This window comes from Poecilia reticulata, linkage group LG13 (genome assembly GCF_000633615.1).
Source record: "Poecilia reticulata strain Guanapo linkage group LG13, Guppy_female_1.0+MT, whole genome shotgun sequence".
Classification (NCBI taxonomy): Eukaryota; Metazoa; Chordata; class Actinopteri; order Cyprinodontiformes; family Poeciliidae; genus Poecilia; species Poecilia reticulata.
The window spans coordinates 28,026,757-28,085,413 of NC_024343.1; the positions used below are offsets into that span (position 1 = coordinate 28,026,757).

Here is a 58,657-nt window from a genome sequence, read left to right on the forward strand (position 1 = left end):
TCGTCCAAGGTAGAGAGAGAGAGAGAGAGAGAGAGAGTCGGAAGGGTGGAGAAGGGAGACGCAATAAGCGAAGGAAAGAGGGAGATAGATAAAAAGGAATAAAGACAGACGAAAGGAAGAGACAAAGGGACAACAGGACGAGAGGGCACGAAAGTCAGGAGAAGTTGAAGGAGTTSAGTCGACGCTGGAGGGACGACCCAAGAGGACCGGAGCAAGTGGTCACGATCGACGGACTTTGTGCTAAGCTAAGTGGGCTAACGCTTTAGCACCACGGTTCCGCTGTAGCGGTTGAGCCTCTGCGAAGTTGAGAGGAGGGAGTGCATCGCAGCATTTTCTATGTTTTCCCGGAATTGCAACGCTCTCAAAGTGTGTTTTGTTTTCCTGGTCCTCCATCTGGGATTTAAACATTTACTCCTCGTTGGTCACAGGCCTGCAACGTTTTTCGGTTTTTTCCGTTCTTCCCATCACTTTGGAGGTCGTGAGTAGAACCGACTATTGGTTCAGGACTATACACTAGCTTGGACATTGCTTGGGGTGACCGGTCTTAGGGAATTGTGCACGTTAATAGTTTAGTTGGCCTGCCTTATGTGCTGCCTTATGTGAGAAGTATATGTTGTTGGTTTTTTTTGTTTTGTTTTCCTTAAATCTTAAAGAGTGTTTACAGCTTACCGTTCAACGGGTGATTAACAGTGAGGGAGGGTTCCCTGTCACCTTAGTTAATAAAGTGAAGCTGAATGATTTTGCCTGAAATTCTGTTTCTCCGGGTCATATTCGTTACAAACCAGGTCAGTGGTATTGTATACATAAGGGTGTATCTGATTGATGTCGAACCCAAGCACCCACCATTTTAGTTTTCCTCATAGAGTGGTTTAAGGTGCTACATTTATAATTGATGAAACTCAAAATGGTTTCATGACACAAAGACATTTAGCTAACAACATCAGGCTGGTGTTGGATCTGATTGACTGCAGATTTGTGCCATGATGATTTGTGCCTTATATTATTTTTAGATTTCCCTAAAGCCTTTGACACCATTGAACATAATTTTATTTTTCAATCATTAGAGAAATTTGGCTTTGGCCCTTACTTTTGTGCTGCAATCCAAACCATGTATAAAATGCTAATTGTTCAGTCAAGCTTCATACTGGTACGTCTCCCAGATCGGATCTAAAGCCAGGAGTCAKGCAAGGTTGCCCAGTTTCCCCAAACCTCTTTGTGATCTGCTCTCAATTACTTTCAGATTTCATTMAACTCAACCATTTGAAAGGTATCAATGTTGCTGATAAAAAGATTGTAATTAGTCAACTAGCCGACGATGCCACTTTATTTTTAAAAGATGCTTCTCAGGTTCTTTAGCAATTGATATAGTTGAGAAATGTTCCAGAGCCTCTGGACCTTAACATTAATAAATGTGAACTTTTAGCCCTTAAAAATTGTAACACATCCTCCATTTATAATATTCCTGTAAAAGAATCGGTCACCTATCTCGGCATAATGATCAACAAAGATCAAAATTCTAGAAGTGCTYTGAACTTTAAMCCTATTATAGAAAATGTACAAAAGAAACTAAATTCTTGGCTTCAAAGAGATTTATCAATTCAAGGAAGAATGTTGTTAGCAAAAGCAGAAGGCATCTCCCGTTTAACTTATCCATCTTTGTCTCTTTCTGTAAATAAACAAACAACTGACATCATTGATAAAATGCTTTATAGGTTTATATGGAAAAATAGGATTCATTATATCAGGAAGTCAGTCTTGATGAACTCATTTGAACTTGGTGGCATCAATTTTCTTGGTTTTTCAACCTTAAATAATACATTCAAAATAAACTGGATTAAACAGTTTCTTAAAAATCCATCCTCAATCTGGAATTTTATACCTAACTTTTTATTCTCAGAACTTGGTGGCCTTAAATTTATTCTCCTTTGCAACTACAAAATTGAGAAACTACCCATAAAACKATCTAAYTTCCACAAACAAATGCTTMTTTCCTGGTCTCTAATTTACAAGCAGAATTTTTCACCCCATCGATATTATATTTGGAACAATGGAGACATTCTGTACAAACATAAATCTTTATTCTTGGAATATTGGTTTGAACATGGAATCATCTTGGTTCAGCAGCTTTTCAGTCCTGATGGTGTCTTAATGTCTTATTCTGAACTTCTAGAAAGGTTTGGTCTCCGTACCACCAAAGGAATATGTTTTTGATGCCATCCCGTCTGGTGTTATAATGCTTCTTAAATCTTCTGTAACTTCTGTTCCGWCTCCACCAGGTYTAGACYCTGCTGTCACTAATGTTGGTCAAATCTGAACAACCGTGATGTTCCAGCCTTATTCCAGAAGGACATCGTCTCTGTTCCTAATGTTTTATCTCTTATTGGAATAACTTTGCCCCCAACCTGACCTGGGAAAAATCTGGTGTCTTCCATCTAAATATTTAATTATTAAYGAGATCAAAGAAGTGTCTTTTAAGATAATCCATCGTTTTTATCCCTGCAAGTTTTTCCTTCAACGATACAAAAAAGACACAAATTGTTCATTCTGAAAACTCTATGAAGAAGATCTGCCACTTATTCTGGTCGTGCTATTTCTCATGTATTTTCTGGAAAGATATTTGTACATTTATTTCTCAAACAATTCTTGATGACTTTTCCCTCACTTATGTAAATATGTTGTTTGGATTCTTCTCTTATCCCACTAATAAAACAAAACATTTTTATATTATCAACCTAATTTTATTAGTCGCAAAATATCATACACATAAATCTAAATTCTCAAATCAGAAACCTGATTTTCAGCCTTTAAAGAGGAATTCAAACAATATATTATATCTGTCCAGTCTTCAAAAAAACAGAAAAGCCATTAAGACGATGGACATGTGCTCTCACTTTAACATCTTTCTGAGTTAACTTTTTATTTGTAAATTTGCTTTTCATTTTGTTTGTGCTTCATAAGCAACACCCTGGCATTATTATCCTCTGTTTTGTTACTTATTTGTATTAATTTTGCTATTTTGTAAACCACCTTATTGTCAATAAAAAAAAAAAATAATAGAAAGAGCCTCAATTTGTTGTCGGAGCGACTGAAGGGGATTATTTTTCTTTTAATGAACGGTGGAGGCRGGCGGCGGTCCAGCCTTTGAGGAGCTGGCGAGTTAGGAGGCCTGGAGAGGGTCGTGGAGACGAAGCCGGGTTGGTGTTCTGGAGCGTTTGGGAATGGCGTCTGGGACCAGTCATGCAAAAGAAGTGAAAGTGTAAAATCATCTGTAGAGTTGTTTGTAGAACCTCTTTCATGCCGAGCCCTTAGAAACTGCATGATAACAAAAACCTCTGTCCATCCGTCCATTTTCCTCTCTGTTTCTGGGTCGTGGGGCAGCAGCTTCAGAAGGGAGGCCCGCCTGTCGATCTCCTGCTGCCTCCGTCCCTCATTATGAACAAGATCCCACATACTTAAATCCTCCACTTGAGGCAGGAACCCCTCTCCCAATCTCCCCCAGAGAGGAGACATCCCCCGTCCCAAGAGCCAGGTTCTGCAGCTGAAGGTCGGGTCGACGGGAACCCGTCCCTCAAGCACAAAYTCTTGCCAGGAATTTCTCGTAACGACACCTTATTGGGTCAGACTGAACCAGCACATTCAACATAATACATTCCTTTTCAGCAACATATCTTAATGTGAATTAACTTTTAACTATTAACATAATTATATTCCTCTACACCTGAAGCACCACCCAGATGGACGGGACAGTTTAGGTCAGGAGTTTAGTAAAAACGATGAGAGCAACTCCTGCAGCCGCTCCAAAGCCCAGGCCAAAACTCAACCCGCTCACAAAAGACTCTCCACAGTTGGTTAAAAAGCCCCACACACTCCAGCTCGGACGCTGCCGCTCTCGATTCAAATGGCCAAGAATAGCTTCSACCATTTCATTTTCTTCAGACGCATTTAAATTATAAGACCTTTTAATCTTTTTCATTAGTCCTGCAACTTCATGGAGTAACTCCTCCGTATTTAAATATCCTAACCTCCTCCTTTCAACCCTCATGTAAAATTCTTTAATGTCGTCAATAAGATTATTATCCATGTTAAACGTCTTTCTTCAGAGCTCGAATGAAAGATCTTGGGAAAGTTCAAGTACTTAAACTGTTTTATGATGTCATAACAAAGGAGAATGCTATTATGACATCACAGGGAGATTATGACATCACAGGGAGATGTCATAATCTCTTCCCTGCATGAGGACATACGGGTTCAGCCTGCCAGTTTAGTGTTCATATTTTGTATTATGGTACCGGTTCCTTTAAAGGATTCCTTTAGGATGAGAAACTCCTCACCGTCACAAGCACCATGACAATAATGTTTTAATTATTTTATTTAGGCTTACTGTGATCTACAATCTGTAGAGTCCTTGATTTCAGCTACTACCTCTCCGTAGGAAGTCAAGGACTTGTGTGCAAGCGAAAGAAGTGTCCGGGCCCAGAAAATGAGGACTGTTTAAGTTCCACCTACAATGGGTTCGGTTGCGGCAGCTGCGATGTTGAGTGGCAGTTTTGTTTCTGTTTTGTTTTTATTTTATTACTTCATTTTTGATAGAAAAGCACGGAAATCTGCTGGCTGTAAATGTCAATGGTAAATTTCTGTGTCACAATGATGAATGAAAAGTGCAGTAAGAATAAAATGTAGAATATTATCATTCATTACGTTCATACATTATAATGCATTCTAAAGCAGTGCAGACTCTGATAATAAATAATTATGTAATATAAACAGCATTTAAAATGTTTGATTTGTTCGGTTATGTGTGTCGGTGAACAGAATTCATAATAAAATTGAGATATTCTTTAACTTTAAAAAAATGCATAAAAATTTTTTAAATGTAAATTTTACTGCTTCTTGTTTCCAAGTGTCTGTTGCGAAGTGAACATGCCACTAGTAACATGGCGGACGCACTCACGTACGGTTTTTAGATGTCTCCTAGCAACAAAGACAAGAAGACAAAACCATTTTTGTGAGCTAACAGCTAACTTTCATTTACACAAGTATTGGTAGCTTCTGACTGGTTATGTTTTTTTGTAATATGTCAAACTTAAAACACAAACAGTGTTTTAAACCAAAAGACATGTAGTTTATTAAATACAGTGGTGTTGAACTTGGCTGATTAGCAGTCCACGAGTGGATGTAAAGGTAATGACATCATTGAGTGCACTTTCCTCCTCCCTCCTCCTTGATCAGACAGGCTGCTGCTGCTACTGAGCTGCCTAGGACACACAGCTCTCAGCCGGGGGAATTATGCCCTGCCCAGCAGCGGCTGCTTTGCCTATTTGAAGAGCCGAACCTATGCATACCAAGTAGTTATAAGTCCGGGGATATCCCCGTGATTATTGGTAAGTGCAAACTGGTTTTTTGCGTTGATGCAGTGCTCTGTCTGTGATTTTTCCTTCCCTCCTGCATCTGCAGAAGCTGCGAAAATGGCTAGAATCGCAAGGTAGCCTCGCTATTAGCTACTGTTGCTAGCTTCGCTCTACTAGGTATCAAGTTAGCTTGAAGATAAATCATTTTTGACAGGGATTAGAATGTTTAATCAGATTAAACATGAACCGCGGGCCACGGTGTTTGGATTTAACAGTGGTAAAGGATTAATAAACTCCTCGAAACGGTAAAGAGGTGCATATTACATGAAAGCTTAAGCTGTTAATTTAATGTCAAAAAACTACGGCGGAGGACATTAACATAGGTTCTTGTGAGTAAGCAACAAGCAGTTTGTCTGCCTGAAATGCATTTGTGACGGGTTTGGTTTGCAGGCACGACTCCCCACAGAGCAGGATAGATGTAACGGTGCTTTCCCCTAACAATTCTATTAATGTTTATGAAATTCTGCTTTTACGCACACGCATTGCAAATATTCGGGAAGCACCAATATGGCAGCTTAGGCTAATACCCAATGTTTAACTCCTCACTTGACTGCTCCTAGAAATTCTGTTCATAAATGTTACAAACCGTTATTGCTGTTATGCCGGTTGTTCAACATTTGCCAATATTGATAAATTTGGATCACTCAGATCTGTAATTGTAGCAAATGCTTGTTCTATAAGTATAACCAGTACAATCACAATTGCATGCCACTCCTCTTAAGATCTGTGTAAGTAAAGCATTTGGAAAACCAATTATCCATTATACACTACTAGGCCTTGGACTGTTACTTAAAAATTCCAATAAAACACATTAAAGTTTGTGGTTATAATATGAAGAAATGTGTAAAAGTTCAAGGACCAGGAACATTTACGAAAGGCACTTCATTCATAACAGTTGTGTATTTTTCAGTGTGTCCCAATAATATAAAATTGGAGCATTGAATGTGTATTATAACCTTGTAACACCTTACAGTTTTAGGTAATCAAAAGAAAAAAGTTATCGGTCATAATTGGAATCGTTCAGTCAGGTTTTTTTAAAGACTGGTGATCAGCCAGAAAGCTTCAATCGGTGCCCTCCTTTTTGAGCAATTTTGTCATTTTGAATTTTAAAATTTCTTTACAGGTTATTATGAGCATGGAAGATTATGACTACCTGTTCAAAATAGTTCTCATAGGAAATGCTGGAGTTGGAAAGACATGTCTCGTCCGGCGCTTTACTCAGGTCTGTGTTTTGCCAATATGTTGTAAATCTTAACACACGAATGTCAGAGTTTTTAATTCTAAATTTCTACTTAAATTGTAGGGGCTTTTCCCACCTGGACAAGGGGCTACTATTGGAGTGGATTTCATGATTAAAACTGTGGAAATCAATGGGGAGAAGGTCAAGGTATACCCAAAACCAAAGAGAAGTTTACAGTGTGGAGAAGAATGCTCCGCAATGATTTACTTTTAAATTTCCAGATAATTACACGTGTTATTTGCTTCATTTTTCCAGTTGCAGATATGGGATACAGCTGGACAGGAGAGATTTCGCTCCATTACTCAGAGTTACTACCGTAGTGCCAACGCCCTCATTCTCACGTATGACATTACCTGTGAGGACTCCTTTCGGTGCCTTCCAGAGTGGCTGAAGGAGATTGAGCAGTATGCCAACAACCAAGTGGTGACTATATTAGTCGGTAAGAAAGTTTTATTTTTATTAGGGATGCACCAATATGAAAATTTGGGCCTGTATTGATGTTGCTATTACTGCTGATTACTTACTGATTTTGTATATATTTTACATATGTATAAATATATATCTCATTACCAATTCTACACCTTTAAAAAAAAAGATCACCTTGCTGACTTCACCCCTTCTTCCTCACAATCCACACTGCACCACTGTCGCTGTCACAAGACCAAACAAACGCTACATCACCAACCTGTTTCCTTCAGAAGCAAACAGTTACAAAATAGAAATATTGGTTATTCCTATCGGCCCTGTTTTGTTCATCGGACCGATACTGACATTAAGAAATGACTGATATCGGCTGATCCCAATGTAAGTGTCAATATGTCATGCCTCCCTACTTTTCGTTGTCTGCAATGCACTAAATGTTTTAATACCTCCAGATTAAATCACACATTTTCCTAAACATAGCCTCATTTTGTAGCCATGTGTTGTCATTTAATTTCTTTCTTTTTTCATTTGGTATCAGTAAGCAACCTATTACATACACATGTACTCAAAAATATTCTCTTAGAGTAAGCTTTACACAAAAATGATTGTATTTCTTTTTGTTACATTCCTAGAATTATTGCCTAAATGATTTTTTTGCTTAAAGTGATTTTGGCAAACAAAAAAACAAAAAAAAAAAACACTTTTTTTTCTAAAGGATGCTCTAGGCAGAAAAAAATTGCTTTTGGCAAAGGTGATGAACTCTAACTTAACTTTATAGTGAATTATTTTCTGAACTTAACATGATATGGGCTTTAATGCTATTTTGGTTTTGATTTCCTTTTGGGTTAGTTGAATCTTGCCAAATATGACAGATTAGGTTCTCTGAGCAAACCAAATGAACTCCGAGGACCCTCCCACTGAATCCTCTTTCTATAGACCATGAATATATTATAGAAAATGACTTACAGTTACTACTTGCCAATGCAGGTACAAAATATCCCCTCAGAAGTAACAAATTGATACATGGACAGAAGTCAACGGCCTACAAGGTATGAAACAATAGAATCTCCAATAGCACCAGTTTTTAACTAATTTATCCAAAACAAAGCCCTTGTCTTGTTTGTTGATTTCTATGAAATGTCAGTCAAAAAAAAAAGACAAATTTTCTGGGATAAAGCACTCCCACTCAGAGCCTTTGTTGAAATTCATCCCCCACATGCAGACACACACATACACCTCCATCCCCATCTGTTTCGTTACACACTGCTCCGTCAGAGTGGCACTCTGAATAACATTTCCCGACGTACGTGACGATAGTTGGCTGATTTGTTTTGCCCGTTCTCCTTTAGGTAATAAAATAGATCTGGCAGACAAGAGAGAGGTTCTCAGGCAGAGGGCCGAAGACTTCGCTCAGGCTCAGAGCATGCTCTATCTGGAGACGTCGGCCAAAGAGTCCGACAACGTCGAGAAACTCTTCCTCGACCTGGCGTGCGAACTCATCCGAGAAGCCAAGCAGAACAAGCTCGACAACAATGACACTGCCCCAATGCCCGGTGAGGGTAAAACCATCAGTTATTTGAACTGCTGCAGCCTCAATTAAAGGGAGCTCAGCTGCCCGGCTGCGGTAACTCGGTAGCCATTGACTGTAGAGCGTAGATGGCTGAGCCCCAATGCCTCCGTCCTGCTAAGATGGCATAAAGCCAATGCTTAGTTTGGTCATGTTTTTCCCATGCCTTTTATACGCAGTACAAAGGAGCTAGTTGATTTCAGTTTTTAAAAGTGCTACTATCATTAAAGCCAGTATCCTCACTTGATCAGGATGAACAGGTGCACATCAATCGATTAAAACATCATCAAAACGTTCATTAAATCACTAATTCAATTTAAAAAGTGAAACTTACACATTATGTAGATTCATTATGAACAGAGTGATATATTTCGGTTGCAATTGTTTACTTCTGGAGTTTTTCATCTTTCTCTTGACAGTACTCTATGGGGTCTTGTGCAGACCTGTTTGTTTTTTAATTCAGTACTTTATACCATGGTCATTAATGCAGAGATTGGAAGTTTTGGCAGTGTGGGCAGGTGTCAAGATCTCCTGGAAAAGGAAGTCGACATTGCCAGCAGAAGGAAGAGTGAAGTGCTCTTCCATGGTAGGTGACTGTGCACTTCAGAAAACACAGTGCTCCAACACCAGCAGATGACTCAATTCCCCCCAAAATTACTAACTGTGGAAACTCCACACCAGACCTTAAGCAACTTGGATTTTGTGCTTCTCCACTCTTCCTGCCTCAAAATGAAATACACATTTTACTTTCATCTGAAAAGACGACAGTCCTGACGTTTTTTCTCCTTAGATAAGGCACCTCTGACACATCTGACATCATCTCTGGTTCAGGAGTGGCTTAACACAAGGAATGCCACAGTTGTCATACATTCCCAGGATACGTCTATGTGTGGGAGTGTCAGTCTACAACATCTGAATCTACACCAAACTCTTGAGTGGCCTTTGCTTCACAATCCTCTAAAGGCTGCAGTTATCTGTGTTGCTTGTGCAACTTTTTTCTTCCACCAAACTTTCCAGTGATATGCTTTGAAACAGCAGTCTGTGAACAGCCAGCTTCTTTAGCAACACCTTTTTGGTATTTTACACTCCTTTTGGAAGGTGACTGCGACTCTGCATGATACCTGCCACGTCCGTTGTATTTCCAATGAAAAACGTGGGAGATGCCATAACATTTCTACATTCAAAATCCCTTTTAGAAATATATTGCTCTGTGTGTAATGAATTTATAACATTTTAAAGGTTTCACTTAACTCGATTATTTTATTTTATTTTTTTAAATCATATCCCAATTTCTTCAGATGCACTTATGTTTGACTGATAATGTGGGTAATCTGGGTAGGGCTTAGAAACGGCAGGACTTTCCAGTTTGGCCTTCGGGATTCAATTCTCATCTGACATCAGTATTCACCAGCAGTATTATGAGAGAGCAAAAAGTTTTGCCAGGTATATTGTTACAAATCGGATGACAATTTTAGTGAACATTGGGGTTTATTAGTTGTCAGTAACATGTTTACAAGCACTACATTTTGGAGATTACCAAGGTTGAACAAGCTGAAAATGTAACATAAAATCAGTTGGACGTTTATTTTCCCTCTGCTCTGAGAATCACATCACCATGACAGCTTTGTCATTTTTAAAATCATTTTTATTTGCACCTGTCATTGCATACTGTGAAGCATTTTTTTTTTCTCCCAAATTTGACTTTTTACTTGCTGCTAGAACATGTTTTTATGTCATAAAAACTGAACCACATATAAAACCTACAGTATTGTGCGTCGCTATTAATATTTTTTTAGTATATTGGCAGTTTTAGTGATTGCTGATTTAGTTTGAAGCAGTTGGAAAGCCTTCTATCAGTGAAACTTCTAAGTAGATTTTTCTTTATGATTGTCAGCTGTTTTCGTTAACATACACGTGAATATTCCTGCATTTGTCAGTGCTGGTCATGAAATAGTTTCAAGGGGGTGTGTCCATGTAATTTTATATAACTTGTTGTATTTCATACTATGCTTTCTGTGAATTTATTTTGTCGTCAGCATGGTAGTGTCTAAAATTATCTTTTATTCATTTGCCATAACTACAGGCTGCTGTATTGCACAATGCCATATACTGCACACTTAGTTTTTTTTTTTTTTTTTTTTTTACTGTAACACTTAGTGTTTTCTTGTACAGATTTATTACTGTAGTACATCTTGGCACTTTTATTGTATGATTTTGTACCTTCAGTTTTTTTCTCATTTGCTAGAAGTGCCAGAGTTATGTTACTTGTGCTTAATTCTTTACATCTTCCTGTCAACTTCAATGGGATTTACATCTGAAAGGCTGTTTGAATTGTTGTATTTTTTCCTTTTGTGTACAAAAATAATCCCTAAATTACTGTGTATTTCATTAAACAGCTACACTAATTATTGACTATTTGCCCTGTGTTGTTATTTTTGCTTGTAATGGCCAGATTTTTTTAGTTTTTAAAAAATAATTAAAGCAGTTCATTCTCTACTTTTTACCAAACAAAGAGACAAAGCAAAATATATAGTCATGCTAAATTTTCAGGCTGTTAGAGTTGGCATGTGAGTTTTTTCTGCTTTATAAAATAGGTTAGAAATGAACTGAAATGAACTGACAACTCTATTAAATGCAATCTGGGGTAGTAAGTAACACTGAAATGAAAAAAATGTGTAGGACTCTATTATTGAGCATCATTGTTAAAAGTTCTGAGCACTGCTGAATCAACTTTGGAATTTGTTGGATCTTTCTTATAAATAACTCACACTCCCATTAACCATTGCATGGTAGAAGACCAGACGTCGCAGTGTGCTCGTCAGTCTGAAGACTCGTCGGCCATTTTGTGAGTGGCATTTTTAATCTCGTTTTTCCGAAAAAAAAAAATTATACTTTTATTTTAAAATGGTTTTAATTGACCGTTTTTAATGGACAACTTAAAACCAAAATTTAACAGTATGCTTAAATGCACATAAGCTTACCTTTATTTAAGTCAGAGGACGAACAAAACTTTTTTTAGTTTGTCAAAAACGTGCTTAATGGATGTTATTTCAGGGATTAACTGATGTCTGAAATTATAGTTCTGAGAAATTGTAATTGGATCAGTTTTTGTCATATCAGAAAATAATATTCAATAGTGTAATTTTTTTAGAATACTATGCAATGTATATTTAGAACTTACATTGTTATCCATGTTAACGATTTCGACTCAGCATGTTGAAAACAGAAAGTGGAGCGGTTTTTTGTTGTTCATTTGTTTTTGTATATTTACTCATTCATGAAATATCGTGTGTGGAAAAAAGAGGCCCATCACAACAGGCCACACAGTCACAGAACATAAATATTCTCTGTAGCTTTCTATGGCTGAACTAAAAGTTGCCCCTCACAAGATGGTTGCAAACTTGACGTACGTCGCTGACGCTCATGAGGCGTACGCTCATTCTTGTCTATTTATGATACGAGCCATCTGCTGTGTGTTTACATCCCCGGTAGCTTACCTAGCAGTGTTAGTTGAGTACTTCCGGAGAGTCTGGCACCTGGTGTCCGCTCTTCAGAAGCGGACTTCAGCCGCTGCTCTCATGCTAAGTTGACACTGACTTGAATGGCAACACCTCTCCGGACCTGCTGACAGGGGGAATCTCACTTCCTGCCTTCTACGGGAGAAGTATACTTATTGCAATCTCAGCAGAGATCATGCGGCAGTGTTGACCACGTAGAAGATCGGCAAGCCGAGGGCTGTGATTTACCCAGGAGCAGAATGATGGTCGGAGGCAGGAGTTTGGACACAATTGCAGCTACCTGCATCATAACGTTGTGTTTGGCATGTTTGCACGTGACCTCTCTAAAGTCACAACTTTTCACCAGACTTGGAGGTTTACGTTACACCACGGAGCCCCCCATCAGCTATAAAACACTGTACTTCGATCAAAAGGTGAGTGATTTAAAAAATATATATATATTTATTTTCTTATTTATTCTTGCTGGACGTGAACTTTAAAAATAATAGACCACTTAAGTTTATTCTTTAGCTGATGTCTTCCGCTTTTAATTCTTTCTCTTTCACTTCTCCTTTAGTTTTTTTTTTTTATTAACTTCAGTAGGGAGATACAATGATACCTATATGTAGGAAACTTACTTACATGTGCTCTTTCGTAAGCATATCTGGTATTAACCCCACATTATTCCCCCAGATTAGAATATTCCCAGTATAACAACAAGAAAAAAGATATGACCCAATCTTGCAAAAATAAAACTGTGTATTTTGTTGTTTACACTATAAATGTTCAAGGTTCCTATATGTACAAAAGTCAAGGGAAATACAGAATTAGATTTTGTTTTTTCATCAAATACAGAAAAAGTTGTGTGGTTCGATCACAAAGATGGAAAACATTCATTTGTAGACAATCGTTTTTGTGTTGATTTTTATTTAGCTGACAAAATTTGTCTTATATTTGCCCACATAAAAAACCTGTTTTTTGTTCATATTTATATATCAATTAGATTTTTATAAACGCATACTTACACCTAATAAAAAAAAGGGATAATTTCAGAGCTTTATGGCTAAACCCTCTTAGATCAGGTTTTTAACTTGGACTTATACTTAAACTGGATCCAGTTTAGGACCAAAAAAGCTTAGACATTATGATTCTTCATATTAGAAAACAATACAGGTATAACATACAGAATCTGTAGATTTCCCAAGTTTAAGGAATAGTTTGTCCAGAAATCACCCAGCTATCAAAGTGAAAGTCAACTTCAGGTTGTTTGTTCTTTTCATAATTTATGAAACACACAGATAAAATCCAGTTTGTCAAATTTTTTACATTCGCTTAAATTTCCTCAAGCTCTAATGAATTCCATCAAAGCCAGAAAATTTAGGTCAAAGGAGAAGAACATTGGTTAAGAGCTCTGATTTTTAGATAATCAAATTCATCCTATTTTCTACTGCACTTCTTGGTTTCACTGTTTACAAAAAAAAAAAAAGAACTACAGAGCTTGCGCTTTCTAAAGTTCCCACTTTACTCTAACATATAGGAGTGCATGAGTTGTGACTGAAGACAATAGGTGTTTCCATCTGGCTTCCTGTAGTGAAGGGAAAGCCATCACAACTGGCTCTGTTCCTGCCAGCAGCACCGGAACCCTCCTGCCTGGCTGTCTGCCTAAAGAGGTCTCCGGGGCCCAGTGAATATGAAACGATTTACTTTTCATGGGGGTTTGAAAGATCTTCATTCAGCCTGCACATTTTCTATTTATCGTTACTTCACGGCGATTCAGATTACATGTCGGACGGTGTGCGGTGGTACGCGGCACATCTGCTCTTAGTCAAAACAAGAAACATCTGGGTGCAGTCCAAATATGAACTTACAAAACGCCCATTCTTTTACATGTGATAAAGACACCTACACCTGAAAAGATTTAAAACTTCAACAATACTTATTTTGTTATTCTGTTTTAATTTTTATTTTTTTTATCTATGTCTTTTGTTGTTTTTGTCTGTTGTTTTAAGGGTTCGTATTAGACATGGATCACTTTGAGATTTCCAAGGTCTGATGCTGTTAAGTAAGAATGTCATAGTTTTGTGGTTTTATGTGATTTTACACTCGTACACATCAATCTCTGTTTGGATTAATTCGAAAATCCCTAATTTATCTATGAGATTTCAAAAAGATAGCTAATAGCTGCTAATGTTGCATAAGATACAGAATTGGAATACTCCAAAGAAAAAGACAGCACTTTCCTGTTTTTGCCAACTTCTCACTCCACATTTAGACATAGCAACATAAATAAGCAGCCACTATCAGTCTGATATTAAATCCAGCATGGTCTTTAAGGATTGTCCTTCACCTTTTTTTCAGTTTTTTTTTTTACATCTCACAGAAACCAAAAATAGCAAACTTTTATTTGTCTTCTCTCAGTAACGACTTCCACTTATAAGAACTTTGCTGTTAGCTTGTCCTATTAGCTCTAATGATGCATTAACTGATTGGAAGACAATTTTAATGTCTAGTTTCTGGTCAGATGATTACAACAAGCACAGTTTATGTCATGAGCTACTTTCTTAAAGCAGCTCTAGATATGTGCAAAACACAGTGATACATTCACACCAGCCCTGATTAGTCTGCTTTAATCGAACTCCAGTTTGAAAGTCAGGTTCATTTGGAGAGGTGTGAATAACAATCGAACCCAACATGGACCAAAACAGCAAACTTTAGACTGCCTAGAAACGAAGGTCATGGTTTGGTTGAAGTGAACTCTGGAGCGGTCCAAATGCATCTGTGAAGGCCATTCGGACTGGAGACTCCTACAAAAGCTGGAAACATACTACAGCGCATCGGATCCAACGTAAATACAACCAAACCCGATACCACAAAAGACATTCATAATAAGTCTCCGCTCTCAACAATGTTTGGATGTGTGGACAATGCTCCACACCTGTTCCTGCCCACAGCATCCTGTCTAATCAACCGAGCTGACAAGAAGATAAAGACCATTTCCTCACTCCTAACGCCCCCATCCCCCCTTTGTCTCGTCTCGTGTGAACTCCTGTTCGCCAATCAGTGAGAAATTGTATGCTTCTTTGTGATATGTACAACAAATAAGACCCTTGTTAACCTCTTTTCAATACCTGTCAGGTCTTCTGCTATCTGGAAGCGAAGATATAGTTTTGTTTTTTTTCCCACACGTTGTAGTGCCGACTGATACGAACGTAGTGCCAGCAATTGTCATCAGGAAATCCTTTTGGCTGCAGTCTGCCATCAGACAATAAATGGAAGTGTCCTTTAGCATCCTTAAAATTAACTGCTAGAGTTAGCTGCAACTCTGTAGGGTAGAAAACAAATTTTGCATCTTAACTTTTGCCGTAGTAAATATTCAAACTCTTAGTACCTCGCAAAAGTATTCGTTTTAATGCGTACATTTGTCCATATTTGCTCACATTAGTGTATTTTGTTTGGATTTTAGAGTAACTCAAATAGTATAACTGTTAAGCGTAAATACAGCCAGAATTGGCGTGGAAAGGTTTAGATTGTGAGTTTGTGACCTTCACCATTAAAAGAGTCATTTTTCCCCCCTGTCCAGCTACGTGAAACTTGTTTAGAGCCAGAAGTCTTACATGACCCTATAGAAAAGATATATTATGGAACTTTGTTGTTCTGAACCACCATTTTATTTCAATTTTTAGGTTTTACAATAAAAAAAAACTTAAACCTTTTGTAAAAAGAGAATGAATATATTTTTCTTCTACAAGATGTTATTTGTTAAAAACATTTTCCACCTGAAGACGAAAATTAGAACAACATATTGGTACTTTTAATGTCATTCTGTTGTGAAATTTCAACACAAAGCTGGAGTTTGTTTTTGTAATTTTTAGCCAAATAAGAGCTATTGTGGGATGTCCAAATGTCTGGAGCCACGGATGGCAGTCCCCTGGTTAAAATCAAAACCTGTTTGTGTTTGAATGGCCCAGTCAAAGTCCAGACCTAAATCAAACTGAAAAAGGGAAAGACTTGAACATTGTTATCCCTTAATATTCTCCATTCAGACTGAGATTTAGCTCTTTCACAAAGAATTATTTCGGTCTCTAGATGTGCAAACCTGACAGATGGGTACAGCAAAAATTTAGCAGATTGTTAGTCAGCTCATTAAAAACTTAAAATCTCCATTTTACAATTATACACTACTTTGTTTTGTTCTGTCACATAAGAAAACCAATGTGATTTAAAAAAATACTAGATATTAATACTTGAGGCTCCGCATTTCTGCTGAATATTTATTGAATTCAACTGAAATAGGACATACTTGCTTTGGCCACAAGGTGGCAGTAGTTATTAAGTTCTGGGTGGGTTATAAAACCAGATTTACAGGTAGTGTGCTGTGCATACTGAGTATGGGGGTACATTTTTGCTGAAGCACTAAACTCCAAAAAGGTTTTTTTTTTTTTTTTTCTCTAAATCCACGTTTCACTAAAAACAGATTTTGTTTGACAGTATTTTCACCTTTCGGTTCCTGAAGCTGGATAGCAACTCTTTAAAATCCTTTTGAACACAGTTATAAATAATTAAGAATGTAAAATGTAAGAAATTCTTGATAAAGGAAGTAACTGAAGTTCTTTGTCCACATGTTACAGCATGTTGGGCCAGTAGCAGTTGGCTCTGTAGCCAAACTGCAGAACATTTCCTTTAAACCGTCTCATGGTCGTTCCCCTCCACCCTCGAAAACACTGCCAAGTGAAGGAATTGAGGCTTGAATGAACACACTGAGGCCCCCAGAATCTTTTTGCTGTCACTGGCTCATAAAAACCCTGCCTCCTTTGTTTCTACCAAGGAGTGTACTGAGCGACGATAGAAGGGGGTAAAAACAAAACAGAAACATTTGTATGAAGTGCTGGAAGCTGTTTCAGCGGCCAAACCGCAGAGAAACCTCATGGGGTCGTCTTCACCATGAAGTTAAGCCTTTGTTCAGGAAAAAAAAAACTTGGGAAAATATGGTTGAAAGGAGAAGATGGCCGAGAATCCCTGAGGTTTTGTCAAAGGATATTTCGGAGCTCAACGAAGGTGGAACTAATGTGGCATTTTTTTAAAATGGTTCCAGCATTTCTCTTTACAAATTGGTGCTAATTACCCTAAAGTCCAAAATCAGGGCTGTGACCTAAGAGCAGCTTACATTTGAGAAGTGTGGCCAGAAGGTTCTACTCATCTGATCTTCGGATTATACAGAACATTTATCTCATGGCTCTATCAGAGAAGGAAAAAAGGAGCAAAACGTGAATATAAGCCTAGCTGCCTGACATTTTAATGACCATTGTTAGTCAGGAAAGCGCAAACGTCTTCTGAATAATAATATATAAATAAGATGACATGTAAAAGTATGTGTACCCCTTAAACTTATTTTATATTTTCCCCCAATATTCCCCATCTCATGCATGAAGCTGTGGCTTAGCTCTGGAGTTCCTTCAGTGACAGACTGCTGCATCCTAAGTGCACAAAGGAGCGTTTTCATAGATCCTTCCTAGCAGCTGTTACACTGTTTGAAAAAATATTATATAGTTTACAGTAAAATACCAGCATCTGTAGTTGCAAGAATTTTACCATAGTAAATAGGGCTATAGTGTACGAGACATGATATGTAATATTTTTGGCAACTGAGGGTTGGAATTTTGTTTGGAAGACAGAAGGCTGACCGTAATGTGAGCAAAAACATGAATAGATTTTATGAAATCTGTAAGGGATACAAAAAAAACCAAACAAAAAGGAGTAGTTGCATGATATGACTACATTTTTAATATTTGAATGGCATTTGAAAGCATGAAGAAGTATTTAACCATGAAATAACGCAACGTTTTTAGTAGAATCTTTCAGAAATTATGAGCTTAGGAGTTCATCCATTCATTTCAGTGGGACCCAAAATGATCACAAAAAGCTGAATATTTCTTTAACTGTTGTAGATATCAATACCAAAATACATAGCTGTAATGTCCTGAATGAGCAGAATATGGTAAAAGTTGAAAGGTTGAAATAGCACAAAGTATTCAAAAGTAGTTAAGCCTACAGCATTTATACTAATAAAATACTTTAGCAATGTACTGCAGACTATTAAAAGGCTCAATAACTGTTATCAAAAGCTACTCGTGTAGCACAAATACTAATAAATTACGTTCAGTCTGTCTGTTTCCTCGCCATCTTTTGAAGTGTCTTGTCCGCCAGGGCTCTAGTGACGGGAGCTGTGCAGGTAATTGGAGTATCCAGGTTGTGTTTCAGAGACGTTGCAGACACATTCCTCTGAGCAGTGCACAGATGATCAAATGAGACGGAGGCTCAGTGTAAACACGAGCCTGGTCCTTTAGCCGCATTTAAATTGGATGTTAAATTGCCGTCCATGATGCCGTCTAAATCCTCAGTCCATTTGAGTTAAGATTCACAATTTGTAATCAGTTCATGCTTCTGAATACAGAGACCCTTTTTTCCGCTAGAAAAGAAAATTATGATGATGATCTGACTCACTTGTCCTCTTATTACCATCCACCCTGCTCCGTTTTACTTGTTGATCTTTTTTCCAAGGCAAATTCCTTTCTCTCATTTTGGGAAAGACGGAGAGTAAATTTGTAATAACAATGTGCAAAAATATGTAGCAGATTTAGGCACAAAACTGACATTTATTGCAAATATATTATGTTTTTTGGGAGGTAAAATGTTCCATATATGTTTGGAGGGGGTGCGGTGGGGGTGGCTCAATGACCATTTCACATATCTAACATAAAAATGACTTTGGCCTTGAACCAGAGTATTTATTAGATGGTATTCTGTAATCACCTCTGGAGCGGAGAAATAGAAACATTTTGTTATATCAGGAGCACTGATACAGAGCAGGATACTTTGGGGCTACTTCAGGACCGTGATGTATTGAAATTGCATTTAGGTTGAGACAAAAATGTGGATTTAAGACCTTAAAAATTCTCAATCATTCAGGACATTTTAAGGATGTAAATTCAACTCTTAACCCTTGGCAAATCTAAATCTCAGTTAAACTCAGGAAAATACAGGCATGTGTAAAAGTGTTAAATCTTCAGTTTTTTCTTAAGTTATTTCACTGCGTTATAAAACTTTATTCCTTGAGTTGTTACAAAAATACTATATACATCATACCATGTGGCTATTTTCTTTCTGAGGATATTCCATTTTGAAAAGCAAAAATTATTTTATTTTTTTAAATCATAAAATTTTGCAAAACCTTTTAAAATACCTTTCCTATATATTTTTTTGTGGAAACACAGGATAAAGAAAATTATGTCTATTGCTTTCAGTCAATATGTTACTGACCTGTTATTCTCTTTCACAGATTGATCACTTTGGATTCCTCCAAGATGGCACTTTTAAGCAGAGATACCTTGTAGCTGACGACCACTGGCAGCATCCAGATGGACCCATTTTGTTCTACACCGGAAACGAAGGAGACATCACCTGGTTCTGCAACAACACTGTAAATATAAAGATGTTCCACTGCATACTTGTATTGTTTAGCCTTACATCAGGGGTGTCCAAAGTGTGGCTGGGGGGCTATTTGTGGCCCTTGAAATGATTTTGTTCAGCCCCTGATCACAAGTGAAGAATGATTGAAGAAAATTGCTCAACAAAACAGAAAACGAAAAACGATTGATGACCCCCTAAAAATTGGAAATTGCCCTATTTCTTTTAACAACCTTTTTGTATCTTTGGGACCTTTAATGTTGTACAGTTCTCATAAAAAGTGTTTATTGTTAAGCAGGTAAAACTTTAAAGGAAAGTAAAGCTCACAGTAAATTAATTTTTGCTTTTTTTTAATGTAATGAATTTTATGGCCTCCCTTCCAGTAGTTTGCCACCAGGGCAAAACATTCATACCACTGCCTGATGTAAAACCTTAAACTGCTTTTCAGGGCTTCATGTGGGAAGTTGCCGAACAGCTGGGCGCCATGCTGGTTTTCGCAGAACATCGTTACTATGGAGAGTCTTTGCCATTTGGTCAAGACTCGTACAGCGTGAGTTAAGATCCAAGTCGACATCTAAAAACAGATCTATAAAGTTAATGTAAAGAACCAGCGCATGATTCTTAATTTAAAAGCATTTCACTCTGAATGCAGGACGTCAAACACCTGAATTACCTGACATCGGAGCAGGCCCTCGCAGATTTTGCTGTGCTGATTCAAAACATCAAGACTATTGTACCGGGTGCTCAGAACAGCCCTGTCATCGCTATCGGAGGCTCCTATGGAGGGATGCTCTCCGCCTGGTTCAGGATGAAATATCCAAATATTGTCGTTGGGTAAGGTTGTCATGCACAAGTTGCCTCATATGTTTTGATACTTAAACATCTGAGAAAAACGTTTGACGTCCACCTTTACGACTCGCCTTGTGTTTGCAAGTCTTCACGGATGACTGAGGGAAATGGATGTGAAGTTTTCGAGCAAGAAATAGATTCAGTTCTGTTTGTTCTTGGCTTTCAGGGCTTTGGCAGCCTCTGCACCAATATGGCAGTTCCCTGACATGGTGCCATGTGGAGACTTTTATAAAATAGTAACACAGGACTTTGCCAAAAGCGGCAAAAACTGTGACGCAAACATCAGGAGATCTTGGAAGGCCATAAATAACGTCTCCTCCTCTGGTGAGTTGCAAGAGCTGGATTATCTGTAGGAAATAAATCACAACATGTCAGATTGTTTTGTATTACACTGAAGGAATTGGAGTGCCTTTTTATTTTATCCCACAGCATTTTTCTATAAAAGGATGTAACTTTTTAAAGTGTATTTTGAATAAGGACATGAACTTAAAAAGGATTTCAGAAAAGTGACTAGCCAGGTCTGTCGGACGTTCGCATAATGATAATTTTAAAAAATAGTAATTCTGAGACTTATGAAAAATTGTGAATGACTATTAGATATCAAAAAGGATTCTTGCACAGAACAGATTTTTGTATTTTCATAAGAGTCTTTGTTGCATCAAACACACAAATATGTGCCTCAGCTTTTCTGTGAATATTTTAAAGTAAATGAGTATTTACTTTTCTCCTGAACAGCCTAATTTGACAAGATAATGGATGTTTCATTTACATTTAGAGTAGCAGCACATTTCTGACATTCAAACCGTGATAGCTAATGGGAGCTATGTTAGGTTTTTTTTTTTTCCTTCTGTACCACAGGGGGAGAAAAATCATACAATGAATAGCATTAAAAATCTTGCTTCACATTGTTGGGAAATTTTTTAACTGAATTCTTTTTTTTTTTTTCATTAAGCATCTGGTCTTCAGTGGCTGTCAGAAGAGTTCAGTTTATGCTCCCCTCTGAAAAACAAGAATGATGCGGTGAGCTTTAAAAGCTGGCTTCAAGAGACATGGGTGAATCTGGCCATGGTGGACTATCCTTATGAAGCCAATTTCCTGCAGCCGCTGCCTCGCTGGCCAATACAGGTACAGACTGGACTCCAGTAAACATACTGGGAAATATGTAGTTCTCCCGCCTGGTTCGACTGAATATTATGTTCAATTTCTTTTCTGTCTTTTTTCACCTCGACTTTAGTTTTCCTAATTATTAAGTGCTCTGGATTTCATAAAGTGCTATACAAGTACAAGCCTTTTACCATTTTAAATGCAGGCCACACTTTACAGATTTGTATTTGTTCTCTACTTTGTACAGGCCTATCATGTAAAATCCTAATAAATGTGTGGACGTAATGTGAAAAAAAGTTACAAATACTTTTGCATCATTGTTTGGGTGCAGTCTATTTAGATACTTTTTGGCATTTCACAGGCTTTGCACTAAGTTCTCCTCTCTCCTCAATGGGCTTCCCGCAGGAACCCCATTTTTCCACCAGTCTGATACGTTTCTGTTATTTATTATTGAGCCATTGAATGGATCCGCAAGCGTCATGTTTCATCATGTGAAATGAGCACTAAATGGTCACTTTGAGGTTTTTCTGGCTCCTTTCTCTTAATGTATGCAACCCCTATGGGTGGTTTAAGCGGTTTAGGCAGCGGGTGCAAAGAGGAGCTTTTTTAATGACAAAGCTAATGTGATTATCTGAGTGAGTGTGAGAACGGGGTATTGAAGGCTTAGAGAAGGGAAATCTGTTGGCAGAGATGAATGTATAAAACTAATCCTATCTGAAAAGTAAGGAGAAGATGCTTTGGGGCTATTGCAGTGTTTTTTTTCTCTCTCTCTCTCTCTCTCCACAGTATAAATCTTTAGTTGGACATGTCTGTGGCCCTCCTCAGCCATCGACCACCAACTCCTCCCCTGCCCATAAACAAAAGCCTTGGTAACAAACTCCACTCTGATGCCGATCCCCTCCAACCTCTAAAAATAAAGAGAGCCCAGTTTTTCTGCCTCACAAAAGGTGCGGAACAACAGCGCCGGCCAATTCTGCCGCCGCAACCATAACAACACGCAGTGAAATCAAACAGGAGCTGAAACGCAAATATTTATCATTCACGCTAATAATGCAGAGAAATCAGCGAGTCAAACAAAACAGCAGGGACGAGATTTAAGCCTTTACATTTTTGAATTATTTAACTTGTTCCGTCTGAATACATGGAGAGTTTTTAGTTTTTTTTCTCCCACGCCAAGGTTAGAGTAATAAATTCAAGTTCATTCCAGGGAGTTTCATATGCAAATCAGGCGCCACCTTTATGCGGGGAAAAACACTTAATGGCCCACAAGAAAGCATTCTTTAGTCTTGTAAAGAACTTAAATTTAAGAGAGTTGGATGCCTGAATTTTTTTCACTCGCACAGAACTTTTAAAAGGTGACAAAACTTTGTTGCGAACAAACCTCAGTTGTTTTGGTTTCATTTCACTCCTTCGCTGTTTTGTACCTTTTATAGTCTTAGTCGTTTCACACCTGACTATTTCGGGTAGGAAACGGGGCTCTGGTACAGTTTTTACCCTCCGTAGGCATAAAGAACAGAACTCATTACGTTGGTTTCGTTGTCCCGTAAAAACAGTACAGTATTCCACATCTTGTCAGTGGTATGTTCTGCTAGGGAACCAATACAGCTTTGCATGGTAACGGGTTTTGTCTGATTAAAAGAAGCAAGCAAAATATGCTAAACATTTTTTGACTAAGTTTTCTCTCACAATAGTATCCATTCACTCGATTACAAACATTGGTAATACACAGAAATAGTACTTTGCACCTTTGTTGAGTTATGAAGACACTATGATTGCCTCAAAGATCTGGTTTGAAACAAATCGATGACATCTATCGGTCCAGAAAGGGTAAAAAGACAATTTTTAAGGCTTTGGGATCAAAATCTACAAATAAAGAAAACATGAAACTGCACAGTGGTAGAGCTGTTGGTAGAGCTGTTGCCTTGCAGCAAGAAGGTTCTGGGTTCGATTCCCAGCCCCGGTCTTTCTGCATGGAGTTTGCATGTTCTCCCTGTGCATGCGTGGGTTTTCTCCGGGTACTCCGGTTTCCTCCCACAGTCCAAAAACATGACTGTCAGGTTAATTGGCCTCTCCAAATTACCCCTAGGTGTGAGTGTGTGTGTGCATGGTTGTTTGTCCTGTGTGTCTCTGTGTTGCTCTGCGACAGACTGGCGACCTGTCCAGGGTGACCCCGCCTCTCGCCTGGAACGATAGCCACCAGCAATCCTCCCGACCCCACTAAGGGACAAGGGCGTAAAGAAAATGGATGGATGAAACAGTGGAGAATCTCCCAATGAATGGCAGATTTACAAAATTACACCAAGAGTGGATGAAGGACTCCTCCAGACAGTTACAATAGAACCCTAAAGAATATCTAAAGTAATAAAGCCCCCATTTATATTTACTCTTATTGTCATTTAATAATAAGAAACAGAAATGTGGCCCTCAATAGAAACGTGGTCAGGACAAAAATAAACTCAAATGCAGAGTTTTCAGAAAATGACATGCTGGTATGTAACATTTGAGCATTTTTATGACCATTTATCTTAATTTTTCATAAAAATACTGAAGACATGAACTGGATTATTTACTGTTATGGAATAGAACTAGATCAACTTATAACATTTGGGTTTTAAATCAGGGTAAAACATGACCGGGTGAGGAAGTTACCTTTTTAAATATGCTGATTTTTATTTTATTTTTTAAGGTGGTGTGCAAGTATCTTGGTTTCGACTCCACCGTGTCTGACGAGCAGCTGCTGCACGGTGTCGCCCAAGCGGCGAAGGTCTACTACAACTACACGGGAAACGCTCCTTGCCTCAACACTTCACAGACAGCAACCAGCAGCCTTGGTGCCCTCGGCTGGTTTTTCCAGGTATGTAAAACAGCTTAGGGATTTTCCGGGGTATCGGTGGGTGAGTTTGCCTCTCAGAGTGAACATATGTTTCATCCATCCACCCCAGGCCTGCACAGAGATGGTGATGCCCATGTGCACAGATGGAGTCCAGGACATGTTCGAACCAGAGGAGTGGAGCTTGCAGGCCTTATCCGATGAGTGTAACTCCGTCTTTGGCGTCAGGCCTCGAGCCGATTGGGCTGGAACGGTCTATGGAGGAAAGAAGATTGGTTCCCATAGCAACATTATCTTCAGGTATGAGACCATAAGTAAATATTGCTCAGTGTGTTTGGGTTTATTAGGTGAGGAAACAACTTTTACCACAGGTAAATTGAAACTAATCAGATTGTTCCGTCCATACGTTGCACAACTTTTCACACCTCTAGGAAACAACTTAGCAGTTGTGGGCACACTTCTGCTAATGCGCTAACACAAGAGCTAATTCTTTGTTCAATGCTTTTGCTAATTTTGACAATGTTTGGTGCACGTAGCTTCCACAAATTTTTTTTTTTTCAGATGAATTCTAATGCGCTAATAATCTACTTGGCTGTTTTGTTAATTTTCAGTTGAATAAAGTTTGTAATGGGCGTTAATGTTTTGGGTATCAACTGTTAATAAATCTTCAAAAAGATGTTTATATCCATGCTCTTAATTTGAAGTGGGTGAAGGCTGGTTACGCAGCAGTTCTGGAGCAAACGGTGAGAGGAATCCTGGACTGTTCCTTGTTCCACAATTTCTTAGACTGTCCAGTATCAATTTCTGAAGTATTTTTGAAAGACTGGTGATTTTTGTGTGAAATAAAACTATTTCCGTATTGATCTGGCCATCTTTTATGAATCATTATCTTACTGAAAGACCCAATAAGGACTCATTTCAAGTTTCCTTGTAGAGACACTCAGAGTTTTATTTAGACTATTTGTTTGATTCAGGCGTGTTGTGTTGCTTGACAGATGTTATAATGCTCTTATATGGTTTTGTGCCTTGCGTGCAATTCTCAGTGTTTATGTGCATCTTGTGTATTTTCTAGCAACGGCGGACTTGATCCGTGGTCAGCTGGTGGAGTCACCGCCAACATAAGCCAGTCTCTAGTTTCCATCATGATTCCTGACGGGGCTCACCACTTGGACCTCCGCTACAGCAACAAGCTCGACCCACCCTCTGTCCGAGCTGCAAGGGCCTTAGAGTTGAAGTATTTTCAGAAGTGGATCAGGCAAGCTCAAAAGTCAACTGGAACTGGATTTACTATGTCCAAGAACAGGAAAAATTCTCCTTAAGATGTTATTGAAGTGCAAGATTTAGCTTTAACTTGCATGACATGGAGTTTCATACGGTGCTTTCTGATTGAACAATGCCAAAGTTTGTCCTTTACTATGTAATTTTTTGTTGTTGTTGTTTGAGCTTTTCTTATCTAATTATAAACACTCCATTTTCAATGCCATAATATTTGTAAAAATGTTTTCATTCACATATCAGTTAAAAAAAACCTGCTGACAGAAATGCATTTTCTATCCTGCTATTCAAACTATCATTTGAAATTTTGATGTAAAAACTGGCACATTTTCAGTTTATTTATTTTCTTAAAGTTAAAGCAGATAAGGCTCGTCTGCCCACATGGTGATGTTTGTCTTCTTTTTCGGAAATCAGGGCTGTTTTTATATTTCAGATTTTTGAATCTCATTTTTGATGAGAAAATGACAATTTATCATTTTATTATCATCATGGATAATTCAGTAATTTGTTCTTTCTAAGTGTACTTATAGGAGCCTCAGGAGAAAGTTTTGGCACTAAATATGAATGAAATTGTTTGCATTGAAGTCTTTTGTTGCCCTAATGAGAGCAATAAAGAAATTGTGCTGTTCAGAAAATGATTTTTTTTCATCTTTTTTAGATTTGTATTGAATTTATGTCTTTGTACAAACTACAAATTAATATTTTTCTCAAAACTATAGACACAGTGCCGCCTTGTACTCATACCATTTAAACCTTTACATATTTTTATCATGTTTCATATCTCAAACAGAAACCTCAAAGTATTTTAGTTGTAAGAATTCACATGATAAACTGACACAAAGTGGAAGAGATTTAGCTGAAAAAATATGTTTATTCTTAAATATAATTTTATCTTATCCATTTGTATTCACCTTACTCAAATCATTATCCTTGCAGCTACAAAGTAATTAAATTTTTTTAGGTCATCCTATAAAGACACTAATGCAGTAATCAATTCAACTAAATATAAACATGACTTTCTCTAGATCTTACATTAGTCATTTAATCCTAGAAATGTTACTCAGATGATAAAAGCTGACTTTGAAATTGTCTTTATATGTCTCTGAAGGTTCATCACTACACCCAGATTTCGGACCTGGTCACTAGTTTGTTGTTGTAATAATTCTTATGCAAATAATGTATTTACGTATCAAACACAGATGGACTCCTATTTACTCTATACATAACTCTTGAAGGTAGTTTGTTCAACTGGATTCTACTTAGGGGTGACGGTGTAAAAGAGGGTGAAACCAAATTAAAAGCCACACCACTCATTATTTTTAGAACATTAAAAACCCAGTACCCTTTATGTATAAATAGTTTTGCAAGTTACTGTATCTCCTTTTAATTAGCCTTTGATAGAGATGTGACTTTATCCTTCTGAGGAGCCTCTTTTGTCATGTTTATGAAAAAGATGAGGCCATAAAGTTCAATTTCCACCAAGCGAGAACAAATGCGCATCCTTGAGATTTAATAAAAACCCAATCGGAGGAGGCCAATAAAGCAAGTGGTGGGAGGTTATTGCGGTTACGGTTGCTGACCTTACCCCTGCGGACCAACCTGTGGGATTCCCCTTGCCACGCATTCATTCACCAGCTGCTATTAAAAGTCTAAATTGTGGAACCAGGACAGCCTGTAGACTCAAGTTCTTTTCCCCCCCTGCTAGTTGTATTATTAATATATTTCCAGCAGTGCTGCGGAGACTGAGAGGGGTTGTTGGAAGGTTAAAAGTGATGCAGAGAGATGATGCAGGTACCCAGAGACTGATTTAAATCAGTTGTGGTTTTTTTTTCATTTTTGACTGTTTCACTTCACACTTTTAACCCTCTAAAGCTAAAGTTCCTGACACAAACATGACCCGTTGAGGGCAAAATGTCGGGTATGTCAGTTTATTTTTCACAACGAGCAACAAAGACAGATTTTAAGCGTTTTGTCACAGCCTCAAATGAATTTCCTAAGTGGAAAGAAGCAGAGCTAAACATGGGGGAGGACGGGGTGTCTGGCACTAAATGCCCTTCTAAAAACGTTTCTCAGGACTTTGAGAGGTCATTAATTTGGCGGCTCTTTTTTTTTTTTTTTTTTAGCTCCCTGACAATCGTCATCAATCAGAGGTGTTATTAGTATTCGCTTGAGCACAAGCTCTTGAGTGTGTCCCTGCTCAGATGGAGACCACACACTATTAGGATGAGGTTAAGCTTGTGGATGTCACTTCACATTGTCCCCTCTCTCCTCTTTAGGATTTGGTTCTGCTGAATAAGTAAAATTTCTTAAGCGGGACGAGGAACAACTGGGGAAATATATGAATTTGCAAAGTAATGTTCTCCATAAATTATTACTTATTCTTTAATGCTGCAAAGAACAACTTAAAAAAGTTATTTACCAGAATATTTTTAGTGTACAAACAACTTTAAACCTCCTAAGCTGTGGTCTCTGTTTCTGTTTTTGAGTTGATCTGCATCTACCCTTCCCCTCCCATCCTCACAGCTTTCGCGCAACAATAGAAACTTGTTTCCGGGATCTGTGCGTCAGGCTCTGTGGTCTGAATGACCTACCAGCATAAAAGCCAAGACCCCCTGACAAGGGTAAAAATGGGAGGGGGTTATAGCTGCCATGACTGGAATGATGTCATTTTGCCAAAACTGTGCTGCTAGTAAAATGAATTTTAGAATTCCCTCTACGAATCTGACATGTTATCTTGTTTGCAAACTGCATTTTTCTCTCTTCACTTTGTATTTTAGCTTAGATTATGTTTGAAAAATAATGCCTTAAAACATTTTTTTCTTTTTCTTTAACATATTGTCACATTGAATGCATATATGAAGTATTTTATTGGAATTATATCTGTGTGAGCATACGGTCATTATTATAAAAACATCAGACAATAGTTTATTCTTGGCGAATTTTATTATCTGACTAAAATCTTACTAGTTTTATACAGAATTGAAAACACAGCTGGATCTCATTGGCCTGTACCATTAGAAAACAGATTAAACCAAACAACAAAATTTATACAAAGAAAATAAATAAAGTTATTAATCTAATTCACAAGCTCATCTACACAACTAAATCGTCTGCAAAGTAAAAACCTTAATACATTAATCTCAGAAGGTTACTTTAAAGAGAATAAATAATGCTATACAAAAAGAAAACACTCCATTTGGTTACGTCCAGTGATGTAATCAATGACATCATAAACAGGAAGTGCCGGGCCGGCCCCTCCTATACACACCTGTTCTGTTCCGGTGGTAGGATTTGAACAGAGGGACAAAAGATGGTGAGTCTCAACAAACAAAAAAATAAACGTATGAGTAAATTTACCGTGTAGCTTCAGAAAAAAAAATAATTAGTTGATGTTTCAGAAATGTTAGCTTTGTAAACGTGCATAAATGTAAACTATAACATAATGTCACCACAAACAAACCTATGATGGTAAGTGAAGCAAAATGACAACACCAATGTTTTACCTAAAGCATCAAGGTCAACTATAAAACAGATTAAATGCTTAAGGGACAAATAACAATCTTAACCACTTTGTCACAATTTGATATTCCAAAATTAATTGGTGTTAAATTGTGAAGCAGCTAAAAATTCCCATTTCTGGATTTGTGTGCGTATAATTCCAAGTTGTGCCACTGGTTCCCAATTGAATTAAAATTGAATTAAAAGTCCAGACTTTGACTGGGCCATTCATACATTTAGGGTTGTTATGCTATTGGAAGATGAAGCTTTAAATGAGTCTTAATTTTTGTGCAGCTTCTAAAAGGAATACTTATTTATTTATTGGTCTTCATGATGCTGTTTCTAGATTCTTATTTGAAAAATTTAGTTTGTAAAACACGTTGTTTACTTTATTATTACACACTACTTTGTATTGCTCTATCACAAGAAATTTGAATAAAATTCAGCGAAGGCTGTTGTAGCATGACAAAATGTTGAAAAATTCAAGGGGTGTGTCTTTTTAAACCACTGTACAAATGAGCTGCAACGGTCCAAATTGTTGTTCACATTTGCTCTTGTTTTTAGCTTTCCTTTCAGTCAGCAGAGTTGTGTTGGCCAACTGGTTGCATAATCTCCTTTCTGCCTGGGAATTAACATGAGAAAGAATTTTGCTCTGCTTCACCGATTTTTATCATTCAAACACTTAAACAACTCGGTGCTTCTGTAAATTTATTGACCTGTTCTATTTTTTTTCTGTCCTAGAAAAAGAGAAAAATAAATATTTGTATCAAATGGCTGGGCACACAGGAACAAATGCTATTTACTAGATACGTTAAAAGTAAATTACACCATTTTTGAGGTTCAGAATGTACTAGAAAATAAGGTAAGGACTGGCAACAACACTGTCTGGCTGTTGGACACATCCTCCCTTGTATTCAGTGCTGGCCATGAAACTTCCTGTAAATACGTGATTGTTTACAGCAGAAGCTTCATACCCAGGATTTCTTAGGGTCAACGTTTCTTCTGGCACACTGAGCCCGAACTGCACTTTATTCCACTTTAATTTAACAGCTCCGGCAGCTTTTCTAGTTAAATCGACTGTTCATTATTGAGACCCGTTTTACGAAGGGGCTGTGAGGTGCAATTTAATGAATCTCTGGCACAAAGCTCCCTTTCAGTGCTGCCCGAAGAATAGAGGGCTATTTAGACCCCGCTAGGGCTTTATGTCAAAGGCGGCCCATAATAGCTGTCAGGCCAGGGCAGAAATTCCCACTGGCCTGGGAATGCACTAGAAATCAACTTTTGCCATGAGCAGATTAAGACAACAAGCAAGCAGTTGGGGAAGATTCTCCAACATACTGGCATCTGTTTGGGGACAAAGATTTTCCCATAGAAAAGAAGCAACTTCTTGCAACTGTATAGCTTCAGTTTTCAACTTAGTAAATAATGAAATTACAAATAAACCTCTTAAAGCTTTAAACAAAAACGATAATCAGAAAATTCAGCTTCTTATGAATTGATGAAATGTTTTTGTTGCTTTAAGCATAAATGAATTTCCTCCTTGTCTTTGATGTTTTCTGTCTTTAAATTTGATACATTTGGTTTTTGCAGTTTTTGAGGAAAGCTCTTATGTTTTTGCTTGCATCCATAGACAATTTTTTTTTCAGATAAACATTATCAAAGTAAATGGAGAAAGAAAAAATTATGGCTTATGTGAAAAAAGGTTATCCAAACCAACCTGGCCCGATCCACCTGTACCACCAGAACATTTCTGACAACATAAAGTAGGTCAAATATCCCTCAGAAAGCAGAAACATTATATCTTCCTCTAAAGACATCAAAAAATAGAGAAATTAATTGACATCAACCTATTTTGAAAGGGCTTTGGAAACCGTAGTGAGAGCCATAATCCTCAACTACATAAAAAAGGGACATTTACAGCAATGTTGGTCTCATGTACATTAGTTATAGTTAGTTTATAGTTAAACTAGACAAAAATGGCTGCTATTGAAAAGTTTCAAGAGAAAACTCACAGCTGACAAAAAAAATAATATAAAAGTCTTACATTTGCCAAAAACAGCTTGATAATCCCCAGGACTTTGGGGAATTTTCTGTGGCCTCACATAGTAAAAATGTAATGTTTTTGAAAGTTTTCTAGTTCAAATACTTAAATGGCACTTAAAAAACATGGCTGCTGTATTATGTTGGTCTTGGATTCCGACAACGTTTTGAGATGACAGGTTATATTTCTCAGATAATTACATTTGTTTAATCTGAAACCTTTAAGTGTTACAAAGGCAACTATTGACTGTACGAGTGAGAAGAAATGGCTTTAAAAAAATATATATATATTTTTTTAATAGCGCTATTTTTAGTGTTCGACTGGTTAAGCAATTTGTTGGAATTGTGTTGTTTAGTGACTGCTTTTTAGTTGCAAAAGAAAATGAAACATGCCATCAAATGGGGCTTAAAAAGCCTTTTCTTCTCACTATTACAGTCATATCCAACAGTTCCACAAAAGCTGTCACGGTTCAGAGCACACACTGACAGTAAAACCAGCGGAGGAGCTCTCTGACAGAGCACATTGTCTTCAGCTCAGTAGGAAATTTCAGACAAATCCCTCTTAGATGCAGGTGGTTGGGCACAAGCAAAGAGTTAAGTTCCCTGGTTTCCCTTCGCTCCTCCTCTTTGATGTTCTGACATCATCGGTCCTGCCCCCTGAAAGATCCCCTTCCTCATCCTCAGTGCCTGTCACTTCCAGTCTGGATTGTTTATGGAAACTTCACGAGCAGCATCAGGAGCAGGTGTTTATCCACAGAACAAAGTCATGCTTTGAAGAAACTTTCAGTTCAGGGATCACAGTGGATGCCACAGGTGTAGCCGCTGGGCTCGACAGAGTTATGGCGGTTCAAACTGCAATCATGAACCCTCAGTTTATGAGTTTTTGCTTCCCCGATTCTGTGATGGAGTACGACGTGGAAAAGAGTCTGGATGGGAGTCTCCTGTGCGAGGCAGAGAACGACGAAGACTTCAAAGAGACCACCAGGGACCTGCTGAGCTTCATAGACTCAGCCTCCAGCAACATCAAGCTGGCTCTGGACAAGCCGGTGAAGTCCAAAAGGAAAGTCAACCACCGGAAGTATCTGCAGAAGCAGATCAAACGCTGCACTGGTATTATAACACCAGGGAACACATCAGAAGCCCCGGTGAAAAGACAGGGTTCCCCAGTGAGTCAGCAGGGCCCTCTGCAGAGTAAAACTCTACAGAAACGAGAGGGGGGTCAGGCCAACCTGCAGAGCAAGAGCCTGGCTGCTCTCTTCAGCCCTGTGAAGGAAATAAGGGGGGAGAAGGCAAAGAAGCCCCCCATGAGGCACCGTAATCTGCCTCCATCTTTCTTTACCGAGCCTGCCAACTGCTCCAGAGTTAGCTCCACGTCTGGGATGACGCTGAAGGACTTGGAACGGGGCAACCCGGAGGCCGCAGACTTCTTTGAGCTCCTAGGGCCCGACTACAGCAACATGGTGAACGAGCAGGACATTTATCAGGGCGTGCCTTTGAGGGGGCAGCCAGACCTGGGAGGCCTGGACCCTGCTTCCTATGACCACTTAGTTGGTGGTCTCCTCTATACCGAACCCTGGACTAACTGCTCTGGACCGTGTAAAAAACCCTCGGAGGGTCTGCGGACAGGTCTACCGCAGCCTCCAGTCTACAGTCAGGCTGAGGACACTTCTGTGCCCTTAGACGACAACGGACTGTGCACTTTGACCTTTCCGAACTTCTTCCCAGACTGCTCCATATCTCAGGTTACCTATGACTTAAATGGTGGATATAACAAAACTAATTTTTCATGTCTATGAGAAACTGAAAGCTTGCAGATGGTTCTAACAGTAGAAGAAGACACTTTGATTTTCATTAACATTGCAACTGGGACACAGTTTTCATGTTGCGTCTATGAAAAACCCATTTTACAAAACATCAAAAGCTTCATGTGTGGATTTTCTTTTCCATCTCAGGCAATTAACAAAGACTTTCTGAAAGGATCTAACTGTGAGGTGACAGTGATGTTTATCCTGCTCAACACATCAGTTTGTCCTATAGTGGCTGATATTAACAGTGACGAAGCTGAACTAAACAAAAGATGCACTTTTCCAACTTTATTAGTAAAGGTCTGTGCAGCAGCGCAGAAAGGGGGAAACTAATTATTGCTAAAACGATGACGACTCCGTGTTTTTGTCTACCAGAAATGTATTCAGAATTTACTTTCAGCTGGTCGACTGAACACTTTTCGTCCCCTTTTGGGAAGGCATTTATTGTATCTAGCTATTGTAACAGGACAAAATAAAGCTGGTCTTTATTGGTGTGTCTGTTTCCTGCTTATTGTGGATAAGTGTAACACAATTTTTCACTCGGTGACTACAACTGCATTCTACCTCGATGTGATTCTAGTGTTGAATTTAAAGACCTGTTGTGATAAAAACAGACAACAAAATTACAAAACATACCGGCTCCCCCTAGTGGCTATGTTTTGTTTTTTTGTAACAGTATGAACCCTTGGCACAAAGTTTAAGTTGGTGTATATGTGTAAAACTCGAGGCCTGGGGACCAAGTCTGGCCCGCCATAACTTTTTATGTGGCCCTCTGAGAAAAGGTACTTTTAAGATAACAGTTGCTTAAATATTATTTTGTCAATCAAATCAAAGAAGTTATATCTGTGTAGAGTCAAAAATAAATTAATATGAAAAGATGCTTAATATTTAATTTTAAATAATGGAATGCAGCTAATAATATTTTAACAATTTATTGGGTAGTTTTATCAATATATTCTGCCACAATCGGCCCTATTGAGAATATTTGTGACGTTCAGTTGGCCCAAAATGAAAATGAGTTTGACACCCCTGAGTTAAAAACTGATTCAGATTTATTTCAAACCTTTATTTCTGTTTATTTTAAATATTATAGCTTGCTGCTCATGAAAACTAATTTGGTTTCTTAGAAAATGTACTGCATGAAAACAATGAAAAAGGGATTTTTAATACAGAAATCTCAGATTATTGAAATGGGCTTCCATATGTTGTACAGTATCTGCACTCAGTACTCGGCCACAACTGCTTTTACATGAATTACAGCATTAAAGCATCAGGATGAGAAGGAGATAAGTAGGTCCAGGTTGCTTTAAAAGGAAACTTCAGTTTAACTGCATTGTTGGATCTGGGATTTCATATTTCTCTTAAAAGATTGAAAATGAGGTTTAGTTTGCTTGATACCAGGGTCATTGAAACGGAAACAAGTGGAAGACCTAGTGGAAAATAAAATCAGTTTCTTTATAAAGCTTGAAGGTAGACAGAAGCAAGAAATGTTCCAAAATTTCAGTTGATGCATTTTTCTCATGTCTCATCCAATTTTATCGATTTCATGACCATTTGCACGCATGCTTTTCCTTCACACATGCACTAGATGGCAGTAATGGTTCATGGAAGGGCTTCCCCACCACTCCCATCTGGCCATAAATGATGTATGATGTTTTGCATATCATTGTAGTCTTGTATAGTAAAAACCGAGTTGTTCATCGAATGTCTGCTTGCATTATAAAAACAGATTTGGAGAAATATGAGCAGTTGTTAAATTTGATATTTAATCACTGTTTTTATCCTACTCCCATTTGAGAAGGATTCTCCCAAAATGCTCAGTCTTTTGAGCACAAAAAAAATGATCTAATGCTCCAATTTGAAGACATTTTCTGCAAGACCTGTGGTTTGCCTCCTGCCAGTTGGCTTGATTAGCAAATTGTTCATTACTATAATACATCATACACAGGGACAGACCATCATTTTATCTTTCTGTACACTGAAGTACACACACAGGCGGCATATGGATTTTCTGTCCCAGAGTTGACACTGGCTAATACATTCAGATTAGGCCCCACTGATGGCACAAGAACTGCATCCTGCTTTGATTTGATAAATAGTACGGTGGAGATGCTGTGTTTGTCCAAGTGATTAACGACTTCTGAGATTTTGCGCATAGGAATATCGAGACTGGAATGTTTGGTTTAAAAAAAAAAAAAAAAATCTGACAAACTATATTGCATAGATACACATGCTGCATGCAGCTAAAACAAACGATTTCCACTGCAGATAACGTATGTAGAAAACAAACAAAGCAACAAAATATCTAAAGAATCATTGAGTTTTAAAACGTTTTTCTTTTTTATGGTCTTCATTTTTATACTCTATTCAATAATAATTACACTGGTTTACCATAAATGCCTTTTTCCTGACAGAAACTTGTCAGTTTCGCGGTTGCTCTTCTATCCACAAGAGCAAAGCAGCTTCATAAATTTGACCGCCAACCAAAAGGAAAGATGAGCAGAGCAAATAACATTGTGATAAGTTATTTTAGCTTACATTTTACAATGTTGATAAAACAGGTTATATTTTATAATTAAAAACATATATAATCAAATTTATTCCATATTTTTTATATTTTGCTCACTTTCTTCCATCTTTCCCCTGCAGCCTCCTGATGACCCCCCACTTTGAAAAACTCCCATAGCTCTGTTTGGTTCCTGCTGTTGAGACAGATGTTGAGCAGGTTTTAAATTTGTGAATGTTAAGTTTAATTGTAGCAAAATATTCTGCTTACTTCTCTGCCTTCTGCATGAATTGTGTCAGATTACTATAATGGTTAAAGCTATTTATTGTTGCTGCTTAATACGTTCCAATTTTACCTTGCATTTCTTTGGTATCCTCATTTTAAATTTTAATATTTTTTTAATAGTTTTTGGTCCTATAAACAGTAAACAGTAGCTTGTACACTTTTTAAAATATTGATCAGAGCATTTGAGAAATGTTCTACTCTGTCTTCTGCAAATCCTTGGCGACTGAATAAACATTTACATTGCCAGATCTTGCTGTCCTCCTTTTACGCATTCCCCTTTAAACATTCCGGCATGGATAACATTTTTCCCCATGTGCATTTTTTTTTTCTGGTTTTTACTTATTTTACCAGCAAACTTTGCTGGTGCAGTTATCAAATTCCTGCTCTGCCTTAGGGTGTATCCTAGCAACGCTAAAGGGCTGTACTTTTGGTTTAGGATTTAGGAGATACCACCAGTGACTGTAGATGTTCGTAATCATAAAATATTGCCATAGTTTCCATATTCTTCATTGACATACCAGAAAAAAGGTATGTCATGAAGTAATATCGTGGTGCCTGTATATCATATCTGTGCATTGGCTTCAAAAACAAAATAAACGTAGAATTACAACAATAAAATACATTTCTTTCATGCTTGAAAGAACTGCAAAATGATTTGTTTAGATTTTTTATTTTTGAAAACTCACTAAATTTTGCTCTTTTTTAGATTATTATTTCAGTCTGTGGTGCTGATAATTTTAGAAGCGGGAGTGAATGTTACTTTTTTTCTTTAGAACAAGAGCTGCTATGTCATGTTATAAGTATATTTTGTTTACATGTTTTGTGCAAACACTATGATCCTCAGAAACTCATATTATTACTCAAGGTTATCGTATTGTGAGAATGTCACGCCTGCCTCTAACCACCTACTCCATAATGCTACATATCTGTTATAACCTGGCAAATAATTTCTAAAGAGAGCTTCTCTCTGACCAAAAGTTCTTCCTTTTGGTTCTTTTTAAAGACTTCCTGCTACATTCTTGAAATAAATTGTCAGCACCAAACAACTTCAGACATGCAATTCTGAAAAGATGTTTCATCGTGAAATATTTTGCGGGCAACCTTCGACCTACCCACGACATTCACCAACAAACGCTGTCAGTGGAGATGTGACTTTAGAGCTCACGCTACATTTTTCTACCCACCAGTCAGAATCAGTGGGATCCTTTCTAAAGTCTGAATAAAAAAACACAGTGGTCACAAGCAAAGGTGATTCGTAAACATTCACTTTATATTAATATTTTATCCTTGGCTTGATCTTTTACTTGTCTGCAGTGTGCGATTTCAGACAGACTCACCCACAGCGTACTTACTGCAGAGGACATCTTTTAGCATTTGTATTTTTGAAGCCTCAACACTTTCCATTTTGAAATGATTTTATTCAGCGTTTGAGCACTGTTCCTTTTCCCCTCAGGGTGTTGCGAGCTTGCACTGTGTGTATTTGTTGGGGTGATAATAAAAAAACTGTGCAACTGACAAAAGTCTTGGATCCATTACAGACAACACTGCTCTAAAATGTTCATCTCTAGAAAATTATATTGACAGGCGGTTTCAATCCAAGCATCTTACTTGGAAGGGAGATTTCAACTTATTCACTTGCTTCTTGTGCAACGTGTTTCAATGTAAAAAAACCTCAACATCATAAAGTCAATGGGGGGGTTTGGCAATTGAAAATGATTTTTAACATATTTTTTGTCTTATTGAGGCTTTACTTAATTATTTAAGTGCGCTGGCATTTTAATTATTTAATATTTTATTGAAAAGTGAATTAAAATCAGTATTTGAAGTTGAAGGTGAAACTCAAATTGAGTCATTTCATGCTGATAAATTTGAAGTGCTTATTTTTGTTAATTCGAATTATTATAATACACACATGGTGAAAACAGAACATTATCTGAGAAAATTCCAGAAAAATATGCAGTATACATTTTTACATTTTTCTACAAACAGACCCCAGCGGACACACTGATTTGCGCACACACACTTTCAAATTCACATCATCCAGAAGGACAAGGTCATACCGACAGAGTTCATATTTCATCACAGTTAGGATACCCTCCTCAAATATCTTTTTGTGGAGCAAAACGTGATGGCACATGTAGGCAATCAGTTTCCTTATATGTCTGGAATGTCGATGCAGGGCATGAAAAAAAGAAAACAAAACAATACAGATTACATGAGATCAATAGACTAGTCTATGACAACTTAAGGAAGATTAAACACAAAAAGTTAGTCTTAAATAAGCTAGCTGTTCTCAAAATGCTCCAAGCATCATCATGGAAGGTTGAGTGGAAAGAAAAAATGTTAGAAAAATGTGCATAAAGGATAAACGCAGCCTGTGTTTAGAGGTTTTAAAGCTAAACCATTTCAAGAGTTTGTGGGATTTGAATAGTCCCAACGTCCTGATTTCAGATTAAAATAAAGTTTGCATTTCATTCGGATATCAAACTCCCAAATTACTCGAAACCCTGAAGTTCCCAGTTAGTGATGATAAAGCGCAAAACCAATACAGACATCTAGCAGGATATTTTTACAGCAGGTAATGCTTTCCTCCTCCACTTGACACCTGCCCACACACACAACCAAAGGCACCAAAAGCCTGTTCAGTGACCGTTATATACTTTGCCCCATAGGCTAGTAAATTCAACTGACCTGAACCCCATAGAGAACCTATGGGATATTGTCAAGAGGGAAATGAGAGCTATCGGACCCAACAATGCAGATGAGCTGAAGGTTTCCATTAAAGTAATCTGGGTTTCCTTAACACCTCAGCAGAGCCACAGGCTTATCGTCCCCAAGCAACACTGCATTGATGCAGTTATTCATGCGAATTGAGCCCCATCCAAGCATTGTGTGCGTATAGTGTACAGAACATGAGCATACTTTTCAGCAGGCCAGACATTTATGTTTTAAAAACAAGTTTATTTGCTTTTATGAAATGAAACTTTTCTGAGAAGCAGCAATTTTGTTTCGGTGACTGCTGCCATCCAGTTCCCTGAGAACCATCTTTGACTACTGCAGGCTTCTATGTGTAAAAAGCCAAAAAGCTTTGACATGATAAATATCTGTTGTCGAAGAACTGATCCACGAGTCACTGAATTATTAAAGGTTCCCCACCAAATCCTGTCTGGGTTGTTCGCAAAGTTAAACTACTCAAAGAAGTCAAGTGTAACTGATAGCTAACTCATCCTGTTGGTTATTTTTCCACTGATACTCATTGTATTACAAACTAATAGTCCTCTATTTACCACATCTCCTTTTCCAGTTACAGACCAGCTCTCGTTGTTGTAGCTTCATGCCTTTATAACTCAGCTAAGCATATTATCATTTGCAACTTTTTTCCTTTTGCAAAGCATTGGAGTGATTTATTAAACTGCAAAGCGTTTTTAAAATTATTTTAAATTGGCACATTTGGTTTTGCACATCTTCCATCCATCCATCCATTTTCTTGCACCCTTGTCCCTTAATGGGGTCGGGAGGGTTGCTGGTGCCCATCTCCAGCTAACGTTTCGGGCGAGAGGTGGGGTCACCCTGGACAGGTCACCAGTCTGTCGTAGGGCAACACAGAGACACACAGGACACACAACCATGCACACACACACTCATACCTAGGGGCAATTTGGAGAGGCCAATTAACCTGACAGTCATGTTTTTGGACTGTGGGAGGAAACCGGAGTACCCGGAGAAAACCCACGCATGCACAGGGAGAACATGCAAACTCCATGCAGAAAGACCCCAGGCTGGGAATCGAACCCAGAACCTTCTTGCTGCAAGGCAACAGCTCTACCAACTGCGCCACTGTGCAGCCCTGCGTTTTGCACATCTTTTCACGTCTTTCTAAATGGCAAAAGAAAGAACTAAGGATTCCCAAGCTGAGAGTGCACACTTGAAATGAATGCTCTGTGCATCCTGTTCGTCCTTAAGAAAGGAAATGATCTTGATCCCCTGAAAACATTTGCTGTGTTTTGAAATCCAGAGATTGTATAATATTGGAGCAGCACTTAGATATATATACATTGCAGTACAGTTGGTTGATAAATGTCCTTTCTAAAGTAATTTGATTGTGGCTTATTCTCTTAGTCCCTTCTTACTGGCCTTGTTATTAATATTTCAAGCTTCTGAGTAATGAAAGCATACTCAATGGCAGAATTAACAACATAAGCAGAGAGACACTTTAAGGTACCACTTAGCCTGCAGCCGTTTTATATTCTGCGTCTAAAAGTCTGTCAACTACCTCAAAGCGAAAACAAACAAAAACTCTCAGTTAAGTTGCTTCATTTTTGTCTTTAGGTACCGTAATAAAAAAAAAATACACAATCAAAAGATTTCTGCACAATACTTTTGCAGAAATATGCAAACCCTGTCTGCACTGGCAGCACAGGCAGTCATTACATAAGGCTTCATAACACTTGCATTTCCAAATTCTTGCATAGCCTTCATGCTAAGTGGGAATGTGAGTGACTTTCTCACCTCGAAATAGATGTTACTCGGTGAAGATCATCAAAGCTGCCTGCCACCAAGGCCCACAGAAACTGCTCAATTATGGAGTTTTAATGTCATGAAGCAGTGCCGCAATTATTTCGCCGCTGCAAGTCCTCCTGATTGAAGAAAATGCGTCCCTGGCTATTGTCAGGTGCAAATGTTTAGAGATGTTTGCATCAAAGTGAGTTTCTCCGTCTTTGTCTCACGCTCTGGACAGGAAGTGATTTGAAGATTTAAATTAGGTGGTATTCGTCCTAAGATGATGAAGTTGTGTTACACCGTCTGCTTATCCCTTGAGAAACATGAGAATCATTCAGAGTCGGGGATGAAAAAAAAAATCCCATTACCAGTGGCAGATTTCTTCCACCATAATTGCTGGAGTCTCTCCTTTGGGAGGAACGGGAGGTGAAAGATGCCAGAGTCATTGATATTCCAATATCTGCAAGAAAAATCTGGGGGAAATCTATTTTTGTCATTTCTCCCAAAGCTTGGGCTGGCCTTTGAGAAAAACAAGAAAATCATTTTGGGACAAAACAATTTTTCAACCACATTTGTTCACCACTGTTGTTGAAGACCAAAGAAATGCACAATGCAGTTATACAAGGAAATGGGGAACTGGAACATGATACACATTTTTAATCTCATACTTTTTTGAGAAAGAAGCTTTTCTTTGTTTTTTCTCCTTAGTAAAACTGATTGAGGTTTAATTGAATAGTTTGTTCATAGATCTTCTTTGTTTTTCTTTCCATAGAATTTGCTCCTGGCCAAGTTTTCTTTGTTTACACGTCTCTTTCCTGGGTAAAGCCATTCATAATACCATTGATGCCATTAAGTTTGTGTAATCTTTTTTTTTTCTTCCCAGAAAGCTACTCCTGACACTTTGGTTTTTCTGTCTTGTAAAACTACAATTAATTTTTGTAAGTTGGCCTGTTGTCTTTATGAATCATAGAAGGTCCTCCTGGCTAATTGATTTAGCTTATTTTTCCTTTTTTTTAATGTTTGCTCTCTGTTTTCTCAGCCCTAATCCAGTCTCTGCAGATGGCCACTCACACTGAACTGGGTTCTGCAGAGGGCCTCTCCCTCTGCAGAATCCAGTTCAGTAGTTGTTGCTTTCCACAGTCATCACTGACTCAGGATGACTAGTGCAGAGTTAATGTCTCCACAAGAACATCTTTAGATTTGACATTTCGCTAACTGACAAGAAATGACCAATTGATTTTTGCTGTGTATAAGTAGGACCGAACTGGATTGTTCTAAATCTAATTGTACGGTTGGATGGTAACGACGGATTTGCACTGAATTTGGACTAAATTACATTCTAAATGATTGATTTGGTTCTGTTTGTCTTGTTTGCCGAGAGATTAATTGTGTTATAAATTGGTGTTGCATAAATAATCTGATTTAAAGTGAACTCTTGAGAAAACGGGTCTTATTTTTGAAAGATCAATAGTGTCCCTTGACACCCTTGTCCAAAAAACTTCTCTGAGATATACTAACATGAGAGAGAAACACAAGAGAAAAGCAGAGTTTATTAAGGCAATAACAGACCGGAACCTTCAGAGACAAATAAATATAATTACTAAATGAGCCTTCTACTACCTCAAGACCATTTCTAGGATTAAAGGACTAATGTCCCAGCGAGATCTAGAGAAACTCCTCCACGCCTTTGCAGATCTGCCTAAAAAGTCAGACAGCTGCAGCTGACCCAGAACGCTGTTGCTCGCGTTTTCACTAAAACCAGAAAAATAAAACACATCACTGCAGTTCTAAAGTCCTTACATCGGCTCCCTCTAGCTCAGAGAATAAAGTTTAAAATCACTGAACGGTTTAGCAACAAAATACATTAAAGATCTGCTGCTGTTGAATCAATCCTCCAGACCACTCAGCTCTTCTATTCTCATCTACTCTGCATCCCCAGAACCAAACATGGAGAAATAATCTTGAACAAACATCCAGAAAACTCCTTTAACACTGAAATTCCTTTAAATTAAAACTAAAACTCAACCTGTTTAGAGCTGCCCTTGATTCATAATAACTGGAACACTGATCAGCATATTTGATGTATATTTGCAAGTGTAATGTTTATTGCTTGTTTCGTAATTGGTTACTGTAGTATGTTTTTATGTTGGAAAGTATTTTTGAACTGCCTTGTTGCTGAACTGTGATATCTAAATACGCTTGACTTGACATTGTTGATAAGGAGACACATTGTCTGACACTGTGGACTCCTTTTTGTTCCTGGCTTGCACACATAAAGCACCTCTGAACAGAACAAACAATGTAAATGTGTATTTAAGATATAATGAAGTATAATCCTATGCAGTCCAACCTTAAACAGGTAAAGCAATTCACCTTTAATCAAACTTCCTTCACAGGTGCGGGACAAACCATGGGCCTCTGTGAGCTGACCTGAGAGATACTCTTGTCAGGTGAAATCACACGGTCCAGACAGCTGTTTGTTCTGCTCCTGCAGTTCCGTTTGTTCAGCTTTTGCGTCCAAGTCAAACACCGCTGAGATGCATTTGGCGTTCTCGTCCCCCACAAGGCCTGAGCTTTCTTTGCGTTTTCCCCTGGCCTAACGAGAAATGCTATTAAATCTGGGGAAAATTAGACAAACTAAAAGAAACACTGAACATAATTATCTCAGAGTTTTTGTAGGAATCAAAAGCCTCCCGTTACAATCGTCTCTTTAGAGGAGTACAACATATTGAATTAGCAAATTCATTCAAAATGCAGCCGGAGCATAAATCCTATTTCAGCGTCCCATTGTTCTCTCACGCTGTAACAGTCTCTTTGTTGTCTTCGATGTGATCAATTTATTTTTGTTCCCCTGCATGAGCTCAGATCCGTCATGCTTCTGTATTCAACACCCCGCTGGCTGTTCAGGTGATCTGATTAATGTCCAATAAATTACTGTGTCCAGGTGTATCCTGGGATGTGACTGCTCGGTTTGTTTGCCTTTTCCCCCTGTTTGTTCTGCATTGTGATGCAGGTTGAGTAACGCCATTCTGCGAATGATGGCGCGCCCCCATTTTTAACGAGCTGTTTATCTGCTGTCTGGTTTGCTGGAAGTGTTTGATGTCTGCACACGGGAAGAGACGGTGCCAGGGAGCGAGCGTGAACTGCTTTGTTTCGTCTCGTTTGAAATGAGAAGATGTCTGTGCGCTTTTAAAAGAGCAATAAAAAAGATAAAAGCAGGAAGGAACTCAAATAATTTATGGGATTCTGACTTTTGAAGACGTCAACTCTCAGAGTATTGAATTGTGTTTGAGTTTCCTAAGTGATCTTGCCAGTAAAGATAAGTCATCTCTTGATATGGTGCTTTATAGTTTGCTCAAGATAAAGTAGAATTCACTGATATTTAAAGAAAAATGGGGTAGTTGCAGCTAAGGATACATTGTACACACGGGACTGGTTTCAATAAGTCTTCTTCCACATGAACCAACTCAAAAATGCTCCTGAGCGTCGTTTTAAACATGCCGAACCCGTAGGGGGCAGTGTAGTGCAGAGCTAAAACCTATTTCAACCAATTAGATTGCTTCAAAACAACCACAACGTCCTGTTAGAAATTAAATATGACACAAGGATTATTTGTGTGGACAGACTCAACTTCTTTTACACAGACTATATTAATCAGAAATCATGTCAAAGCAAATATATTTATAAATATTATTTGTTTATTAATGTACGTGGACCGCAAATGTCAGTTTTCCCATCTACAAACGCAAATAATTTTCTCTAATCTATTTGAGAAAACTATTCTCAAATAGATTAGAGAATAGTCTAATCTAGATAGATTAGACTTTCCTCAGAATTTTATAATAATCATTTTTAATGATAGTTTTTCTATGGATGAGAAGCTAAAACGTATAAAAAAGTATATGTTTTGCCAGATATCCAGCTACGTTTGGACTAGGCCTTAAAATATTGTCAGGATCTTTCCCATGGATTTGTAGTTTCATTGTGTCTAAGTTCAACTTTTTTTCGTGTTATTACTGATTTTCCCTCTTTCTGCCTTTTTGCTCTCGTCCACAGCTGTTCCTAATAACCTAGCATAGGTCATCTACCCATGGTTCATTGCAGCGTAAACAACATGGTGACGTATATGTGACATTTAAGTTTATAAAAACTAAACAGCCTAGAGTATCTCTATTCTGATATAAATATTCTCAAATAACTATTGTTACAAGAAGTCGTGGAGCTCTTCAAGATAAAAAAAAATTCAACAAGTTTCAGCTTTTTCCTTTTAATGAGGGTGAAACTTTTGACAATAATCCTGGTGAACACATTTGTTAAGGCCCAGTTTGTTTTTTAATCTCTGCATCTGTGTCTGTATTTCCTTTAGTTACTGGTAAAGCAATAAACTTCATATGTATAGGTCTTTTTTTATGTGCCTGTTCCAAACTGCCTCATACGCCATTGCTCTGAATATACAGTACAAAACAAATTTCTTCATTGGTGGGTAAATTGTTCCATTCGCAGTCTTCTAAAGATAATTCCAGCCTTTCTGAACATCAGTCTTTTCTTTTTTTCAATATCAGCACTGTAGCCGTGGCTTCCGACAACACAATTACATGTTGAAAAAGGTTCATTTTCTGGGATGTATTGTGTATAAGTGAATGCACCTTTACTGTGTGTGTGTGAGACTATGCGTATGTGTTAAAAAATGAAAATTAATCTCAATTTTTTTTTTATCCCCACATCCGTTTAGCAAATAGAAAATCCTCCCGCAGAAATCTTTCTGCATGATGGGTTTCCTCTCAAAAGTTTGCAGATAACATAAACTCTTTCACCTGAAGGATGTTGGCTTACACTGCCAAAGCAGATGTGTGTAAATAGGTGAAATCCTCCCAAGCAGCTGCATGTGGTGCTGGTTCATTGACCATACGAAGACAAATGACTAACAGCTGGTTTACTTGCCGCAGTCACATTTCTCAGAAGGTGAATTCGGTTCTTTATGTGTTCCTTTTATTGTACAAAATGTACTCTAGATTTTTTTTTCTTTTTGTTTGTTTTGTTTCTTTTGAGAAAGCTCTCGCACAGAATGCACAAATGTTCAAAATGTCTTCGTCAAACAAGACCACGTGGAAGATGTTTTCTTATTGGGTTTATGCTTTTGTTTAAATTTGCTATATCAGATTGCTAACAATCGAGGGAACAAATATGCATAAAATCTTCCCTCTCCCTTGTGTACTGTAATCTGAAAGCGAATGCAATCACATATTGTCCTCCACATTTAATGGGACACCTGGCATAGATGCGTAAAATGCCTTAAAATAAACTTATCTTTTATTGCAGCAGCATAGTGTCACTCTGTAGAAAATGCCAGGTTTCTCAGTGAGCTTTGGAAATATTTTGCTACTTTGCTCATCAGCCAGCTCATTGTCCTATTCCAGCCTTTTTCTAACCACACTTCTGTTGTTTCAGGCTGTTTTCACACCTGACAGTCCGGCAGACTCGGTTCGATTGGGGACCAAAATTGCAACATTTGTTACATTTTCAGCTGGTGTGGTTCGCTTTCACACTGCTCAATGTCAAATTAGATTCAATTGGAGAAACAAGGCTGGTGTGTCTGCACCCTTCAACGTGTTATTTATTGTTCTGACTGCAGATATTGACGAGCAGAAATGCAGCCATTTCTCGACTTATGAAGACCAGAAAGGATCTTGGTGACATGACAGCCATGTTCTCCAATTTTCCCCATGTTACAAATGAGCACAATAAATAAGGAGAATAAAAATGACTAGTTAAAAATGCCTCTATTCTCTAATCAACTTAAAACAAAGTAAATATTGTGCGTGAAGGTTGGGGAAATGGTATTAAATGAAGAAATGCCAGTGAGATCTAAAACTCAAGTGGATGGAGGGAAGAGGCGTTTGTAGCGCAGCTTATGAGACGGAAATCAGACTTTCCTCGACGGCTATGTACATTTTAACCAAAATGTCAACAATTTTGATGAGAAAGACCAAAAATGCAAACAATAGTTCTGCCCTTGAGCAAAGAGACGAACAAATTTATATGTTAAGGAATAAAAATTAAGTCAGCTCCAATAGCAGACTCTTAATTATATATTATTTCACAAGCTAGATTAGTGAAAGTCTTAAGTTTTCTTGACATAAGCAAATTATTTTTGAGTACAACAACTGGGTAATGTTATAAAAGCATTCATATTCTGGACATTCCAGAATCCCACCTGAGTGGAATAAGATATTATATTACCTTTATATTGTACACATTTTTTGTCCATTGCAGATGTAAAATAACCTACAAGGGGTGCTAGTTGTATTATTCTAGCACCCTAAAGTGCAGCCAGGTTTCAGTTGGTGCTACGGTAGTTATACACCAACAAGGGAAAAAATAAATTAGTATTCATATTTTTTTACAATGGTTTACTACAGGTGTCTTTAACTGTACCCACAAGCAAGAAATATATGGAGAAAAAATGTCAGAAGGCAGGCTAGTAAAAGATCTCAGATATGCAGGTTTGTAAAGATGAAGCTGTTGCAGAAAAAGATTTGTAAGATAAAGCATTTTCCACTCATCAATAAACGCCACCTAAATCTTGTCAATCTGCCAAAAGCTTAAGCAAATCGATTTTAAGTCAACAGATTTTGATCCTCATCATGAGACTATTTCAATGTGTTCCAGTCATATACTGACATAATAATCTACCATCTGAATTTGGTTTAGACTGTGGAACTGCAGGCTATATGTAAAATAAATATCAAACTGTATTAGTGTCCAAAGCAGAAGTCCATCTTAGCCCACGAATATTTAACTGAATATGTAATACTATTTTTCCTATACACTTGTATATTTAGCTCCAGTTCTATCAATCAAGACAAACACCATTACTAGGAGTATAGTCCTGTGTGACCTTTTCTGAGAGCGTTATGATAGTGAGAAGGTCAGCGAGCGTCTCTTGTGTTCGGGGGAGGAGGAGGTGCATTGTGAGCTACTCTAATTTAGATATTACAACAAGGCTGAAGGGTATGCTGTTAATAAAACGCTCATATAAACAAAAACATATGGCTCACAGTCCCATAAAACCAGGTTTATATTGTGACTTTTTTGACTTCCTACATGCCAATTAGGAAAAACAGAGAGGAATTATAAATGTCAAAACAGACGTGCCGTTTGGTTTTATCTGACAGACTACAGACGTTGATAAGAATGTCATGAGATCTGGTTTTGTATAATAGTGTATTAAAATATTCTATAGAGGACTAAATTAATTGGCCTATTAAAAAGACTGCTTCATCAGCAACAATGCTTAATCCTCTGTGCAGTTGCTCTTGAGGTAATTAAGTTAAATAATGCAGACAAATACTGCAAAGGCTTTTTTTTCCCTTTTTAGTTAGTGGCCTTAAATTATTTACCGAGACTAACCTTTGTTGCCAACATGTCAGCAATTTCTCCATCTATGAAACAGCATAGGAGTTCAGACCCCTCTTAAGGGTAAACCGCAGCTCTGACCTTGGTAATTAATTTCAGTGGGATTTACCGTTGATCACAAATCAGTGACTCAAAAGACTGTTAGTAGATGAGTAAAAACATATATAAATGGGAAGAGAGTCAGAGTAGCAATGAGCTTGGAAATGAATGTCACTTCCCTGTGCTTATCAGAGAAAAAAGGCAAACTAGAACCATATAAATGTGATGATAAAGTTGTTTACAAAGGTAAAGAAAAAAAAAACGATGCCTCGAAAAGAGTTGAGTTTAAAGGTGGGGTATTTTATAAAATCAACCTTTTATGAGCTTTACATTATGGTGTGCTATTCTCTTAAAAGCATACCTGGAATGTTGCTTTGATTTTTCATGCATGCTTGAGTGTTCAACCACTGAGCTCCTACAGACTAGCGCCAGCAGGAACTGGCAAACACTTGGTAAAAATGTGCATCTGCTGAGCTAATCCCAACTGCGTCTCAATCCAAAGCTCCTAAGAACAGTTGTAAACAGCATAGTGATTGTGATGATGTACTGAGACAGAGGTCAATTTCATATTACGTTTGATATACATATACAGCAATGTAAACCAACTGAAGGTAACATAGTTGCTTGCTTGCGCTATGTAATGGTACAATATGCCTAGAAAATGAATAATACCGCCCCTTTAAGAAATCTCTGAGCATACAGTTCACTCCACAGTTATGCCCTCCACATCTACATGTTGCTTTTTAAGTTAATCAGTGTTTATGATATCTTTTTAGTTAGTAATGCTAACTTCCTGTTTCCCTGCTACAAAATGATGCAACACAAATCAGTTTAATTTAGCAAGGTTGATGCACATCTTTCATTTGGTCTCAGGTTGTAAGAATGTAGGACAGAACCAGGGATGGATAGATCACCAAGCTGGGGTGTCCATAGAAAAAAATATTGATTAACAAAAACATGTCAAGGAAAGACTAACTCATTAAACTTTGATTGGCCACATAATTTTTGATTGGATCCATTCGTAAATCAGTTTCAACACGGATGAAAAGATGATTGATTTTTTTTTTGTTTTGTTTTTTTAAGAAGAGGTGAGCAAAACAAAGTGCACAATCTGAATGCTGAACATGAAAGATTTAATTTCATTTCATTTATTGATTTATAAGCTAGGGCTGCACAGTGGCGCAGTTGGTAGAGCTGTTGCCTTGCAGCAAGAAGGTTCTGGGTTCGATTCCCGGCCTGGGGTCTTTCTGCATGGAGTTTGCATGTTCTCCCTGTGCATGCGTGGGTTTTCTCCGGGTACTCCGGTTTCCTCCCACAGTCCAAAAACATGACGGTCAGGTTAATTGGTCTGTCTAAATTGTCCCTAGGTGTGAGTGTGTGTGTGCATGGTTGTGTGTAGGTGTGAGTGTGTGTGTGCATGGTTGTGTGTCCTGTGTGTCTCTGTGTTACCCTGCGACAGACTGGCGACCTGCCCAGGGTGAACCCCGCCTCTCGCCCGTAACGTTAGCTGGAGATGGGCACCAGCAACCCTCCCGACCCCACTGAGGGACAAGGGTGCAAGAAAATGGATGGATGGATGGTATGCAAAATGCAAAATGAGAATAAAAGAATAAAACTGTACTGGCTGCTGCAGGTCTGCATTTGCCACATGACAGGAGCAGCTGAATTAAGAGTACATTTTACAACATACCACAGAAAAATCTTATAAACCAAGACAATTTTTGTATATATAAAATATGCTAATATTAGTCTTTCTGCATGGAGTTTGCATGTTCTCCCTGTGCATGCGTGGGTTTTCTCCGGGTACTCCGGTTTCCTCCCACAGTCCATAAACATGACTGTCAGGTTAATTGGCTTCTCCAAATTGCCCCTAGGTGTGAGTGTGTGTGTGTGTGTGCATGGTTGTTTGTCCTGTGTGTCTCTGTGTTGCCCTGCGACAGACTGTAGACCTGTCCAGGGTGACCCCGCCTCTCGCCCGGAACGTTAGCTGGAGATGGGCACCAGCACCTCCCGACCCCACTAAGAGACAAGGGTGTAAGAAAATGGATGGATGGATGGATGGATGGATTTATAAGCTCTTTAAAAGATCCAAAGAGGCAACCCTAGGTGCATAACAATAAAATCATAACATTGAAAAAGATCACAGATCACAAAACATAAAAAAAGAATGTGGCAAAATAAAAAAAATATTAAAAAGTCTTCCTTGTAAAAACGTGTCTAGAATTTGCTTTTAAAAAAACCCAGATTGGGGATGGCACGAAGATCCAAAGAAAAAATATGTGAAAATGTAAGTGAACACTGTAAATATCAAGAAAATAAAGTATGAAACTTCTTTAAAGATTGAACATTTGAAGATGACAAGGAACAAACCTGTTGACGAAATATTCTTAGTGTTAAGTTTTGACGAGATGATTTGTGGAACATACGTTTTTAAATCAGAACATTTTTCACAAATCACTGATGCACATTTATTTTAGAGCATAAATGCAACATTAGTTTTTTGAAACAGGGTCATTTTAAAGGCAAATTAGATATTACTAGAATCAAAGTTCTATTGTCAAGCTATTATTTTGTGGTCAGGGGCACAAAAAGAAAAAAAAAAACTAATTTATGTTACCATAAACAGCATGTGCAGCCAGCCATCTGTTGGCCAGTTAATGTTTTCCGTGGCACTTGCATATGACCTCACGCATGTGACACTCATTCATTACCCTTCACTGTGTGTCTATTTGCACCCGCATGAACCTGAAAATGCTACATTCACAGCATATCATTCATTAAGGTAGACTCTGATGAGCAGATAAGTTGATGGAGCTCAGTTTGAACAGCCATTTCAAAGTGTTAAAAGGACACTTTTATAGCGCTATTAATGTTAAATGAACCCTTTTGCCCTATTTTGCAATGATGTTTTGAAAAAATAAAAAGCTATTACCCTGCAAGCTGAAATGTCAGCTTCATGGAGAAAATACGTCCCTTGAGAACCTTTGCAGATTTGTGATATTTGCACTTGACTATTCTGGTAAGTGTAGGTGTTATCGTGAAATGTAATAATATCAAGGAAAAATCAAAGTGGAGACAGGCAGTGGTAGCAGAGGAGCAAGTGGATGAATTTAAATTTTTTTTGGCTCACAATGTCACTTACTGTTTTAATTTTGTGATTAACATTAACTTCATCAATCCAAAGCTGCTGTTAGCTGAATTTGCTTTTAATTAAGGGCTATTTTAAAACTGCAAAGGAAACATGAAATATGTAGTTATCAGCCTTTGTAAGATAATTGCATGGGGGTCAAGGAAGTAATAGCTTAATGGGTTTTTACAGAGTTAGTGAAGAAGAAAAACCAAAGCTAAGACGACGAGAAATATTCAGTAATAATGAAACTCGTGTATTATACAGATCTTTTACCCAGAGAATTTGATGCGTTTTATTTCTGTTAATTTAGATGATTATGAGTTATAACCAAAGAAAACTCAAAATACATATTCACAAAAAATTGGAGCATTACTCAAGTCAAATAAAAAAAAGAACCCTTTTAATACAGAAATGCTATGTTTTGATCGTGCTATGCTTAAAACTGCTGATGTGTCCAGTGGACAGTCATTGACAACCTTCACAAGGAGGATAAGACACAAAAGAATCATTGTAAAAGCTGTGACCAAGTCTACTAATGGAAAGTTGAGTGGAGGGACAATGTAGAAAATGATTCACAAGCAACAGATAATGTTGTAAACTTAAAATATCTGCATTGTCAAGCAAATTCCTTTCAAGAGACTTAAAACAAGAAAAAAGTCTTGTTACAAGTGGAAAAAATCTGCTAGTGGGACTAATACTTTTTCAAATATCTATATTCAAGAATTTGTTTTACCTAAAACAATCTGAAGCATTGTTATTTTTCTCTTAAAGTTACATTTAATTAAATTTTTTCTTATTTAAAGTAAAACTGAAACACAAAAAATAGAAGTAGAGATGTTGTCATAGGTTATAATGGAAACTGTCACAGTACTTCAATCGAATTATGTTTTACAATACAAGTAATGTTCTAATAAGCAATGATTCAGTTAAACGCAGTATAAATTAAAATAAGCTCAATAATTAGTTTTTCTCTTTTTTTCTCTCTCGACCAAAGACTGGAGGACAAAACTTCAATCTGATACTTTGGTGTCAACTAGCCCTTTTTTGAAGGACAGTTTGTTTTGTTTATTTATTTTGGATAATCAAAATGTCTTCTAGTGTTTCATGTTCATTAGAAATTAATCTTTAATCATCTTTGAGAGGGTGAACTTGCATGCCATCACTATAGTCTCAAAACGACAATATTATCATTTATTGCAATAACTTCTGGGACAATTAATAGCAAAATATGTTATTGTGACAGACCTGAACACAGTGGTTCTTAACCTGGGTTCGATCGAACCCCAGAGGTTCGATGAGTCGGTCTCAGGGGTTCGGCGGAGCCTCTGCCGCGGAGGTAGACACACTTGTGTAAAGTCGTGATGACGCCCCGCTTTGCCATCACTTGCTGCAGAGGATCACATTACATTGCTTAACCAATCAGAGGATCACGTTACATTGCTTAGCCAATCAGAGCTGCGGAGGAGCCCTGATTGAAGGAGCTCCACTCTCAGCATGGATTTGAACTTGTGTCTATATTTACTTCTAAATCTGCTCCTTAGTCGCATCTTTTCGGGCCTGCTACTGCCTCTAGTGGCGTGGGGGTGGTAACACAACTAATAATTACATTACTAAATCAGAATACCGCAAAGTCTGTATTATTTATTATTCATTTTTTATTATCTTAAGAATGTAGAACTAATTAAATGACCTAAACAAGACCTTAAAGTGGTTCCAGTTTCTCTCGATGGCCAACCTGTTGAACCTGTGGCAAATTTTAAATAACTTGGGTTGTTCCTGGACAGTCAGCTCAACTTTGCTGAAAACACTGACTATATTTTGAAGAACTGTTCTCAGAGACTCTACCTTTTAAGAAGACTTAGTGATCTTAAAAGTTGGGTCAAATGTCTAGAATTTGGAAAAGAAATTATTTTATTTATCACGAAAGAAGGGTTCAGTGAATGCGCATATGAATCTGGTGGGTTCGGTACCTCAAAAAAGGTTAAGAACCACTGCCTGAACACAAGTGTAATGTATTCTTGTCATTGAAAGACTGTACAGAAAAATCTAATCAGTACTTCACAAGGCAGTGAACAGACACCAAGTTCTGCCGTTAACCTGTATTTCTTTGTTTTGCAGTTCTAGAAAAACTAAATATGCTGCACAGGAAATGAGTTGGCCTGTTATTTTTTGTCCTGTAACAAATTTAAAGGGGAAGACGGCTGCTAAAACAACCAGTTTCTGTAGCAGCTCCGCAGAACCGCAGTATTGAGTGCATATATTGTAAAAGTACAATCGACGTACTTTTTAAGGCCATCATTTCTTTACTTAAATCACTTTTTACTGGTGTTATAAAACTTCTTTTTTAGATTGAATTTTGGGTTTTCAATAGCTGTTAAGAGTAACCATTAAAATTTACTGAACAAAAATGTTTGAAATGCATAACTCTGTGTGTAATGAGAAATTGATTTCACCTTTGAAGTTTAACTTCCAAAATAAGTCAGCTTTTCAATGATATTCTAATTTATTTAAGCTATGCCTCTACGCACTGGGAATATGCAACTTTACACAAGTAATAAAACAAAAAACTATCAACAAGTAATTACCCTTCAGGATTTCGCCTCGGCACACTTTTTCACATTTTCTCTTGCTTTCCTTGATGCACCTTCTGTTATGATTGATAGAAATTACGCGGTTGTGCAAGAAGAACAATTTCACCGCAAAAGATAATAACCTGGAAAGGTGCTTAGAACAGACAGATTTAAATCAAAGTAACAGACCATTAGAGTCCTCCAAAACCCTCTGCTCCTCGGGGGGAACAGCATATCAAAGGTGAATAGTTTCACCTCAAATAATTCTCCAAATAGGCTACATAACACATTACGTTTCAATGAGCCATGTGTCACTGAAGGTAATCTGTGATAACCATACTGTGCAGGCTATATTGGATGCACAGTAATGCAATAGTACTCCTTCGCCTTGGAGGCTGTGCAAGTGAGAGATACACTCTGTTATATCTCAATGTCATACCAGAGATTAGGGTAAAATAGCTTTGGCGCTCCTGACAACACTGAAAGTGAGAACTAAATAATAACATGCATAAATAATATGGGGGGGACGAAAAAGGAGCGATCAGGGAAGACGCCTATGAGGGCTGCTTTACAGAAGAGGGGACATCATATAGATCTGAACCTGTGTCTGCTCATAGAGCTCTTTGTGTAGCTCAGATTCTCCAAATGTCACTGCTTCATTTGCTGATATTTTCAGAACCTCAAATATCCTCTGTTATTATATGCAATCAAAAGTATTTTCCTGGAGCACAGATATAGCTCATTTTGCCGGCGCATGATTGCAAACACACGCCTTCTCTTCAGAAACAGACTTCGAAGGCTCAATGCATTCTAGACCTGCGTCGGTAAAATATCTTCTCATGTTCTGCCGCTTTCTTTTATTCCGCATTAGTTTCATTGCACCTTGGAAATACCCAGACTGTACAGTGGAAATAGATTAGACTGGGCAGGACCGTGCAGCAGTAAACACTGACACTGTCTGTTCAGCACTGGTGCTTCGTTGCTGGACAAGAAAACTGCCAGCTAAACACTCATCTCATCACTGTCATGCTGTAAACATCCCATCATGTTTTCTGCACAGCTACAAACACGCGCTTGCTGGTAGCTGTGCTTTTTGGTTTCTGTTGACTTATTTATCATCATTGTGGCTGTCCTCTGGTCTGGCTTGCCCTTGAAATCCTGAACAGCTTCAGACAGGAAGAGTCCAGCTTTGGGTTGCAGGGAAAAAGAGGCGTTTTAGCATGCTGATGATGGCTGCTTTGCCACGGTCACTGGCTGTTTGGGTTATTTATTCCCACCACCAGGTAAACACGTTTTCATTGTTTTCTGTTTCTGAAGCCATCATGCAAGAAATAAACATAATTCAGGAGCTATCACATTTTATATCTGTGTTCAGGAGGGCTGTGGTTTTACAGTTTTCAATTTATTGTAATTTTTGGTTGATGTTGGGAGGCAGATATTTTCTCCAAGGACGAAAAAAAAAAAGGTGACCTGATGAACAACCTTCAAAACAAGGAACTAATTTATCATTCAGAGTTAAAATATATGGTACAGTTAATTGTTTAGGTGAAAACAACCAGTTGCTGTCACTGCTGGTTCTACTTTCAAAAACTAAGGGTAAAAGTCATTGATGATATTTGGTAAAAATTTGATTGTATTGTCAGCTAAAAAAAGTTCTGCTTAGCTACAAATGCTCACTGTGCTAATTATGCTAGTAGCTAACCTGCTAAGAAAATTATAAAATATTAATTTTGTGATTATTATAAATAAACTCGTTCTTGCAAAAACTTGCTCTTGTTTAAAACTAGTTTTGTAAGTGCACATATATGCATAATCTTATATATATAGAGAGAGTACTATATTTGTTAAGCGCTATGATAGTGTGTGGGTGTTTCTTGTGAGATAAAAGATAAAAAAGTTGCTCTTAATTAAAAAATCCATTGACTGTTACCTCAAGGAAGATGTGGTGTTTCGATAAGTTTTTCTTTCATTTTGTGCTTATTATTGCATGAACCTGCTCTGCACTCCTCCTCTAATTATCTCGCTTCTTCATTTAAGTTTTATTTCCAGACGAACGTCGCCATTTTATGCTCCTCTCACAGTGTGCAGCATTGTTGATGATGTGTGGCATCAGCGTTGATCTTGATCAATGGCAGCCTGGAAGGCAAGAAAAAACTATTTTGAGTGTTGTAGTTTTCAATGTTCCTAATGAGAAATGTTAAGTATGCTATAAACATTCATCAATTTTACTTTTTGTTTAATTAATCTGGGTTTCGATATCATGAAAAATGTGCTGTGGTTTTGTTCTGAAATTGAAGACTGGATTTATTACTGTATCTTCAGCTCTTGAGTTTCTCTCATCATATTTATAAAAATAACAGCTCAACACCAGAGCAGAAATAGGATGATGGCTGTCCAGAGAGTGAATCGGGGAGTGTGAATGCGTCCGTCCGTCTGTCATAACCTGTTTGTAGTAGTTTCTCTGCTTATTGATTTTGTCAATAAATCTCTTTGGTTTCATGTTCCATCTCGTCTGCTTGCTGCCCTGCTGCTGATCGAACTGCCGTCCCCTCTGACCTCTCCCTCAGCAGCTCTTTTTAAAACCTCCCAGGCAGCCAGCCAGCCTTCTGTTTCGATATTTCGGAGGAACAATCTCAGATCTGTACGACATAAGAATTTGACACTTATCCATATGTCTGGGTGTAATGCTCCAGTGTACACAGAATCAGGTTTCATATCTCAGTCGATAACCAGCAGTGGCAGCTGTTGTGACGACTGGTTTTTGACTCATTTTCATATGACATGGTTAAGTCTTTGTGCATAAATATGTCGTAATATTGAGCTGCATTACATTATATTAATGTTCATTAACAGTCTAATAAGATAAGAGAATGCAGTGCAGTGTGAGCAGTTGTATTTTTTTTTCTTCAACATCCACCAAAATGTATTTTGTTTGCTTCCTTATTTGTTTTTCTTAATAAATACTCATTGTTTGCCTACCTATTGGGAAGGAGAGTTAAATTAGACTGAATTTAAAGTCAAGGAAAGCTACTTAAAGTGATAAAAAAAAAAAACAGGTAAAGGATCAAATAAGTTGTTGGTGCACAGGATCCATTGTGTAGCTCATGTCATTCATCTCAGTTTGCTGTGGCGAACACACACATCTCGACCATACTGTTGCTTAGATAAGTGGGCTACAGACATAAGGACGACTTGCATATTGTCTTGATCTCTTTAAAACAACATGATCTGTCTAATTACAGCTCAATTATCTGATTTATCAATGTAGAAAATGTGACTGTCTTGTGCAAGTTTTAAGCACATCTCTGAGCTTGGCATTTCCGTCACGATCATGGCTTAGTAATTAAACTGGCTTTGTTTGTGCACGGATCATTGGTTTCAGCTGATTAAGAAATGATAGCAAAGACTATATAAATCAAAGACAACCAACCCGTATAATTAGCTGTCCTTCACCACTAACAATCACCGGGGGTGTTTTTTTTTTTTCTCTCTTACATAAATAGCTAAGTAATAAGAGAAAATGCATCGCATAATGTTCAATTCTTTTGATACATTTTAATTTGGGATGTTTGTAATTTTACTCCAACGTTAAATGTTTGAGTTTTAGCAGCCTTTGATTTTAAATTGCTTTAAATAGCAGCCACATTTCTTACTTTTATTTTATTTATTTCTTTTTTTTTTTGCTCTCAAGGACAAATAGAGCAATAGGTCGTTTCACTTGCTGCTAAAACACTTAACTTGATTAAAATTTATTTGACTTTATCTTCAAATCAATTAATAAGCCTTGACAGGAATATTATATAGCAAGGTGCAAACTAAAAGTATGAAGGACATGCTGAAACTTAATGATTTAATTACCCGATGATGTCATGTGAATATAAAACAACTCAATTCCTCCCGTGAGAGCGCCACTCAGGACTCGAAGCGCCGGAGATAATCCTCCAACTGCGAAAAAAAATCTGTGACAATTGTCTGTGTTTATAGCAAAGACTTTGCCCTCGAAGGCTTCACCTTCAGAGTGGGGCTATTATGTTTCTCCTGATATGGGCCTGATGCTAATCAGTGTGGATTGTATTTTATGCCTCAAGGCAGGAAATGTGCTGATGAGAAGCCCAACAATAAATGAACCTTATCACCTAATGGCATCTCTGCCCACCTTGTGACTAACTGAAAGGGCCCCTGCTAAATGTCATGGGCAGGCAGAATGCACTCGTGAGATAATGAGAGAAACGAATGATCCACAGATGGATTGGTCACTCATAATTATTGCTGATAGGAAACTAAGGGGTCTTTTGGAAAGGCTATCTGATATTTCAAATACCACCCTGACTTATTAGCATGTCGATATTTTCTCTCACCTTACATTGAATATATATAATATGCAAACTGGCATTAGTGAAGGGTAAAATTGAGAATTGCACATATTAGTAAGAACCATGTGCAATAAATAAATTCCAATATACATGGGTCTCATTCTGGTTTTCATGAAAAGGCCCTGAGAACAAAATGTTAACGTTGCACTCAAATAATAGGAGTGTTTGGCTACGTTCACTAGGGGTGTAGTGATACAATAATTTCACGATACGATATTCTGGTCACGATACGATTCAGTGCATTTTTGCGATTTTCTGAAAGATTTTAGGAGGACAGGGATTTTAGTGACATTTTGTGTTCCATAGACTTGAATTCAGTTAACTGAAAACTGATTAAAAGCACCAACTGATTGGTGACTCTGAGTAGACAGTCTAACAGTGCAGCTGGACAAAATGAATCAAAGATGCAGTGAGAGATTTAGTTTCTCTTCATTTAATTCATGTGGATTTGACATAAAACGCAAAAGTTTAATCGGTAATCCAGGAGCAGAGTGGGGAGTTTATCAGCCTCTGTAGACTCTCAATATGCAAATGATTGCACTTATGTTTTTTCTTTTGGACACCGTGGCTGCATTTTGGAGTGAAAATGCAGCCACAAATGCAGTCTTTTGGACTATGGGGAAAAAGGCTTTTCTACCTTGGTTCCCGGAGTTAGAAGAAAGCAGCTTACAGCCACGGCTAACTGCTAACGTAGTGGCTCCGCCTCACCCCGTAGTGAAGCTACGCAGCGCCGCTATTCCCCTGCTTGGATCTCTGAGTAGCTGCCTCTCAGACTGCCAGGATCTCATCGTTCTCTCAGTCTCTGATACGCTTTTGTCTGTTGCTAATAAGAATGATC

General features: G+C 37.9%; 3 protein-coding genes across 3 annotated transcripts; all 3 read left to right on the top strand.

Moving 5' to 3' along the window:
* Positions 1 to 5,024: 5,024 nt before the first annotated feature.
* On the top strand, positions 5,025 to 11,050 carry rab30 (RAB30, member RAS oncogene family). Its single transcript, XM_017308393.1, has 5 exons — positions 5,025 to 5,381; positions 6,532 to 6,630; positions 6,712 to 6,795; positions 6,904 to 7,087; positions 8,421 to 11,050. The coding sequence occupies exons 2-5, from the start codon at positions 6,538 to 6,540 to the stop codon at positions 8,669 to 8,671; spliced, it is 612 nt and encodes a 203-aa protein (XP_017163882.1). The 5' UTR covers positions 5,025 to 5,381; positions 6,532 to 6,537; the 3' UTR covers positions 8,672 to 11,050.
* Positions 11,051 to 12,103: 1,053 nt separating this feature from the next.
* On the top strand, positions 12,104 to 26,295 carry prcp (prolylcarboxypeptidase (angiotensinase C)). The gene is made up of 9 exons (XM_008426385.2): positions 12,104 to 12,569; positions 19,472 to 19,612; positions 20,048 to 20,149; positions 20,252 to 20,433; positions 20,615 to 20,772; positions 21,401 to 21,573; positions 24,239 to 24,406; positions 24,495 to 24,682; positions 25,455 to 26,295. The coding sequence occupies exons 1-9, from the start codon at positions 12,396 to 12,398 to the stop codon at positions 25,699 to 25,701; spliced, it is 1,533 nt and encodes a 510-aa protein (XP_008424607.1). The 5' UTR covers positions 12,104 to 12,395; the 3' UTR covers positions 25,702 to 26,295.
* A 5,451-nt stretch (positions 26,296 to 31,746) lies between these two features.
* On the top strand, positions 31,747 to 33,494 carry fam181b (family with sequence similarity 181 member B). The gene has a single exon (XM_008426386.2). It carries the CDS (start codon positions 31,762 to 31,764, stop codon positions 32,989 to 32,991), a length of 1,230 nt encoding a protein of 409 aa, XP_008424608.1. The 5' UTR covers positions 31,747 to 31,761; the 3' UTR covers positions 32,992 to 33,494.
* Positions 33,495 to 58,657: the final 25,163 nt, after the last annotated feature.

Excerpts from the sequence above, each read along its gene's own strand:
- rab30 (XM_017308393.1), top strand. The coding sequence starts at position 6,538 with ATGAGCATGGAAGATTATGACTACCTGTTCAAAATAGTTCTCATAGGA. Across the intron at positions 6,631-6,711 it reads TCGTCCGGCGCTTTACTCAG|GGGCTTTTCCCACCTGGACA; the intron begins GTCTGTGTTTTG and ends CTTAAATTGTAG. Across the intron at positions 7,088-8,420 it reads AGTGGTGACTATATTAGTCG|GTAATAAAATAGATCTGGCA; the intron begins GTAAGAAAGTTT and ends GTTCTCCTTTAG.
- prcp (XM_008426385.2), top strand. The coding sequence starts at position 12,396 with ATGATGGTCGGAGGCAGGAGTTTGGACACAATTGCAGCTACCTGCATC. Across the intron at positions 19,613-20,047 it reads CCTGGTTCTGCAACAACACT|GGCTTCATGTGGGAAGTTGC; the intron begins GTAAATATAAAG and ends ACTGCTTTTCAG. Across the intron at positions 20,434-20,614 it reads TATCCAAATATTGTCGTTGG|GGCTTTGGCAGCCTCTGCAC; the intron begins GTAAGGTTGTCA and ends CTTGGCTTTCAG.
- fam181b (XM_008426386.2), top strand. The coding sequence starts at position 31,762 with ATGCAGGTGGTTGGGCACAAGCAAAGAGTTAAGTTCCCTGGTTTCCCT.